This window comes from Lepisosteus platostomus, chromosome 5 (genome assembly GCF_059453375.1).
Source record: "Lepisosteus platostomus isolate fLepPlt1 chromosome 5, fLepPlt1.hap1, whole genome shotgun sequence".
In the NCBI taxonomy this organism is placed as follows: Eukaryota; Metazoa; Chordata; class Actinopteri; order Semionotiformes; family Lepisosteidae; genus Lepisosteus; species Lepisosteus platostomus.
Window position 1 is genome coordinate 7131224 of NC_142615.1, and position 71432 is coordinate 7202655.

The 71432-nt window shown below is 43.4% G+C and overlaps 2 protein-coding genes and 7 non-coding genes across 9 annotated transcripts; 6 read left to right on the plus strand and 3 right to left on the minus strand.

Moving 5' to 3' along the window:
* Positions 1-1729: 1729 nt before the first annotated feature.
* On the minus strand, positions 1730-11831 carry LOC148662863 (antigen WC1.1-like). The gene is made up of 17 exons (XM_088630863.1): positions 11492-11831; positions 10715-11020; positions 10027-10344; positions 9495-9527; positions 9328-9366; positions 8513-8827; positions 7332-7634; positions 7038-7106; positions 6526-6837; positions 6173-6211; positions 5374-5517; positions 5177-5275; positions 4818-4889; positions 4410-4496; positions 3824-3910; positions 3575-3646; positions 1730-1905 (listed from the first exon to the last, which is right to left on the minus strand). Exons 1-17 carry the CDS (start codon positions 11829-11831, stop codon positions 1730-1732), a joined length of 2811 nt encoding a protein of 936 aa, XP_088486989.1.
* A 21689-nt stretch (positions 11832-33520) lies between these two features.
* Positions 33521-41244, plus strand: LOC148662864 (uncharacterized). Its single transcript, XM_088631328.1, has 2 exons — positions 33521-34230; positions 37907-41244. Exons 1-2 carry the CDS (start codon positions 33843-33845, stop codon positions 39982-39984), a joined length of 2466 nt encoding a protein of 821 aa, XP_088487454.1. The 5' UTR covers positions 33521-33842; the 3' UTR covers positions 39985-41244.
* A 20086-nt stretch (positions 41245-61330) lies between these two features.
* Positions 61331-61403, plus strand: trnaf-gaa (transfer RNA phenylalanine (anticodon GAA)). Its single transcript has one exon. It is a non-coding gene; the product is annotated as a tRNA-Phe (tRNA).
* Positions 61404-62122: 719 nt separating this feature from the next.
* On the minus strand, positions 62123-62194 carry trnah-gug (transfer RNA histidin (anticodon GUG)). Its single transcript has one exon. It is a non-coding gene; the product is annotated as a tRNA-His (tRNA).
* A 2481-nt stretch (positions 62195-64675) lies between these two features.
* On the plus strand, positions 64676-64748 carry trnaf-gaa (transfer RNA phenylalanine (anticodon GAA)). The gene has a single exon. It is a non-coding gene; the product is annotated as a tRNA-Phe (tRNA).
* A 109-nt stretch (positions 64749-64857) lies between these two features.
* trnav-aac (transfer RNA valine (anticodon AAC)) lies at positions 64858-64930 on the plus strand. The gene has a single exon. It is a non-coding gene; the product is annotated as a tRNA-Val (tRNA).
* Positions 64931-66270: 1340 nt separating this feature from the next.
* On the plus strand, positions 66271-66343 carry trnav-cac (transfer RNA valine (anticodon CAC)). Its single transcript has one exon. It is a non-coding gene; the product is annotated as a tRNA-Val (tRNA).
* A 621-nt stretch (positions 66344-66964) lies between these two features.
* On the minus strand, positions 66965-67036 carry trnad-guc (transfer RNA aspartic acid (anticodon GUC)). Its single transcript has one exon. It is a non-coding gene; the product is annotated as a tRNA-Asp (tRNA).
* Positions 67037-68064: 1028 nt separating this feature from the next.
* trnaf-gaa (transfer RNA phenylalanine (anticodon GAA)) lies at positions 68065-68137 on the plus strand. The gene has a single exon. It is a non-coding gene; the product is annotated as a tRNA-Phe (tRNA).
* Positions 68138-71432: the final 3295 nt, after the last annotated feature.

Sequence of the window (71432 nt, forward strand, 5' to 3'; positions counted from 1 at the left end):
CTTTGTGGCCATTAAAAATGCTGGGACCTCTTTCAAAAAGAGTAGAGGATATTATTGAGGACTAACTGTCCCTCTGTTCTACAAAGATGTGTCAAATTTCCCATTGTCCTTAACCAATCATGGCCTCCTAATAATCCCCATCTATGATTTGGCTTCATTACTCTTCTCTCTTTCTCACTAATAGCTGATGTGTGGTGAGTGTTCTTGTGCACTATGGCTGTGGTCCCATCATCCAGGTGGGGTTCCACATTGGTGGTGGTTGAGGGGAGTCCCCCTTACCTGTATAGTGCTTTGAGTGGAGTGTCCAGAAAAGTGCTATATAAGTACAAGCAATTATTAATTATTTTTTTTACCACAGTCCAAAAACATTCTGATATTATTTTAGCAAGTTAGTTTAAAAAGGCCTGACCCTTTATGATCATGAGTTTTACAATGTAAGTCATTCCTGTTTATAGTTTAAGCTTTCCTGTGTTCCAGTTATTTAAATCCAGATGCTTTTGTAACTCTCTGTAGGTTTTGGATTAGTGATGCTGTACAGTGTTTTCTTGCAGGACCCATGATTTCTCTTGATTTGTAGGGAAATTTAAATAACATTTAGGTTGTATCATGTTGTGTCTATCTTTGTGTACAGTGTTTTTTGTCCTTTGTGTGGATCTAGTGATACTTATGATTTGAAACAAACAAGTAACTTTCTTCTTTCTTTTGATTTTATCATTGCGAGTGACCAAGGGCTCATTCATTTTTAATGATACCTTTAATGTCATACATTAGAAATTAGCATATCAAAACCAAAGATTGTTGCAAAGCAAAACTTTAATAAAACGTATTAAAAAATATTCCCATCAAAAGTGGTACATTCAGAACTGTACATCAATCAACAATTTTATTTCCTATATCTGGAACATCAAAAGGTATTAAAAGAAAGGCTGAGCAGAAATGGAATGTTCAAGTCTCAATTTTGCAAAACACAAGCTGCAGGACAGTGTGGAAACAGTGGAGTGAAGTGGACTCAGGTCACAGACAGTGTCAGTGTGGAAACAGTGGAGTGAAGTGGACTCAGGTCTCAGTGTCAGTGTGGAAACAGTGGAGTGAAGTGGACTCAGGTCACAAACAGTGTCAGTGTGGAAACAGTGGAGTGAAGTGGACTCAGGTCACAAACAGTGTCAGTGTGGAAACAGTGGAGTGAAGTGGACTCAGGTCACAGACAGTGTTAGTGTGGAAACAGTGGAGTGAAGTGGACTCAGGTCACAGACAGTGTCAGTGTGGAAACAGTGGAGTGAAGTGGACTCAGGTCACAGAGAGTGTCAGTGTGGAAACAGTGGAGTGAAGTGGACTCAGGTCACAAACAGTGTCAGTGTGGAAACAGTGGAGTGAAGTGGACTCAGGTCACAAACAGTGTCAGTGTGGAAACAGTGGAGTGAAGTGGACTCAGGACACAGACAGTGTCAGTGTGGAAACAGTGGAGTGAAGTGGACTCAGGTCTCAGTGTCAGTGTGGAAACAGTGGAGTGAAGTGGACTCAGGTCACAGTGTCAGTGTGGAAACAGTGGAGTGACGTGGACTCAGGTCACAGAGAGTGTCAGTGTGGAAACAGTGGAGTGAAGTGGACTCAGGTCACAAACAGTGTCAGTGTGGAAACAGTGGAGTGACGTGGACTCAAGTCACAGACAGTCTCAGTGCTCAGAGTTGTTCTAAGACTGCGTGACTCTGTTGGTGAAGCTCTTCTGTGTCTAGACCTGCAGGAGGAGTTTCTCCCAGACAGCCCTGTCAGTCTCACAGCACCCATCCTCTCCCTGAGACTCATCCCCAACATCATCGTAGTCAGTCCTGTCAGGGTCAGGGGCTCCTTCTTCAGAGGGCAGTGTGGGCAGGACCCTGTCCACTCCAGGGCCAGCGTGGGGGACACCTGACAGAGAGACACAGACTCATATTTTTAAAAATGACTCAGTTATTAACATAATATTGATACAAATAAGTATTATGAAAATTGTGAATATCAGAAATGACTGAGTAGATAAATTAATAATTAAATCATAAAGTCATAATCATAAGCCTCCAACTTGTAAAGATTTTGCCAAATATATTCCCAATAGTTAAATATTTGTTATTAATCACACAACACACACGAAATTACACACAACAAACATACAGCACACAATTACAAATTTGCTGACAAGGTGTTTTTAGACACCTACATCCTAACCACCCTGAAAATCCTCAAACTGCTACCAAGTTTTTCAGCTTTTACAGATCACCTACATAAAAGAAAGAGAAACCAAACCTTCTAAACCAAAGACATTACAACCTACAGTTAAATCTCTCTCTTTGTGAACCCAACTGTTACAAGATGAATGGAAGCCTATCTCCCTGTTCTAAAGATGCTCCCACTAGCCAAGAGAGGCACTCTTTAACTAAGGGATTATCTAAAGAAGAAATAAAAGTTTCTAAAAACAACAGAAAGGCAAGCTTTCTTTATGAGGGTCAGACAAAACTCCAATCTGGTCTTTCCAGTTGATCTGGACAAGTAGAAGTAAGAATTAGCTCTTGCCTTCTATCATTCCTGGAAGGTTGATTGACAATCATTTACCCAGAACTTAACTACATTTCATGGTTGCTTTGATCACTGAATCTCACACCTCAACATCTCAGCAAACATCTCCTTGCTTGACAGCCCCTAACCATGTACTGTAATAGGAATTGGAATTGGAATTGATGACATTAGCCAGGTGTACCTAGATTTTTTAAAACACTTACATAGTCACAATAGTGTAGTGAATGGGGATTTTAATTTTCTGTAACAATCAGAAATTATAGCAGTATATTTTGAGAGTACTTGTAGACTTTTAGGAACTAATCAAACATCATAATCTATAGTCTCACACGTATTCTAACCAAACAATATACAATTTATTAATATAATTATAATTTGCATAACAAAAAAATAAGCATAATAGAACATATCTGAGACGTAATCTGCTTTGATATCAATGGCTATTAGTGGACTAACAGTTATAGTATACAGAATAGATGTTACAATATTGTAGTCAAAAGTGTTAAATAGGATTTTTTAAAAATTAAATTGTATCTTTTTGGAAGAACTGATGATTCAGTGTAGAATTTACTTATACTTATGGAGTATCAATGCTCTAAAACCACAGTGAGGAAGACCTAGTAATTTCTGAGCCTAGTAATTCTCTCTGGAGTCAGAGAACAGAATTCCTGGTCTTGGGGAATCTAAAGCTTTGTTCTGCCCAGACCTCATTCCCTCATCATTAATCAGCTGCTGATCAGTTTAAATCAATTTGGCTATCTGATTGGCTAGGTGTGTCAGTAGGTGGGTTTCAATGACACTCTGATCTTTGTGATCTAACTTTGTACAATTCAGGTCACTCAGCCTTTATTGGCTGTTATTGATCCTTGTAGGACATGACAGAGTGAAGCTACCGCTACTGCAAAATGCCTGATTCCCCCCTGTCTTGGATGACAGTGCAACAGAGATGGATTACTGGAGGTTATCTTTCCCATCCCTGAACTACCTAACCCACACTGAGCCCCCTGGCTGTAGCCCCTTTTACCTGAAGTGGGGTCTCCCTCACCATCGCCCACATCACTGTATCTAGAGGGTGTCTCATCAGAGAGGAGTCTCCCTGTGAACAGAAGAGCAGGTCAGTAATGTCTCTGTCATTCTGACACAAACTGGCCTCTTCATTTCCAGTTAGTGTTTATTTGCAGATATGAAATTAGGTTGAGATTTATTTCTAATAACAAAGGCTACTGTGGGCTGGTACAGGGGGTACTCCTTAGTCTTATTTAATTTAACTCACCTGACACAGTGTCTGGACTCTGGGGCACAGTGATGGCATCATCATAGTACTCAGGGGCCTCTTCTTTCACAGAGGACATCATCTCTCCTAAAGCACGCAGAGCACAGCTTCACTGTCACACATCAGCACACTGAGTTATCTAGAGCACAGGACTGCTGGAGCTCATCAGAACACACTGATTAACTCAACATCACACAGGAACTAAAACTCCAGGCTCTAAGTACAGGAGTTCAGGGGGAACCTGATTTCCAGTCCTATTCACAACTGTAATAAATGTAAAACAATTCCTAGATTTTCAAATAAGATGTTGAAGGACAACAGGGCAGAGAATGTTTGGCTGTATTTGGACAGACAGGGTGATGATGTGAACCCTATGAGATACTGAAGAGGAGCTGGACACTGGCAGCAGTGACCCAGACTGAGTGTGCAGGGCTGAGATCACAGAGAGAGAGTCAGATTCATGTAACTGGTGCAGAATAGTACAGACTCCGTATTCAGAGGCTGAGATAGAAGAGAGAGTAGAGAGATTCAGACTCAGTGGGATTGGTGCAGAGATTCCCCATGTGACTGGACTGAAATAACCCACCTGACAAGGCGTGTGGACTCTGAGGTACAGTGACTGCATCATCATAGTACTCTGGGATCTCTTCTTTCACAGAAGCTATTGAGTCTCCTGAACCACACAGAGAGACAGAGAATGTACACTTCAGGACTCAGACTTAGTTTGACCATAGAGCTGCAAAGTAATTGTAAAGTGTGATCTTAAATGTTTTGTGGTGTATAGTTAAGCCAAAACTCTAGGGTCGCTGATTAATCTGATCTGAAAGGCAGTTTTTACAGCATGCTCTTCTGCAGTCTCCTTTTCTATCAAAACCAATTAAAGTAGCACCCTGTTTACCACCCCAGTATTGACCAGATCTAGTTTTGCTCAGCATCTGTGATTTGCTGAGATAAGGCTAGTGTGAGGCAACACTGAAGAGCAGACTCCCCTCACCTGGTATTGGGTCTCCCTCACTGTCCTCCACATCATCGTATCCAGAGGGCAGCTCGTCAGAGAGGAATCTCCCTGTGAATAGGAGGACAGATCAATAATACCTGCAGTCAGACAGCAGACTCATTGTCTTCCACTGGCTGTGGAAGAAGCCAGGGTGTGAACAGTACCTCAGAGTTTGTGTGTATAAGGCAGATCAGGACCGGAGCAGTGCTGATTTTCTTCAGTTACTTTAACACCATTTGAGAAAAAAAATCCCATGGGTTTTAAACCAGTATGGTGAGATTTTCTACAAGTGTTAAGTCCTCAGATTTTCCTTAGAGGGTGGAGACTAATCACACCTGAAGACTCTCTCCACTCACCTCTCCTGGGGGCGCTGTAGGTTCCCTCTCTAGCCAGTTTGTACTCTATTTCCTCGTAGACAGCATCATGATAGTGGGCAAGTGCTCCCTTAGATAGGGCTGTGTGAGGAAAAGGTAATTATATAAATATCAACTCCATGTGAGTGACAGAAATGACCACTAGAGGTCACTATGTGGATGGCGACTTCCCTCCCTACCTTTCCTCAGCTTCCTGTTCTGGATCAGCTGCCCCACTAACAGGGCCAGCACCACGAAGAGCAGAGCCCCCAGCAGCAGGAGGACCAGGGGCGAGGCAGATAGACCTCCCAGTGGCTGTGTCTGGGGTGTTGTCCTGGTTCTGCCTGAGAGAGGGGGAGACAATAGATGAACAGGGATCAGGAGAGGTGCTCTTGGGCTCATATACACTTCAACACATGTCTTGTTCTCCTCCTGTTCCCATATGGGGCTATCATGGCTTCAGGGTTAACCCAAAATCAACGAAGAATATAAGGATTCCCAACCTTACCCATCAGGACTGTCACTAAATCAGTGAGGAAAGAGATGACACTAGCACTAGATCTACACTGGGAAGATGAAATTACTGATTTTCACCCTGAGAGAGGAGAGGAGACACTACAGCTACAATGGGAATCTGAAGAGACACTGATCTTCACACTCAAGGAGGAGAGGAGACACTACAGCTACACTGGGAATCTGAAAAGACTGATCTTCACACTGAGAGAGGAGAGGAGACACTACAGCTACAGTACACTCAGAATCAGAAGAGACATTGATCTTCACCCTGAGGGGAGGAGAGGAGACACTACAGCTACACTGGGAATCTCAAAAGACACTGATCTTCACACTGAGGGAGGAGAGGAGACACTACAGCTACACTGAGAATCTGAAGAGACTGAGCTTCACACTGAGGGAGGAGAGGTGACACTACAGCTACACTGGGAATCTGAAGAGACAGAAAGACAGGAGTTATCAATGACAAGGAGGATTTCTGTTCACCTGTAGCTATTGTTGGACTGGCTGTTGTCTTTGACAAACCTGTAAAAGAGATAGGAGAACTGTCAATATATTGACTTTGGTTTTACAGCAGGTTGAATCCACAGTGGTCTTAATAAAAAAACTTTACATTTGTTCCTTGAGGTCAAATGTAGGATTGCAGGATGAAAGGTGTCTTGTTCTGAATTAAAGACTAGTGTTGTTCACATACACAGGGCTACACAACATCCCAATCTTTTGACTGATGATTTTAGCTGGTTCAGTTAGATATTAAGCAGTGATAAAATAAGTGTAACAGTGTATCTTCTCCATCAATATGCTACTTTGTTCATCTACAGTTCTAAGACTCTCCTCACCTGTACAGGTAACCCCTGCATCCTCCTTGTGCTGACAGTCGGTCTGATTCAGTCCAGAGTGACAGCAGTCCCACAGGTGAAGTTCACTGCCTGTGCAGTTCACCTTGTCCAGCCAGATGGTGCCGTTTCCTGGTCCGAATGAGGCCTCTATTGCTGCACTCACTGCGTCCCCACAGCCCAGCTGTCTGCAGACCACCTGGGCATCCTGCAGGTCCCAGGAGTCGTCACAGACTGTCCCCCAGGAGCCCTCGTACCGCAGCTCCACCCGGCCAGAGCAGTTAGTGCCTCCAGCCAGGCGCAGAGCCAGTGGGACTGAAAGTCAACAGAAAGGTTATCAAGTGTCATTAGATCTGTGACTGTAGACGAGAGCAGAGAGGTTACTGAGTGTCTTCAGCTCAGTGGCTGTAGTAGAGATTAGTGAGGTATTGAGTGGCTCTAGAAGAGAGCTGTATGGTTACTGTTCCTCAGCTCAGGGCTGCAGTGTCTCTGACTGTTTTACACACTGATCTCACCTGGGCAGTGCTGCTGAGGCTGCTGCTCCTGAGGAGCTGGAGTGCTTCTGTCAGCTTCTTTTCTAAGACCTTCAAGAATTAATAGTCATATAAAAACATTATTATTATAAAATGAATAACAATGACATTGCTTTCATTTTTATACATGTTTGGATATAAATTGATAATAATTCAGTTGAAAGCTCTTATTATGTTCTGAACTTGGCAAAACACTAGTCCACAGAGCTGCTCAAGATAAAGACAATCACTGCAGAGCTGTTTAAGAGGAAGGCAGCATCACTCTTCACTCTCTACCTGAGCAGGTGATATTAGCCACTTCTTGGTCTGTGCAGTCATTCTGACCCCAGGGGGAGGAGGGACACTGCCACAGGGTGGAGTCATGTTTGCGACAGGAGACAAAGTCCAGCCATTTGGGGTCCGGGCTCAGCCTGGAGTTTGTCTCTCTGACGGTGCCCTTGTCTCCACAGCCCAGCTGTTTACAGATCACTGCAGCTGTAATGTCCGTCATGCCGTTCTGACACACACTGCCCCAGGTGCCATTGTAGTAAACCTCTGCTTGTCCTGAACAGCCTGCAGACAGTCTCAGCAGAGTGTAATCTGTCAAGACAGCAGGGAAAGTTAATGGAAACAAACCCTGACAAGACAGCCCAACGTTTCATTCTGAACAATGAAAGCTGTTCAATAACACAGTTGACATGAAGGTGACAGGCAGGACTGTGTGGTTCTGTTCATTCAGAATCTGGACAGTGCATCACACAGAACTTTAAAATCCAATTACCTGATCAGGTTCTGACCCAAAACGTCATTCTGATCAGCTTGGCTATTCAGCAACAGCACAACTAAGAGACTGAGGCATGAAAGTAGAACTCTTGGCTCAGGATGAGCAGTGCAGCGTTGTGAATGGAGAAAACGTGGCTCAGGTTGACATTTAACACTGTGTGGGTCATCAGGATCTGACCAGAAGCCATTCTTGGAACAAATCAAAATGAAACATTTGAGGCAGAAAATCATGAAAGATAATGGCCAAGACAAATACACCCAAATAGACAACAGGTCTTATTGATGTGAGAAGTTTAAAGTTTGGACCCTAGATTTTACTGGAGGACTGAGATGAATATATCCCCATTCACTAGTGGAGGGGAATTTATCTTGAGTTTCTTTCTCTCTATTTATTTTTGCTGGGATGTGAATATGTGCATTCACAACTGTATCATAAATATAAATATTTATTTTAAAATTAATTCTGCATCCAGCTCAGTCTTTTCCTCAACAAGATGTATTTAAGCACTCCAGATGCAAACCGTATCCACAATGTGGAATTCCAGTATGTGGATTATTTTATTTAGTTAACTTACTGAACACAAGATCCTCACATTCTCACAAGTCAAACATATTTAGGGACTCTAGATGCAAGCCATATCCACAATGTGGGAATAAATAATCTGAATCATTGTAATTTTAATTATCTCCCCTACCGGAACACAGGATTCTCACATCCTCCTTGTGTCCACAATCATGCTGTCCCCACCCTGCTGAGGGACACTCCCACAGAGACGACTCGTTCCCCAGACAACCCAACTCGTCCAGCCAGATGGGTCCAGTTCCCTGGCTGAAGGAGGCCGGCACTGGGGCACTGAGGGCCGTCCCACACTGGAGCTGCCTGCACACCACCTGGGAGTCTGCCAGGTCCCAGGAGTCATCACAGACTGTCCCCCAGGAGCCATTGTGATAAACCTCCAGCCTCCCAGCACAGTCGCCTCCTGCACCAACAAGCCTGAGAGACAGCTGATCTAGGAGCAGAGAATTAGAGGTCTAGGGTCAAAGATCAGGAGTTCTTAGAGATTACCATGACCCGCTGTTACAAGTTGAAGATTATCTCGGCCCACTAGGCACAGCAGATTCATTTCAAGTACAGTGTTTCTTAACTTTTGATTAATTTAATATATACACTTATTGTAACAGATTATTTATAAGCAGTATATATGTATATATTTAATATATACAGTAAGTTTAACATATTCCACATTGTTCATAAACAGTATACCAGATAAGTTATTTTTTCTGACACACTGTTGGGCATAGAGACAATAGCTCCACCAGTGTCAAATTGCAGTATTCAGATAGATGTGTTTGCCGTAGATACCAAAGACTCGAGTGTGTTTGTGACACACAGAAAAAACTGCACATACACAGCTGTTGCCTCACTGAGTGATCTGGGATTCCACTGAGCAACAGAGACATCAACACAAACTGAGAGCCCTGGAGATACAGAACAGGGGCTAATTCATACCTGGTGTTTTGGAAGGGGGTACAGCTGAAGAAGGGAAGCCTGTGAAACAAACAGAGAGAGAGAAATCAGACTGTGAACTGTGTGTGAGAGGAGCAATTTAACACCAGAAATGAAACTACAATTAAAACAGTACTGATGTCACAAGACAGTACTCATTCTCTCTTTACCTGCTCCATGTGAATCTCTGGTCATATTTGATTCTGTAAAAGAGAAGGAAGGAGCTCATTTCTGTCCACAGGAGTGATGTTTCACCAGTGGAGTGTCAGCTGTGTGTGGGGCTCAGCTGTACATAACACCTGTAAACCTTGACTTTCTGAGACTCACTTTCTTTTCAGGCTCCTGTGTAGTTGGGCTATATTAATTAAACTAATTAAGTAGGTCAGATGTTAATTACAGGATACTAAGTTACAGAACTTTCTTTCATCTTTTAGAACCATCAGTGAAATCAATATAAATATAAAACTGATTTTTAGTCCTCAGTGTATTTGTGTATCTATCCATCAGAAAGAAAATGACAACCTAATAATCCCTTGAGGGAATATTTGAGATAGATATGACAAGGTTGTGTGTTTTCATCTTTGCATCTCTTACATAACTGGCAGTGTGTAACAGAGCAGATATTCAGTTAATCATGAAAACAGTGTGCTGCTGTGTGTAAGCAGAGGGAGTGTCACTGTGTTTTAAACACATGATTCTCACCAGTGCAGATGACTCCTGCATCCTGTCCATGAGAGCACCCTGCTCTCCCCCATGAAGAGACAGTGCAGTGTGAGAGACGGCTCTCGTTCCCCCTGCACTCAAACACATCAGCTCTTACTGGTCCACTGCCCTGTCCAAACCAGGCCTGTCCTGGTGCTGCTACAGCCTCCCCACACCCCAGCTGCTGGCAGAGAGCCCTGGCGTCTCTCAGGTCCCAGTAGAGATCACACACTGTCCCCCAGTCCCCGAAGAGCCACTGTAACTCCACTCGGCCAGAGCAGGAGTCAGAGCCGTTCACCAGCCTGAACTCTGTGTATCCTGCAGATAGGATAGGGGAGAGAGCAGAGAACCAGCTTCACAACATAACATAACAACCAGCAATTACCCTCAATGGCATCTTCAAGTATACTTACAATACTGAGCTTTAAATTACTGTCATATAAGTATCTCACTAACGTGTTACTGTTCAATCCAATTCAATCTGAAGTACTTTATTCATCAGCAAGGCTGGTAATTTATGGTTTAATTAAGTTACTGTTGATCAGAAGATCATCGTATTGAGTTTTCATGGTTAAACACCAATCCCCAGTATTGAATCAGAGCTATAGCAACACTTATCTGTTTCTCTTCTAAGCTTCAGTTTTGAGCTCCATTAAAAACAAAATGAAATGAATTATCCCCCTCTTACCAAAACACTCCAGTCCCACATCGTTCTCATGGGTGCAGCTCTGTGTCTTTGTGGAGGACTTTGGACAGAAGGACAGGTGAGATTCACTTCCCTGGCACTGGAGCTCCTTTGTCCAGACCTGTCCCTCTCCCTTCCCGAAATGAGCCCCCTTCAGCACCTGTGAGGGAACCCCACAGTCCAGCTCCCTACAGACAACTTCTGCATCCTGCCAGCCGAAGTCAGAGTCACACACTGAGCCCCAGGTCTCTCTGTGCTGCACTTCCAGTCTCCCAGAGCAGAGATCACTGCCACCAACCAGTCTGACCCCTCGATGAGCTGGAATATCAGAACAATAACAGAGATCACTAACCACTCAATATGTTTGAATATCAGAAAAGATAGGAAGAGAAAGCAATAATATTCATTATTTGAACACATTTCTGAGGAATTATAAAGAGTATTAATGCTATTCACTGTGCTGGAATCTTAGAAAATTACTGAGCAAAACTTAATTTGCAAATTATTAAGAACACATTCAACACATTCATTGCAGATCAAGTCACTGTCACAGAAACACTGAGAGATCTAAGAAAATGAATTAAAGTGACCAGTAAGTCTGGACCCCCCCACATTGTGACAGGACTCTGGGCTTTGTCACAAAATATGAACATAATACTTCTCACAGACAATATCCTAGTGTATCCTAGTTTAGGATGATAGAAAACAGGGAAATAGATTGATACATGTGGTATTTCAACTTAGACCTAGTTGGAAAGAAATTAATATAAACTATCCTACCAGAGCAGAGCACACCGGCATCCTCGTGATGGCCACAATTTTCCACTCTCCACCCAGGTGATCTACAGTCCCTGAGTGCTGACTCCTGCCCAGTGCAGGAAACATCATCCAGCCAAATTGGTTCACCTCCTGGTCCAAAGTGAGCATCTCCTGGTGCTGAAAGAGCAGAACCACAGACCAGCTGTCTGCACACCACTGCAGCATCTTTGAGATCCCAGCTATCGTCACACACTGTCCCCCACTGTCCCTCATGATAAATCTCCACTCTCCCAGCACAGGGACTGGCACCGTTCACCAGCCTCACATCAGCACTGCCTGCAGAGATTGAAACAATATACATTTATACATACAATGTACAATGTTATACAGTACAATGTACAATGTACAGACTTATAAACACATCTACAGGATACTTCACATTTACACAGAATCAAACCTGGTATTTATATTTTTATGTTGTTTTTCCTGTTTGACTTGACTGTGTATGAGATATTGGAGAGTTTAGCAGCAAAGTGTCTGTGAGATACTGGAGAGTCTACCAGCACAGTGACTGTGTGTGAGATACTGGAGAGGCTCTCTGTATTTACACATTTATGACTCTCTTTAAAAATGTTGTTTTTGAAAGTATGATTTATGAAAATACAAAATGAAAAAAATAAAATGTGTATTTTTCAGATAGACAAGAATATAACATATCTTTTCCATCATTATCACAATTATTTTTAATAATTTTTCATTTATATAATTTGTTTTGCTCTCGAAACATTAAATATTTAAACAGTGTATTTTTATTTTAGATTTGACCTTTAAAGACCTTAATTAAAGCTTGATTCACAGATTAAATTATATTTATTTAAAATAATATATAACATTATAATTTTAATAAATATCCATAAAGCTGAATTTAAATCGGAACATAAAAACTCTTAAAATACAATTCTTCTGGGTGCTGTGTCACTGCAGTGGATATTGTCTGCAATTACTGTATGGCTTCAGTTGGCTTTGTCTTGAGTTCCTGTATATTTTCTAGGGCATATGGCCACTACAGTGGACAGTGTCTGTAATGCCTGTGTTCCTGTGTTATTGGGAGTTGTGGTCACTACAGTGGACAGTAACTGTGGTGAGTGCATGACTTTAGAGAGCTGGGACTTGTCTTCTTGTGTTTCTGGGAACTGGGGTCAGTGGCTGCCAGGTGCTTCACTACTGTGCTGCTGTGGTGCTGAGATGCAGTGTGAACTGTGAACAATGTATTTCTTGCCTTTACCTCTCAACATCTAAATTGAACACATGATTGTCTGATTAAATTATATTAAAGCACAACATTTTCACCAAATACCAGATAGGTTTAACACAGACAGGCATACTGTGACTATTTATATTATTGTGATGTTGTCTTGAAAAACTGCTAAAAAACAAGTCCTGTGGTTATAAATCTCTAAGTGAAATCCTGTTTAATATTTATATTTTTTATGTCATATGATGTTATGTACCTAATATTTAATTTGTATTAGCCTTACTTAGGTACTTGCATTTTATTATTCATTTCTGATGCACACAACAAATTAGAATACAAATGTTAAATAAAACTTCACAATATACCAAAAATAAGCCCTGTCATCCTGTCCTTACGTAACTAAGATAAATCTAAAACACAAATTAAAATATATGGCTGTGAAATAGCAGTCAAATCCTGTATAAGTATAAACCACAACTTTCATTTTTAAATTCTTGTTGTAATATGACATTGTCCAACAACTGTTAAATTATTGCTTTTACACATCAGTTACTAATAAGACCCCAGTTGCTAATAATACACCAGCGAAACTAAGTTTTCACAACTTATATTAAATTCCGCATTTTCTAACTTCTACACCAGTAAAGAATGTGACCTTTACGGTACAGCATGTCTCTCCAATGTCTTAACACAGCAAACCTTGTCTGCGTGAAGCAGATAATACTAATATTAATTTTATTTTAACCCTTTAAAAACTACAAGAACCAATTGTCCTAGGATTCCACTATTTTACGTTTTCAGTATTTTAGATTTTTCATGATTATATCTCTGTATAAGGAAGAATATTGTAACGCTTACGGCCGACAAGCAGTGTGTAAGAGCCGGCGTACCAGAGCGGGTGACGTCACCGCCCTTCCCTGTGATAGCACGACCACAGCTACTGGGCTGTGAAGAGATCTCCCTTTGGCTCACGGGGCTAGGTTGCTGCAGAGAGACGCGGAAGTCCTGGGTTTGAGCCCCGGACGGTGCAGGGGCCGACCTAATGCGGCAAGGGCGCCCGCCTGAGCCCCCGTTGCGTTACATTGGTGTCAGAAGTGGGGCGGGATAGCCCTTCGCCGGGGACGGCGATTTAAGCGGGGGAGAGTGTAACGCTTACGGCCGACAAGCAGTGTGTAAGAGCTGGCGTACCAGAGCGGGTGACGTCACCGCCCTTCCCTGTGATAGCACGACCACAGCTACTGGGCTGTGAAGAGATCTCTCTTTGGCTCACGGGGCTAGGTCGCTGCAGAGAGACGCGGAAGTCCCGGGTTCGATCCCCGGACGGTGCAGGGGCCGACCTAATGCGGCAAGGGCGCCCGCCTGAGCCCCCGTTGCGTTACAATATACACTAATAACGTTCTATCACAATAGAACATGAGTTTTTTTTATAAAACCTAGAAGAAATACTTGTTTTCACAGCAACTGAATGTCATACAGCTTAAAGACAGAACACACAAGAGACATAATATCTGCATTAAAACTTAAAACTTAATTCTCTAGCACTTTAATCTTTAATGACACATTTACTGTATGTATATCTGTTAATGAAAATATCAGAAACTTAAAAGTACTCCAGCCTTTAATAACAAACTTATTTCTATTAGTGCATCCGTCTGTAATTATACAATAATTGATAGGTTTATTCCGTGCTGAAAGAAAGAAGAAAGAAAACACGTTTTGGCCGTGGAGCCTTCTTCAGGTGTGGAAAACAAGTATTCCTTCTAGGTTTTATAAAAACTCGTGTTCCATTGTGATAGAACGTTATTAGTTTACAGTATTGTAAATTATACAATTATACCATATAGAGGAGACAGAGTTGAGCAAATTAAAGCAAAAAACAATCCAAGGTAAATATTTCTGAATCACCCTGTGTGATAATGAAACAATCAACAAGCTAAATATTTCTGAATCAGCCTGTATGCTATTATATTATTATGGAATACTTTTTCTAATTTGTCACATATTCCAGCATATCACTCAAACTGCTGCTAACATATGAATAATTGTATTATTATCAGTGCAACAGATTAGGATTTGTAAACAACTTTTTAAATAGATTTTATATACTAATTTTCATGTAACATTTCTACATAAAATCACAAATTATCAAGAGAGTGATAATGACCAGTGTAGATGATTAACATGGTAACATAAAAAACACTCTTGACCCAGCCTGACATAGACATGTCTTATACAGCATCGTTTCTAAATGTGTATAAATTATGTATTAATAACATGTTATTATACCAACAGGTGTACAAGAGAGATGAGTGTAGTACATGTAGCATCCATGGTGTAAATATTATTAATGCTGATTTATTGAATAGAATTACCATAGATTGTATTTTTTTCTGAACTTGCAAACTCAAACAAAAATCATTTTGAACAATTTTTGATAAATTCCCGCAAAGCTTCATTTAAAATAAAATCTCTCAACCACAGTCCTCTTGCTCCGTTTCTATCGAAAACTATAACCTTATGATTAAAAGTACATTGATGGATGTGGAATTATTATTAATATGGGTGATTTAAAAAATAAAGTGGGTCTAGGCAATTGAATGAAATTAATAATACCAATAAATTTAATAAAATATTTGAATAATTTTAAGAATATTTTAGCATTATTCTGTAGATTAATAAAATACAAAGATCTCAAACTAAAACTATTCTAAGCAGCTAATTATGTTTCCTCAATCATACACTCAGAAAAAAAGTTATAATAACTTGTATAGTTATTTTAATTTTAATAATTTAATAACCAGAAAAGCTGATTGTCAAATAAACATGAAACAATTTTCAACCCACTTTTTTCTCATTTTCCATCTAAACTTTAATTTAAGATAATCTTACATTTCAGACATGACAGGAAAATACTGGACACTTACTGGCTGAGCTGTGCAGCACCAGGACAGCGAGAGAGAAGATGTGCAGGCAGCTCTCCATTGTCATCAGGACAGAGCTCAGTTGAGACCCCTGTCTTCACCCCTGAGCCCACAGGACAACTGAGCTGCTGCTCCGCACCCCAGACCCCCAGTAACAACACAGCCCCCCGCCCCGCCAATCACACACAGCACTGCCTTTTCAGACTGACAGCAGGAACTTCTCACACAGGTGGGACAGCCAATCAGACAGGGTCCTTTTAGTCTTCTCCATATATATGAGAGCCACATCACTGTTTCCTCTCCTGAAGACACTCCCAGCACTGCGGAGGGGAGGAGAGACAGGAGCAGCTTTGTGTCTCACAGGGCTGCAGGTGCTGCAAGGGCAGGAAGAGATCAGATATTGACCTGAAAAAAATTGTAGACAAGTATTATATTTGTAAATCAGTATCAAGATAATCAATTATATTTATATGGTCCTGTAATTCTTGCTGTCTGTATCAGGCAGTGTCTAGTGAGTGGTGTCCTGAATATGGTCCTGTGTGTCTTGCTGCCTGTGTCAGGCAGTGTCTAATGACTGGTGTCCTGCAGTGAATCATAAAGAAGTTGTTGTGTCTCCGGACAGCAATGTATTCTGGTCCTGGTCAAGCACAGTGTGAAGAGAGCCTGTTCCCATGGTGGAAGTGAGGTCACTCAGGTCATCACAGGATTACAGAGACAAGGACTGAATAAGAACTGGCTGTCCTGTGGCTCTGATCAAAAATCAATAATTTAAATGAAAAAGAAAGAAAAGCCCAGCAGTGATTGTCCCCTCTGTACTGAGCCTGGTGGACAGCAGCTCTTCCAGTTGAGTCCCTCAGACCCTGAGTCTGTCCCTGTGCAGCTCCAGCCCACACAGATGTTCCAGCCCCTCCAGCTGTGACCCAGCATCTCTCTGTGTGGAGCCAACTGTGTGACTGATTAATAGTAGTGGCAGTAGCAGTAGTGTCAGTGGCAGCAGTATTAGTAGCAGTAACAGTACTACTAGTAGCTTTAGTAACATTAGTAGTAGCAGTTGGAGTAGCAGTAAAATCTTATGTTGCAGTTGTATCAGTGGCAGCAGAAGTAGTAGGTGTAGTAACAGTAGTAATACTAAAAGCATGAGCAGTAGTAACAAAAGTAGTATTGTAGTTATGCTGTATTTAAACTCTTTAGTTCAACAATATAGCAAAGCTGTGTTGCAGCTTCACTATAAGAACTGCAACAGCAGGAGCAGAAGAGCAGGAGTCAGTTTCAAAGTTGGAAAAACAACAAAAAGAAAAAATCATCACTTGTTAATAGACTGAGGCTGAACTGTGAGAACACAGCTCACATCCTCCTTATTAATAGTAGTAGAAGTAGTAGCAGTGGCAGCAGTAGTAGCAGTAACAGTAGTACCTGCAGCAGTAGTAACAGTAGTACTAGTAGCTTTAGTAGTAGCAGTAAAATATTACTAGTTGCAGTTGTATCTGTAGCAGTGATAGTAGCAGCTGTCATAGTTGTAGTAGCAGTAGTAGGTGTAGTAATAATAGCAGTATTTGCAGTAGTAGTAATAGCAGCAGTAGTATTTGTCACCATAACAACTGCAGGAGAAAAAGAGCAAGAGTCAGTTTCAAAGCATAAAGAAACAACAAAATGATTAATAATGATGATGATTAATGATAATATATGATTATAATGATTATTAAAAATAATCAGTCCTTGTTAATACAGCCTAACAGTGGTGATTTAAGGCCACAATCCCTGCTGGGCCAGCATGAAAACTTTTCACATAATGACATGACAACATATTTTTACAGAAGGACATATTATCTTCAGTAAAATTGCACTATCTCTTCTTTAGGAAATGGGTCTGTTTCGTCAGAGCTTTACTGGAACTGCAGGTCAGACTCCACAGTGAGTCTGTGGTTTATGCTGTGATGCTCAGTGCAGTGTGATGAGGCAGCTGAGAGCTGAGCTGTACAGGAAGACAAACGGAGGAGCCCAGTGTTCAGATATCTAGTCCTGTACAGAGACACACAGGGAGTCCAGTCAGAGCTCTGTTGCTGTATAGTGAAGCACACAGGGGAGCCCAGTGCTCAGAGCTCTACAGGGTGACAGGTCTTCTCCCTACACAGATGTCTCAGGGGTCTCACAGCTCTCTCGGGGTGTCTCTCAGGGTTGAAAAGGAGGGGCTGTTCCTGTCAGAACGGAGGCTCTCTCAGAGCTCCAGTGTCAGTATCAAAAGAAGCCCTCAGACCTGACTGCTGCCAGAGCCTCTGAGCCTGAGTGGCCATGAGCCCTGAGCTCCTCAGCAGCTGAGAAAAGCCTCCTGTCTCCTGTGGTCACAGTGTGGTTGAACACCTGCACTGTCTTCCTGCTCCTTCTCCTCTCTCTCCCACTTCCTGTCTCTCTCGCTATGTGTGCTCTTATCTGTCCATCTCTCTCTCCTTTTCTCTCACTCTGACAGTCTGTGCAGAGTATCTGAATGGGATGTAACATTGATTGGCAAAGGAAAAGACTTTTCACAGGCAGAATAAAAAATGTATCTCCTCTCAGTCAGATTCACAGCTCAGACTCACACACAGAGCATTGGATCCCTCAGTACTTTACCAAAACTCCTACCTCCTGAACAGACAGAAGCTCATCTCCATCCTTCTCTTTATCCTGACAATCTGAGTTCTTCAGTTGAATTGTATTCTAGATATTAAAAACAGGGTCAAAATGGGAAAATAATTCGTTCTCACCAATCAGTGAAGTTAATCGATTATTCTACGGTTCTTCAGTTGAATTAATTGGTTGTGAGTATTGCCACTCTTACCAGTGCATTATGATTCTCAGCAGCAACAGACCAATGGTTGTGTTTACAATAGTGACCAGTTGACCAGTCTTTAGCTCTGAGCAGTGGGACTCAGATCACACAGAAGACCTGTCTGTGTGTGATTCCACACCAGCCCTGGGATTCAGCGTCTCCCACACATCTCTCGCAGACAGTCTTATAAATATACAGTTAAACAGAGTCTGATAACAGTTATACAGTTAATTAAATCATCAAACCGGCTGAGGAGCTGAGAGCTCGGGTGGAAATAAAACCAGGAGATACTCTTCAACCTTCAGGATCAGGTGTCTGATCCTCCTGGCTTCTATTCTGTGGAGATTCGTTTAAAATGCTTAAAAGAGCTCATTACAGGGACTTGTGCCCTTTCTCTTCTGCTCTCCGGGAGTATGCTATACAATTATTTTAGTCTGTGAAGTAAACTATTTTTTTTGGTTTAATGAATTTTATTCCTTGGTTTGTCGCTCTCCATTTCCAGCTGTTACGAATCGCCTTTATTTTTGGAGATGTTGTATCTGTAAGAAAAGCCCCCTGGGCTCCGGACAGGAGTCTCCTCCAGCGGAGACATGTCTGCTCCATCAGAAAGAGCGCTGTGACGTCACGGACCCCAGCCAGAGCACCAGGATCAGAGAGCGAGACCGCGGGAGGTGAGCGGAGCGCACAGAGGAGAGTTATTGATCACTTATCTATCGACAACTAATTAATTCAACTGAAGAACCGTAGAATAATCGATTAACTTCACGGATTGGTGAAGTTTTGACCCGTTTTGACCCTGTTTTTAATATCTAGAAAACATTCAATAGAGCCTGTATCGATCAATTACCATAGTGCCTTTAGTGTTAATAATGTTCAATCTGAAATTAAAGAATTATTATTCAAATGATTGTTTAGGAATTGTATGCTAGAGCTTAAAAATTATGTTCCAAGTTGATAAATTTGTGTAACAGTTTAAATGCATTTTTCCACTGTTTACAAATCATCAGTATGGTAACCACAGCAACAGGCGCCACGTCACTGTCCACGGCTAGGTGTCTCGCCTTCGTCACAAAGAGTGGTGTGACGTCACGGACAGCAACTAATACTAATATTAGTGTCTTCATGTTAATATTAGTGTGAGTACAATCGGTACTTTTAATATTAATGATAGTTTTCATGTGAGTATTAATGATGATAGTGCTATTGATTGTTTTAATGCTAGTATTCCTGTTAATATTAGTGATAATTACAGAGCTGAGGTTAGATAATTTACACTAGTAGTCATGTTAGTTTTAGTGATAGCATTACTGTTATTATTAGTATTATTAGTGTAGTAGTATTTTGTGTCAGTGTTAGAGAGGATGATAGTGTAAGTCTTGGTGATAGTGTTACTGTTGCAATATTAGTGGTATTTGTATTAGTGTTTTTTATAGTGTATTTGTAGTTATGAATGTACAGATGCAGCCATTCAAAATGAGTGGTTAAAACCCGCGGTGCAGTAACCAACCCGCAGGGCACCGTAGGGCACCGCAGGGCAAGTGATTGGCTGGCCAAAATGACCGACAGGGGCACTCGTGGTGCATTGGTTGGTAGTGAAAAGATTTAATCATTTAATGTCTTTACTGTGCACATTTCAATCCGCTTAGTTTTGAATATTTATATGGAATTTTACCACTAAAGGGAAATTTTAATAGCTGAGCATAAAAAGAAGAGGAGCATAACGCATCTGAAGGTCATAAACGATATTAATTTTGGAACATAAACATACAGTATATAGCTGGTCTTGGTACTTTAAAGAAAAAAATACACACCAGTATTCCATTTCTCCCTAAACATTTTAAGCTTCGAAGTCTTTAACTAACGTGATACCGGAGTCAACAAGCATACTTTTAGAATTTGATTAAAAGGGAATATAATATGGAATAGCGTATCTAAAGAATTTAGTAACTCCCTCAATAGAATCGCTTTAACATGCCAATGCGTTGGTTTAATAGTACGCTGGGCAAACGTTCCGAGGTCAAATTCTTCCAGCACGGGGGTACCTTTAAAGCAGAGACGACGGCACCGAAATTTTTTGGCGCGCCTTCTCTTTAAAGCCCTGGCCAAATATGAAGACAGTACGTACAGTTATAATTCAAACAGAATTAAAAACTACACATCCCAGTTACCATGGTGGTGCTTGTGATCATTGCGTTTAACCAATGAAACAGGGCGAAAAATCAGTCACATGACTTTGGGGCAGAGTTTCGAAAGTCCCTTAAAAACATTGAGCACAGCGTTCTCACCACCTAAGATTGCTTTTGATACCATCCTTACACAAAGCAGAAGGGAAATCTTAGTGCCTGAGCATAAAAAGAATAGGAGCATACTGCAACGCGTGTGAAGTCCATAAACGATATTAATTTTGGAACATAAACATACAGTATATGGCTGGTCTCGGTACTTTAAAGAAAACATACACACCAGTATTCCATTTCTCCCTAAACATTTTAAGCATCGAAGTCTTTAACTAAAGCGATACCGGAGTCAACAAGCATACTTTTAGAATTTGATTAAAAGGGAATATAATATGGAATCGCGTATCTCAAGAAATTAATAACGATTTAATTATATTCAAAAGAACTGCAACGGACATAAAAACTCCCTTGCTTTTAACAGAGCGTTCCATAATTTCTAACTACGAAAACGCCAGGTGAAAGGATTTGTAAACATTTTTCCGCAACACATAAAAGACATTTTTCCAAGAAAGTTTAGCCTTTGTGAGGATTGTATTTTCGATTTTGTGTAGTTGCTAGCGTTGAACTGTGTGTTGGATGCACATGAATTGAAGGAATGGGCAAACATAGCTGATGCGGATCCACAGAGCCAGCATATTAAGATGTTTATAATTAGAGGCAATTTGTTTAAATAACAAGGTATGGATACTGATGTGCAAGAGAGGTGGAAAGGCAGTTTCCTTAAGCCAGCACTATAAAATATTTTATTCTCAGTGAGATGCTGCCATTTCATAGTGGGTTTCTAACACTGTGTATAGTTCCATCCACACAGTGCCTTTACTTCCATCCATTTCTAATCTCTTTATCCAGTACAGTGTCACGATATTAGTTCCCCCTCCTTAAGGGTGCTCCAGCCCTATCACTCAAGACTTTATTCCATGCACCTGCTCCCTATTCCCTGCCCACCTTAAAAGCCAGGCGCTGACGCTCTTCCGGGCTCTGCATCTGATTTCCATATCGTGCGAGTCCGGGACCAGGAAGCGCCTGGTCCCGTTAAGGTTTTAACCCCTGTTCCTTGTCCCTGTCCACCGGTTCCGACCCGGTCTTCGTGGTTTTTATCTTGTTCTGATGGATCTTCTGGTTTTGGACTTACTCGTGTGTTTTTGGATATTCCCTAAGGATTACTCTTGGATTGTTCGCCTCGGCCACACCTCCCCCGTGCACCAGCGCACCTTGGACACGCCCCCCTGTCTTCAGCCCCGTTTTCCTGCATGACGTTTCCCCAGTGTTCCCCCACTTCGTCGGATTGTGTCGTCCGCATAGGGTCCGGAAAGAACTGTTCGTTACATACAGAGGATTTGGAGCCTATCCCAGTAAGCGACGAACACAAGGCAGAATACACCCTGGACATAGCGCCAGTCCATCACAGGACAGACAGACACAAACACACACATACACCAGGGCCAGTTTAAATCTAACCTCAGAACCTTTCTTTTCAGAAGACTTAGTGTCTGTATCTGCTTCATTTTCTAATTTTGGTAGCACCTCTAACTGCTTGTCTTTCTTATATGCATTTACTTTGTAATCTGTGGTCCTTTTATCTGTTTTTACATCTACTGTATTGCTTTGAGATGCCACCTTTAATGGTGATATATCAAATAAAGTTTTTTTATTATTGTTATAGGGAAACATGATCAGATTTTCCCTGGTTCAGAAAAAAAGATCTAAAGTATACTAGTTTGTCACTCTTCTCATTCCCTTTGCTAAATGACTTTTCATACTAATCTGATCAATCTAACTGCCAGTGTTCTGTGCTTTCTCTATCCTGCTAGATTTGCAATTATTCTGAAAATTTTCATCTTGAAATAACTCATTTCTAAATACATTTTTCACTGTTAACATCTTGCAGCAACTCTGAGACAAAATAAACACTCAGCTCAACCTGGCAGTTCATCCTGCTACCAACATTAAATAAAACAAATCTTAAGATTTCTATATTTATGTCTTTATTTAGTGGTTTCATTAGTGACAAAGGCTAAACTTTCTTGGAAAAATGTATTTTATGTGTTGCGGAAAAAACTGACTTGCTTTAACAAAATATGTTTACAAATCCTTTCACCTGGCATTTTCATGGTTAGAAATTATGGAACGCTCTGTTAAAAGCAAGGGAGTTTTTATGTCCGTTGCAGTTCTTTTGCAACACTTAACACTGTACTTCCTACTTTGAATGCCTGTGAAACCGGTTTAATTCGTCACAGCACTCCGGGAGAGAGGGGGTTGAGTACAGTAGTGGAAGCAGGCGAGATTTCCAGCGAAAGACACCTCCCCCTCAAAAACCCAGTAAGCAGTAATGCTTTAAGTTGAAAATCGAGGTAGATTTTGAGGATGATAAAGAGGGTAAACTGGGATGGGAGGAGGGTTTGGTTTTGCATAAGGGTTTTGCATAAGGGGCAGCAGATTTCCCTTCTGCTTTGTGTAAGGGAATTGAGTGTAAGTAAAATTACCTTACACTCAATTTAAACACAAGCTGTCTTTCTGTATGAACCTCTAAGCTGGTTCATACAGAAAATGTAGAAATGCATTAGCCTGATTATGATTAAAAAACACATAATTAAACACGCGTTTGCGATTTAAATCAGAACACGATTTAAATCAATATAAATGTTTATATTGTAACGCATACTGTCCAGCCTCCATTTCTCTATAAAAATTTACTCTGTTGCACACACACACACAATAGAAGCAGGAACCGCTGCCAGAAGGGAAGAAGGTGACTATTCATTGTTATCAAAAATGACTTAGAATCGATCATGTTGCGATATTTTGAAATATAAAAGTCAATTGATTGTCCATAATATCGCTATTCTATTTTTTCGAAGAAATGTTTGTTAAAGGAGGAGTCCAGCACCAGCTGGATTCGAACACACAACCTGTGCATTGTTAGTCACGCACCTAGACCAGTAGGCTACAGGTGAAGTCGCATGATCAGGGAGGCAAAACAGCCTTACACAGCCCTGTCGCAGTACACAAATATAATCATACCATTATTAAATTCTTTAGATACGCGATTCCATATTATATTCCCTTTTAATCAAATTCTAAAAGTATGCTTGTTGACTCCGGTATCACGTTAGTTAAAGACTTCGAAGCTTAAAATGTTTAGGGAGAAATGGAATACTGGTGTGTATTTTTTTTCTTTAAAGTACCAAGACCAGCTATATACTGTATGTTTATGTTCCAAAATTAATATCGTTTATGGCCTTCACACGTGTTGCAGTATGCTCCTATTCTTTTTATGCTCAGCTACTAAGATTTCCCTTCAGTGGTAAAATTAGATATGAATATTCAATACTTAAACGGGCACAGTTAAGACATTAAATATACATATACATACTGTATACAGTACAGTTTGCATACGGTAATATGTTTATGTTCCTAAATCAATCTCTTTTATGAGCATGTGAAAGGCATCGTGAATCACTGTACTTTGCATGATTGGAAACAAATGCGTGATTGCGAAATGCTGTGGTGTTACTTTTACAAAGACGGTCAATGAAAAAAAGAATGTTAACCAGGGCAATACTTTGAGTTTACACTTACAGCTTGTCCAAGGTCATTCATTATTAATACTATTAGTAATATCTTCGTTAAAGACTGATGGCCACAGCTCAAACATGAGAGGTTGAGCTTTATTAGCTCCACCTTGCGGAAATTCTAGATACTATTATTTTGCTTGTTGTATTATAGGAGAATTTACGGTAACTAGCGGTATTTACCGGTAACTCGCGGTATTTACCGGTAGCTTGCGGTAGACTGCGTACAGCGTACCGGAAAATAATGCGGTATCGCCCACGCATTTTGAATGGCTGCATCTGTATATATCATTACTGTCCAAAATTACAAATTAAAATTATACCGTGATTTAAATTGTAGGCCACATAGCCCAGCCCTACATTCAGCACACACCAGCTCTCAGTGGGGAGGAGAGCAGTGTGATGAAGCCAGTTCAGAGATGGGGGTTATTAGGAGGCCATGATGGGTAAAGACCAGGGGGAAATTTGGCAAGGACACCAGGGTAACACCCCTACTCTTTTCAAGAAGTGCCCTGGGATTTTTAATGATCATGTAGAGTCAGAACCTTGGTTTACGTCTCATCCAAAGGACGGCGCCTTTTTACAGTACAGTGTCCCCGTCACTATACTGGGGCATTAGGACCCACACAGACCACAAGATGAGCACCCCCTACTGGCCCCACTAACACCTTTTCCAGCAGCAACCTTAGTTTTTCCCAGGAGTCTCCGATCCGAGTGTTCTGGCGCACTATGGCTGCCGTCGCATCATCCAGGTGGGGCTGCACATTGGTGGTGGTAGAGGGGAGTCCCCACTACCTGTAAAGCGCTTTGAGTGGAGTGTCCAGAAAAGCGCTATATGAGTGTAAGCAATTATTATTAATAATTATTATTATTATTTTTATCCAGGTACTGACCAGGCTCCCACCTGATTAGCTTCAGTGGGTTGCCACTGTGGCTGCTGGCTAGTAGCTAATAAGGCTTAATGCTAATGGTGTGCTCTGAGAAAGAGAACATTTGCTTGCTGTGTACATAAATAATAAAGCACTCTACAGTAAAAAAATACACAATGAGAGGAGACAACAGAATTACACCATTACAATAAGGGTTTGGAATACAGTGGAAGAGCAAAGCAATTGAATGAAAGTTTAAGTCTTGATTTAATTGTGCTCAGGGAAGGTGACTCTCTGGTATCCTTAGGAATAGAATTCCAGAGCTTTGGAGCATCACACCAGAAGGCCCTGTCACCCATAGACAGGCTTGGGGGACAGACAGGAGACCAGAATTAGAAGAGCGAAGGTTGTGAGGTGGGGAGTAGGACAATACTAGCTCAGACTGGTACAAATTCAAGATGGCGCCGTGTTAGTGGCAGCCTGCTACAGCAGCTCTGTGTCTTTTTGTTTCTTTCAGTTAGTTAATGCTAGTGTGTTAGTGTTTTTTCTTCATACCTTTGCCGGCAACTAGATTTGCGATCACAACATAATGGATACTAGGAAGCTGAGAAACTTTTTCTTGTTTTTTCTGATACTCGGACCTCTGTTTCTATCTAATGCCAATAGCTACAGAGGCATTGTCTACACGCGGGACCAGCTGATCGCGCTAGCGCGTCCGGCTCTACTCACTGGAGAGAAGCCATTGGTGCCGGAGGAGCTGAGGAGGAGAAGCCGAGGCGAAAGGCGAAGAGAAGGAGATTTAAACCCTACCTTCCTTCGATCATCCTGGGAAATGTGAGGTCCTTAGCGAACAAGATGGACGAACTGGGAGCATTGGTGAGGAGCCAGCGGGAGTATCGTGAATGCAGTATCATGTGTTTCACCGAGACGTGGCTGCAGGAACTTATTCCGGACTCGAACGTTACCATCGGTGGCTTTCAGACGGTGCGGGCAGACAGAAACACCGAGAGCGGCAAGAGGAAAGGAGGGGGGCTCGCAGTGCTTGTCAACAACAGATGTTGTAATCCTGGACATACTCATGTTAAGGAGCACGTCTGTAACCCGGACATCGAACTGGTAGCCGTAGGACTGCGTCCTTACTATCTGCCGCAGGAGTTTACATGCGCCATCTTTGTCGTTGTTTACATTCCACCTACGGCAAATGCAGAGGTAGCGCGTGACGTCATAAACACAGTCACAGCCAGGCTAAAAACAAAGCACCCTAGCGCTTTTATAGCTATTTCAAGGGACTTTAACCACGTATCTATTTCCACCACTCTGCCTACTTTCCACCAGTTTGTTAAGTGCCCGACCAGAGAAAACAAAACACTGGACTTATTATACGCCAATGCTAAGGATGCATATAGTTCCACAGCCCTTCCCCCCCTCCTGAGAGACTCCTCTCTAGGTTCTTTTGGCCAGGGATCTATAAGGCCATCGAGAAGTACTGTCGGGAATGCCCTGAGTGTCAGAAAAGTGTGCCACAACCTTATTATAGGAACCCTTTGATTCCCCTCCCAATTATTCAAACCCCCTTCGAACGGATTGGGATGGATTTGGTGGGGCCCCTGATCAGAACCACCAAAGGTCACCAGTATATATTAGTAATAGTAGACTATGCTACCAGGTACCCCGAAGCCATTCCGTTGAGAGCTGCCACCGCCAAAAACATAGCTAGGGAGCTAGTACAACTGTTCGCTCGAGTCGGAATTCCTAAAGAGATCCTAACTGATCAAGGTACACCTTTTATGTCTAAAGTCATGCGAGACTTATGTAAGCTACTGGGTATACAGCAGATCAGAACCTCTGTTTATCACCCTCAAACCGATGGTCTAGTAGAACGTTTTAATAAGACCCTGAAAAGCATGCTTAGGAAGACGATGCAAAAGGATGGGAAAAATTGGGATCAGCTGCTCCCGTATCTCATGTTTGCGGTTCAAGAAGTACTGCAGGCTTCGACTGGATTTTCCCCCTTTGAATTATTATACTCTCGGAAACCAAGGGGCCTATTGGACGTGGTCAAAGAATTGTGGGAACATCAACCTTCCCCTTTACAAACTATCATTGAGCATGTGGAACAGATGAGAGAAAGAATAAATGTTATTGTTCCCATAGTGAAAGGAAACCTGGAGAAAGCCCAGGCTCAACAACAACAAATTTATAACAGGGGAGCAGTTGCGAGGGAATTTCAGATTGGGGACAGAGTACTGGTTCTAGTTCCAACCCCAGAGTGTAAATTCTTGGCATCCTGGCAGGGACCTTATGAAGTGGTGGAAAAGGTGGGGCCAGTCAACTATAAGGTCAAGCAACATGACAGAAGACGGCAGCATCAAATCTACCACGTCAATTTGCTGAAAAAATGGCATGGCTCCGAAGTTCTGCTCACCAACTTTTCCCCAGACCCTCTGGAAGAAGAAACGGGTGCGGTAGCCGTGGGAGACCTGGCTCCGGCACAGAAACAGGAACTACAAGAATTCCTAAACCAAAACAAAGATGTTTTTTCCCGGACACCTGGTCGAACCCACCTTATACAACATAAGATTGTCACGGAATCAGGGAAAAAGGTAAGGCTACCCCCGTATCGAGTACCAGAAGCCAAAAGGAAATTGATTAAAGAAGAGGTGGGAAAAATGCTGGAGATGGGAATAATCGAGGAATCCCATAGTGAGTGGGCTAGCCCGATAGTTCTGATCCCAAAGCCGGATGGAACTATTCGATTTTGCAACAATTTCAAAAGGTTAAATGAGATCTTGCGGTTTGATGCATACCCCATGCCCCGTATAGATGAACTAATCGAGCGATTAGGTAACGCTCGATACATCAGCACCCTTGATCTTACGAAGGGATATTGGCAAGTGCTGCTGGCCAAAGAAGATAAAGCCAAAACCGCTTTTGCCACACCTGAGGGACTATATCAGTATAGGGTCCTACCCTTCGGTTTGCATGGTGCTCCCGCAACATTCCAAAGATTGATGGACCGAATTCTGAGACCGTATCAGAATTTTGCAGCCGCCTACTTGGATGACGTCGTAATCCACAGCACGACCTGGGAACAACATCTACAACACCTGGAAGCACTAACTGGAGCGTTGCGAGCAGCAGGATTAACGGCCAACCCAAGTAAATGTTGTCTGGGGGCTAGGGAAGCCAATTACCTGGGTTATACGATCAGGAGAGGATTAATCATGCCCCAAGATCAGAAGGTACACTTAATCAAGAACTGGCCCAAACCAGCTACCAAGAAGCAAATTCAAACGTTTTTGGGACTGGCAAGTTACTATCGACGTTTCATCCCAGGGTTTGCAGCCGTGGCCGCCCCTCTACACGATCTGAAGAAGATGAGCTGTCCGGAGAAAATAAAATGGACCGACTTGGAAGAGAACAACGAACTACTGCAAGGAGAAAGGTTTATGATTTTGGATTACGGACACAGGTTTAGGATACATCTCAGATTGGCTTTATTACGAACTTTTGGAACTCGGAACGGATCAGGACTAAGGGAACGGATTACGGACTGTATTAGGAAGACAGTTATTGGAAGAAACGCCACGGATCTGAGTACAGTAAAGTGTGGTGTAAGTACTACCTTCGTTTACATAAACTATCCCCCGGAAACACCACACTACTTTCAGAGAGTCCTTTATTGACCTTGCTGAAGCAGAGAAGCGACATAATCACAAATGTGACCAGTTTTTCTGCTGTTTCTGGTTAATAATGATTATTATTTTGTATTTTGATTAGTATTTTTCATAGCGTTCTTCCTCAGCTTTTAAGTTATTTGGTGAGCAAGAACCACTGAGAACGAGTCTGAATCAATAAAGAACACATATGGTACTGCTGTCCTGAGTACTACTGCTTTGTCCTAATTGAGCTTTTCAGTGTTGAAGAAGACGTCTCCAGTTTCGATTGCTGGTTTCAGAGGATGTGCTACAAGATCACAGATTCATTTGAAAAGATTTGGAGATGCATTGGCTGGGATTCAAACCTGGCTCAATTGCATGAAGGCACCTATACTCAGCAATGTGAGGAAAGGAGAGGGGGCCAGAGGTAGTGTGGCTGAATGGTCTAATATGCTGGATTTTAGGCTCTACTTTCTCAGGCGTGTGGGTTTAAATCCCACTACTGCCCAATGTTTTAAGACCTTACTTCCTGTGATTTGTAATATGGTCAGTAAAAGCACTTTATGTGAGTATCTCTTACATTAGCGCTCCAAGTCACTTACTGCTCCACAGGCCCGGGGTTCAATCCCTGGCATCTTCAGGTGTTTTATATTACTGTACTCACATCGCAATCTTCTGTTGAGTGAGAACTCTTTGCTCATGTTCATAGAAAGCCAGGTTTACCTTTTGAATCTCACCTAGGATTTCCTGAGAGATCATTCAGCGAGCGAGTCCTCCCTCTGGACTCCGCACTGAGCTGAAAGCTGCACGAATTCCTCACTGTGTGTCCTGTACTGTTACAGGTGGTCAAGCGTAAATGTGCAGCACAGTGACATGAACACCTTGAACTTTTTCTGTATGTGAAGGAAAATGCAAAAAAGCATGAAAAATAATGATCGTTTAAAACATCCATGCTACAACTCGAGCAAAAACTGAAGCACAAAACAATGACTTTTGATGATTACAAGAGATTCAAGAAACACAATCGTCTGCAGATGGGTTCAGATCCTGAACACTTAAGTTAAAAGAACAAAAGCGAAGTAAACTCTCTTCATTGTCTTATAGTTTATGAAATAAAACAATTTCTTACTTTCTTAATAATTTCTTACTGTTGATAGACGATTTATTGAATTTTAACAGATTCACAATTACAAACATTTGGGTTAAACTGTAATTCACATACTCTAACGAAGAGAAACGTTAGTGTCTTCCGGTGTGTGAGCCCATTTCTCAAAAAATAAAAAAATAAGTTATATAAACTGAATTGTTCTACTTTCTAGGCTTGCATAGTCTTATTCATATTTCAGTTAAATCTTTTCTTCTGTAGTAATTTCAGTTGATATTATATTAATCCTGATTTACAATTTTTGGACATGGTTCATCTTAAATAATTTGTAATTAGTTTCAGTTTTGGAAAATCGCGCCCAGAAGCTACTAAAACTGGTAATGTTTGCATAATGTGTAATGTAATAGTAGCATTTGGGGTGGAAAACAAAGAGTACTTCTTGGTATGAATCCCAAAACTTCATAGGCAGCGTTCTAGGACTTTTTGCTTCAGATAAAGCTGTCAATACATCATAGATTTCTACTCCATCAATATCAGCAGTGTTATCACTCCCGAACGCTAAATATAGATCCTGGCAATACTTTGTGAGATCTTCGAAAGAAAATCCAAAATTCTACTGAAGCAATCAAATTTATACGTTTCTTTTCGATCGAGAAGAGGATCATTCCTCTCAAAACTCAAAACATGCCTGTCTTTTCTTTTTTTCAAGGACAAATGGATTATTGAGGTGTAAAGATGGATTCAAAAAACAAAATCATCTGCTATTGCTGCTGTTTCTTTGATAGTTTCTTCAAATCCTTCAACTGATCATTGATATCAAGGAATAATAGCATACAATTGTCGCCGTGCATCCTCAGCTAAAATGTTTTAAAAAGTGCGACAAAAGTACAAAATAACATTTATGGTTACTTCTATATTAAAATGAAGGTAAATATACCAAGATGTTAAAATACAATTGTACAGTGCTAACCTAATAATGCCTGTGAAGTTTTCCAACAAATTTGAACTGTAATTCTGAAATATTATATCTGAGAATTCAAAGAGAGTACAAAGATCAAATTCAATCAGCGAAAATACAACAGTAGTTCACTAAACTAAGTTTCTTCCCTGAAATGATTTGTTTGCGAAGCACCAAGCACCCTTGAATGGATGGCGGAAATCAAATATACAGATGGATTGAGAGTGTGCTTTCCAACTTTTGTGTAACATTTTCTTTTGATAAGGCAGAGTTGTCTTCACAATCTGGATTTTATTAAAAGGAGTGACATCAGTGTAAAACAGCTTTCCTTCTTGGGGAACAACGGTTGTGTTCCATATTTCTTATTATTTTAGTTTCAAGATCGCAATTTAGTGTGAAACATAAAAGCCAGCTGGAAAATCTGTTACACGTCATTTACAATGGCCTTTTAACTAATAGCCCGTGCAGGGATCAAACCCCAGCTGTTGGTATGAGTTTCGTAAGGCTCTGCAACATGCACATGAGAAACTAACCTCTGCTTCTTCATTATATACACAGCGAGCTATATTTGCAAGCTTACTGCCCCGTACAGGCTCTGTATTTGATTGCGGTACAAGACCGCCCGTGGAGAAATGAAGTGAGGAGGGTGTGTTCATTAAAAGGCTCAGCGTCCCTGGGAGGGCTCAAAACACCACCCTTTTGGTTAACACCCGAGCCACAAAGACTCATGTACAGCTTAACACGTCTCGGTCTTAGTGCAAGTGACACACTCCATAAACGTTTCGGAGATTCATTTGTTTTTAAAGGAAAATCACCAACAGCGGCCGAGATTTATTGGAGTTTTTTCATTCTATACTGCGATTTCTGAAGGGTACCCTGTGAAAATACGAGTTTTGACAAGAAGGGATGGACATATAAGGTCAGAAGGCTGGGGAACTGGACCTTATGGCGAAGGCTGCAGGTTCAGCAGCAGAACCTGTTCAGTATCAGTTGACTCCCATGTACTTAAAACACTCAATTTCCGGATTTAAAGTCAGACGTGCTACCGTTGCACCATGGGGTCCTTAATGAAAAACAATCAGTGTTCCTGGATCTGTTGTCGAGAACAACACCTGCTCAAGAGCTACGCAGCAAGAATAAAATGTGGTCTGGGAAGAAGAGACTCTGTTTGGAAGAGCGGCGCTCCTCACAGGAGGAAAAAAAAATCGCGACGCTGATGGGGGCTTAAAAGTAACTCTTTGGCGTGACCTCGTGGCTCAACGGAAGCGCGTCTGACTTCACATCAAAAGGCTACGTCGAGGTTTTTCAGGTTCTGCTTATGCTTAACACGGAATTCACACCATGCAGTTGAGTTCTATCTGTACACCACATAGATTATCTGAACAAAATAGGGTAATACAGATCACGCATTTAGTAGCTCACGCAGCGAATACCCTTGCATACAGGAGAAAAGGCACGGTTCACATCTGCGAATCATCACCTCCGTCTTTAGAGACAGCTACATCAGATCTCAGTTTCAGATCTCCTTTATTACAGAGTAAAACAAACCTGAAAGTTGAAGATTTTAAGGACACTTGTGTTTTATTGAACAGTGTCTTAAACCTGAAAATGTAATTTGAAAAAAAAAACCGCTATTAGACATTAGCTGGTGCCTTTTGTAACGATTTGTTATTTCATGCTGGAAAACAAAGGAAACAGACCCAACGTTCGCTTTCAGGTGCGGTTCATTACATAATCTATTACTGAAGAGCCTGATTAAAATTTACACGAACCAGCTAGAAGTCGAACCTACAATCTTAAGATCCGAAATCAGATGCGTTATTTATTAAAACTCTAGTATATCACATAACCTGAATTCCCCCATAGTGTGCTCAGCGCCGCTACTAGTAATACACCGCCCCGATTTCAAAGTGAGAAACATGTGTTTTCTGATTTATTATGAGTTTTAAAATATAATATATTTAAATCAGACAAAGGGTTTATATTTCGCACTGAAATTCCGATTGATTGAGAATTCAAAGAAAGACTGTTTTCTTCCACAATACCGTGAAATTATCACATCCACCAGACTCTCCAAGTTCTCCAGACCTTGCTGGGTGAGCATTTGCTCCGTTAAATAAGGTCACGTATCGTGTTAAATCATTTCTTCTCAACACCACAGTTCCTGGTGCACGTTTTCTCTATGAAAAAAGACATTTTTCCCCTTGCACGATTTCTCGTTTTTTTATCAAAGCGTACAGAAAGAAGATAGAAGTAGAAACAGTGTCGCAAAAGAACTCTGTCGCTGTTGGGATATGTCAAACGCATTGAACATGAAAAATGCTAGATAAAAGTAATTTTCTCTTCGTTTCTCAGTGTCGGGGCTGCTACAGTACATCAGGAAAATAAAGTATATGCTCAATAGAGGGGTTGTCATATTTTGTCTGATAATCAAACATAAAAAACAATTATGGAATATGGACAAATTCAAACAATTTATGAAATATGAAATAGAAATCTTGCTTATCAGTGCAGAAGAAATACTGCCAGTTGGCAAGAAACGACAGCATTGTTTTTCTCTAACCAAAAACCTGCATAGGGAGATCAAAATCCACTTGAAAAAACGGCTAAGGTCGCAGGTGATTCACTCCTCTTGACTAGGTCGCGCTAGGAGGTGCAGAGAAGTTTATATCCGGCTGAAGAAACTCCTCTTTCTCAGCTCCGCTTCTCTATTGTTTTGAAGCTGTGGCCGCGCTAACGAATGACGTCATTATACTGCGCGACCCTGCATGTATTTCACCCACGTGTGGATGACTGAATAATTTTCTTTAAAGAAAGTTGTTGTTTTTCTTTAAAATAACTTCAGGTTCTGAATACGTAACGTCTTGTCGACTGTGTTTATGCTTGAACAGAGCACAGCCCTGACAACAGGATCTGTGAAGAATAAAAAATAAGTTGTTCTGTTTAAACTCCGGAAGTCAGCCTTTGTTTCTGACCGACTCTGAAGAAGGATGGCGGAGTGCTTGTTAAATCTGCAAACCCAGCTTGACTCTTTCATGCACGTTTTGCTCAAATCGATCGTGTATGAAGTGTCAGAAGTTTTTGGAAACAGGATGTGTGATTCGGAGGACGAGTTTCAAGACAAACTCCGCAGCGTCTCCCAGATCCTGGAGAGACGGGCCGTGTTTAAAATCACACAGTGTGTGGAGGACAGTGTCGGGAGTGAAATGGCGCAACTGAAGAAGGAAAACGAGAGCCTGAAGTGGAGATTGCAGCTGAGGGAGAAGGAGTCTGGAGCAGGAGGAGATCAGGAACCGACAAACAGTGTTGGACACACGCTTCCCTGTGAAGTCTCTGCAGAAATAAAAGAAGAAATGGATACGGAACTGCAGCTTTCAGGTCAGTGTGGTGACATGTATGAAGTCAGTATGTGTGTTTAAAACCAGTGTCTATAACTTCCTCACTGGTGAGATTTTTTAAATAACAAACTTTATTTTAAAGAAAACATCTCGCAAGAGTAAACATTCTCGTTATCTAACAAACTATCAAACTGTCATCAAAAAACTTTCCTCACTGGTGAGAATATAGTGGAAAGATGCAGAGTGAAGTGGGAAAGACTTGTGTGATGTAGCAACGGGATTCTTTACTGGAAACTGAACTGTTTTGTCCGGTTACGGTGCTGAAAACACCACGTTCACATTTAACAATTGTTCCACTGAATCAATTTGTAACCCAACATCATTATGAAACAACATTTATAAATATTGTATTTACGTTGTATTGGTCTAGATTTTATATGTATACTAATGATTGTGTATATAAAAATTATTTCAATTGTATTACCGTCCTCCACGGTCTGTGTCTGTATTAACTCGTCTGGAATATTGATCCAGTGTGTCTGTATTAACCTCTCTCTCTAAGTGCATTGTTTATGTACTGTACTGTGCAGTAAGTGTGTGTGAATCAACCCCCCCCTCTCTCAGTGCAGTGTTAATATACCGGAGTGTCCAGTCAGTGTGTCTGTATTAACCCCTCTCTCAGTACAGAGTTAATGTACTGTAGTGTTCAGTCAGCATGTCTCTATTAACACCTCTCTCTCAGTGCACTTTTAATGTACTGTTATGGCCAATCACTGTCTGTATTTACCCCTCTGTCTTAGTGTAGTGTTAATGTACTGTAATGTGCAAGCAGTTTGTCTGTTAACCCACCTCTCTCTCTCAATGCATTGTTTATGTGCTATAGTGTACAGTCAGTGTCTGTATTAACCCCTCTCTTTCAGTATAGTGTTAATGCACGGTAGTGTCCAGTCAGTCTGTCTGTGTTCACCCCTCTCTCTTACTGCAGTGTTCATGTGCTGTAGTGTCCAGTCAATGTTTCTGTATTCACCCCTCTCTCTCAGTGCAGTTTTTATGTCCTGTAGTGTCCAGTCAGTGTCTGTATGAACCCCTCTCTCAGCAGTGTTAATGTACTGTAGTGTTCAGTCAGTGTGTATGTATTAATCCCTCTCTTTCTCAATGCAGTGTTAATGTACTATAGTGTCCAGAAAGAGTCTGTATTAACGTCTCACTCAGTGTAGTGTTAATAGACTGTAGTGTCCAGTCAGTCTGTCTGTATTCACCCCTCTCTCTCAGTGCAGTGTTAATGTGCTGTAGTGTCCAATCAGTGTGTCTGTGTTAACCCCTCTCAGTGCAGTGTTAATGTACTGTAGTGTTCAGTCAGTGTGTATGTATTAACCCCTCTCTCTCTCAGTGCAGTGTTAATATACTGGAGTGTCCAGTCAGTGTGTCTGTATTAACCCCTGTCTCTCTCAGTGCAGTATTAATATACTGGAGTGTCCAGTCAATGTGTCTGTATTAACCCCTGTCTCTCTCAGTGCAGTGTTAATATACTGGAGTGTCCAGTCAGTGTGTCTGTATTAACCCCTGTCTCTCTCAGTACAGTGTTAATATACTGGAGTGTCCAGTCAGTGTGTCTGTATTAACACCTGTCTCTCTCAGTGCAGTGTTAATGCATTGTAGTGTCCAGAAAGTGTCTGTATTAACCTCTCTCTCAGTACAATGTTAATGTACTGTAGTGTCCAGTCAGTCTGTCTCCCCCCCCCCCCCCCCCGAGCACTGTTAGTGTATGGTCTGTATAAATGCCTCTATCTCAGTGTAGTGTTAATGTATTGTAGTGTCCAGTCAGCATGTCTGTATTAACCCCTTTCAGTGCAGTGCTAATATGCTGCAGTGTCCAGTCAGTATTTATCTATTAACACTTATCTCTCAGTGCAGTGTTAATGTACTGTTATGTCCAATCAGTGTCTGTATTTACCCCTCTGTCTCAGTGTAGTGTTAATGTACTGTAGTGTGCAGTCAATTTGTCTGTTAACCCACCTCTCTCTCTCAGTGCATTGTTAGTGTGCTGTAGTGTCCAGTCAGTGTCTGTATTAACCCCTCTCTCTCAGTATAGTGTTAATGCTCTGTAGTGTCCAGTTAGTCAGTGTGTCTGTATTAACCCCTTTCTCTGATTGCAGTGTTAATGTTCTGTGGTGTCCAGTCAGTCTGTATTCATCCCTCTCTCTCAGTGCAGTGTTAATGTACTGTAGTGTCCAGTCAATGTGTCTGTATTAACCCCCCTCTCTCTCTCAGTGCACTGTTAATGTAAATGTAATGTGATTGTGATATTATTACAGTAGACTTACTTTTTACATGGTAGTTAGGTTTCTGACAAAGCTAAATCAGAACACCCCCTTATACCCACTTATTCCGCTGTTTAAACAACCCAAATTGATCGTCAGTGTACTAGTACGCGTTTGTGTAGTTTAAAGCTTTTTAGATAACATGGCCTCAGCTATCACTACTATGCTGATGATACTCAAATATACATCCATACCAAACCTGACGCTGATGTGTCTGTCTCTATTCTATTTAGGAACAAGTAATAGGTTTATTCCATGCTGAAAAAAAGAAGAAAGAGAACACAACGTTTCGGCTGTGGAGCCTTCTTCAGGTGTGAGAGAGACAGGGCAGTAGGCAAAGGTAAAGTAGCGGGAGAACAAAGGTTGGGAGGTAGGAGGAGTGAGAGGCGGGAGCAGGGGACAGAAAGAGAGGCCAATCAAGAGGTGTGAAGTCAGAATGGGTGCAGAGAGGTGTGAAATGAAACTTCCAATGAATGGAGAAAATTTAAAAGAACAGTAATCTGTCGTTAAGGGAAGGGAGAATGTGTGATCCTAACTGCAGAATAATTTTAGTTTCAGTGGTCTTTCTGATGTATGAGTTCGGAAAACCGTCTTTGAGAACACAGACGGAGAGATTAGTGTGGTCGTGGCCGTCAGAGGTGAAATGAGAAACAATGGGCTTGGAGAGATCTTTGATCTTCACAGCCCTGACGTGTTCTCTGAAGCGGTCTCCGAGTCTCCTTCCTGTTTCTCCAATGTAGATGGCTGGGCATTTACTGCAAGAGATACAGTAAATAAGGTTGCTGGAGGTACAAGATGCTGTCTGGGTGATCCGGAATTGTCCTGAGGGGCCTTGAATGAGTGTGGTGGTGGCTGTGTACTTGCAGGTGATACAGCGAGCTCTGTTGCAAGGGAAAGTGCCTGGTGTGGATGGTTGTTGAGGGCGGTCAAGGGAGCTGTGAACAAGGAGGTTACGCAGATTAGGTGGTCGGCGATATGAGATGATCTTACTCCCCACCTCACAACCTTCGCTCTTCTAATTGTGTTCTCCTATCTGTCCCCAAGTCCGACTACAATCAATGGGTGACATGGCCTTCTCCTGTTATGCCCCCAAGCTCTGGAACTCTCTCCCTAAGGATATCAGAGAGTCACCTTCTCTAAACTCCTTCAAATCCAGACTCAAAACCTTCTTCTTTAGAAGACCCTTCATTGAACTATTCTTTACCCCTCTGCTCCTACTGTATTTAGTACCACCATCTACTGTCTCCTCTAACTGTGTGTTCTCATCATGCTTATTTTGTGTATTTTTTGTTGTTGGCATTCTGTAAAATGCTTTGAGAAGCCACCTTTAAAAGTGCTATATAAAATAAAGTTTTTTATTATTATTATAAAGATTTTGTCTTGTTCTGTTTACAGGTTCAGAGGCCAGTGCTCTCTCTGAGGCTTGGGAAAGGGCTCCTCTTGAACAGAAGCACAGTGAGGAGGAGTGGGGCTCCAGTCTGATGCAGGAGACAGAGCTCACTGCTCCAGAAGGGAAAAAGACTCTCAGTGAGCAGCACACAGAGAGCAGACAGATTGTTGAGGTTCTGGACTCTGTGCCCATGATGAAAATGGAGTCTGAGAGTGAGACACCTGGGCTCTTAGTATGTGATGATTTTACAAAGAAGATGAATAATCTGGACTCAAACAATATTACACAAGGTTGTAATGAACTGGGCTGTGTCTCTGTACAAGAGCACAGTGAAGAACTGGATGTCTTTAATCTTACAGAGCAGGACATGGAGCCCCAGTTGATTGACTGTACAGAGCAGCAGACTGATGTACCTGGTGAAGAGAACATTGTTGAGATACAGCACCGAGAGGAGAGTCAGTACAGGGAGGAGCAACAGCAGCTCCTACAGGGCTTGATAATTAGGCCTTGTTCTGTTCAAGTGGAGAGACTGTCATTGCACAGTCTCAAACAATCATGTAATCCCTTAGCATCTGATGACTTTACACACAGGTTTAATAATCTGGTTACTGAGAAAATTGTTGAAAGTTTTAATGAACTGGAGAGTGTGTCTGTTCTTGGGCAAAGAGAGGAACAACTGAATGAACTGGGCGGTTTTAGTCTCAGAGAGCTGGAGAAGGAGCCCCAGATGATTCACACTGCTGAGCAGAAAAGTGAGGGACATAATGAAGAAAACAAATCTCACTTTCATCACACAGAGCAAGACCATTCCATGGAGCATTTGCAGAATAAGAGACCACAGGACGATCAGGGGATGAGGAAGAATCACTCAAGGCCTTGCTCAGATGGAGTGGACAAACTGCCATTATGGCACATGGAGGAGCAGTGTTTCTGTCAGTCTAGCATTTCAAAACCCTATCAGCACCTTCACACAGGAGAGAAACCTTTCAGCTGTAGTCAGTGTGGGAGGAGTTTTAGGCAGTCACATGACTTAAAAAGGCATCAGCGCATTCACACAGGAGAGAGACCATTCAGCTGCAGTCAGTGTGGGAAGAGTTTTAGTCGGTCAAGTAACTTAAAAACCCACCAGCGCATTCACACAGGAGAGAGACCGTTCAGCTGCAGTCAGTGTGGGAAAAGTTTTAGTCAGTCAAGTAGCTTAATTATCCACCAGCGCAGTCACACAGGAGAGAGACCATTCAGCTGCAGTCAGTGTGGGAAGAGTTTTAGTCGGAAAAGACACTTACAGTCACACCAGTGCATTGACACAGGAGAGAGACCTTTCAGCTGCAGTCAGTGTGGGAAGAGTTTTAGTCAGTCATATGACTTAAAAAGGCACCAGCACATTCACACAGGAGAGAGACCATTCAGCTGCAGTCAGTGTGGGAAGAGTTTTAGTCGGTCAAGTAACTTAAAAACCCACCAGCGCATTCACACAGGAGAGAGACCATTCAGCTGCAGTCAGTGTGGGAAGAGTTTTAGTTGGTCAAGAGGCTTAATAGCCCACCAGCGCATTCACACAGGAGAGAGACCATTCAGCTGCAGTCAGTGTGGGAAAAGTTTTAGTCAAATAAGCCACTTACAATCACACCAGCGCATTCACACAGGGGAGAGACCATTCAGCTGCAGTCAGTGTGGGAAGAGTTTTAGTCATTTACAACTTTTAAAACGACATCAGCACATTCACACAGGAAAGAGACCATTCAGCTGCAGTCAATGTGGGAAGAGTTATAGTCAGTCAAGTAGTTTAATAGTCCACCAGCGCATTCACACAGGAGAGAGACCGTTCAGCTGCAGTCAGTGTGGGAAGAGTTTTAGTCAGAAAAACCACTTATATTCACACCAGCGCATTCACACAGGAGAGAGACTTTTCAGCTGTAGTCAGTGTGGAAAGAGTTTTAGTCACTCACACCTCTTAAAACGACATCAGCGCATTCACACAGGAGAGAGACCATTCAGCTGCAGTCAGTGTGAGAAGAGTTTTAGTCAGTCAAGTGACTTAAAAACCCACCAGCGCACTCACGCAGGAGAGAGACCGTTGTAGCAACAAGGTTTATTAAAATACAAGAATTAAGTTTGCTGCTCCCTTGCCAGTCCCTCTCTCCTTCACCTCAGTGGTGCTTGATACAGAGTCCATTCAATTTGGTTCACAATTAAGGTGTTTTTCTAGCCGATAGAGTGTCCTGCTAAGGAACAGCTCCCAAAAGCTGGTACACATCAACCACCTTAACAAATGTCATTACTAGTGACTAAAAGTCTGAGATTCCAAGGGAAAATGTCATTCAAAGTTGGTTTATGACCCTAAGGTCAGAGTGCATTATTACTCATCATCAGCCAATCAGGAACTGGTAGCGCAGGTTAACCCCACGTGGGTCTCTGATCCCCATAAAACTTTCAACCAATGAGCGACCTGCAGTTCCTCCAGGTATAAACAGGCAACAAAGAGCCTCTGGGCCGGCTGGACACCTCTCGAGCACAGTTCCCAAGAGCAGGACATTCTCGCAGCACGCCTGCTGGACTTTCAGCCTTGGAGCACGTCCTGAACATCCTCCGACTCGGTCCGGACCTCCACATAATGGCCACTGTGTCCGAGTGGCAGGACTTTCCTTTGTTCTAAGAGTCGAGGGCGAAAGTTGCCAGCACGTAACCAAAGGATCCACCCGAAGTTAGCATCAGCAGCAAGCCTCATGAACAGGTCGGAACTGTGGACAGCTGAATAAGAATTCAGGACTAGCGCTTCATCAGGAACAAACCAGTCTTCATCCTGACCTGCTGGGACCCGCAGTCACTTTTCCTCCTGTGCACAAACTTTGCTAGTTTCAGCCAACACTAACTAGCTGGTCTTCAGAGAGCCCACTGCTAGAGCTTTGCAGGAATCTCTCCCACGATGTCGCAAGCTGCACTGAGCACTGCCTGGCACAGAGCCAGAGAGTGCCGATTGGACACAGGAACAGCCTGCCACTGCTTCTTTGTGTCCACGGGAGATCTGAATTCCCACAGATTGGATGAGTATTCAACATTCTGCATTACAGCTCGAGAATTCAATTGTTATCCCAACCAGTTGATATCAATTTAATTCCTATGAGTGATGTACTTGTTTTGAGTATCTAGTGTAGAAGTTGTTATCCAAGTTCATTTACGAAACGGTCTAAATGAATGATATACTGAATGTATGTCCTCTTGGTATCTGTAACTCTTCATGATTAAATATATACCTTTTGTATTCTGCTAATCCTCACGATAAGATCTGTTATGTTTATATGCACATTTTATGTATTAATAAATGTATCCTCGTGTATTAGTACCCGTGTGTGTGCGTTGTTCGAGTTATCCCGCAAGGCTGGATTCTAATACCATCAGATTACAGATTAATGTAGCCAATTCATAGAGGGGTTTTAGTAGGAGGCCATGATTAGTAAGGGCCAATTGGAAATTTTGGCCAGGACACCGGGGTTACACCCCTACTCTTTTCGAGAAGCGCCCTGGGATTTTTAATGACCACAGAGAGTCAGGACCTCGGTTTTACGTCTCATCCGAAGGACGGCGCCTGTTTACAGTATAGTGTCCCCGTCACTATACTGGGGCATTAGGACCCACATGGACCACAGGGTGAGTACCCCCTGCTGGCCCCACTAACACCTCTTCCAACAGCAACCTTAGTTTTTCCCAGGAGGTCTCCCATCTAGGTACTGACCAGGCTCACACCTTCTTAGCTTCAGTGGGTTGCCAGTTGTGAGTTGCAGGGTGATATGGCTGCTGCCTTATCCATCATGGCCTCCTAATAACCCCCATCTCTGAACTGGCTTCATCACTCTACTCTCCTCCCCACTGAGAGCCGGTGTGTGGGGAGTGGACTGGAGCATCATCATCCAGGTGGGGCTGCACACTAGTGGCAGTAGTGGGATCCCCATGACCTGTAAAGAGCTGCACACTGGTGGCAGTAGTGGGATCCCCATGACCTGTAAAGAGCTGCACACTGGTGGGGGTAGTGGGATCCCCATGACCTGTAAAGACCTGCACACTGGTGGCGGTAGTGGGATCCCCATGACCTGTAAAGCACTTTGAGTGGAGTGTCCAGAAAAGCGCTATATATATAACACCTCCGGCTGATGAATCTAAGGTAGAGAGAGAAAGAGAGAGAGAGAGAGAGAGAGATCAGGCAGGAGAAATGGAGGAGAGAGGTGATTAAACTGACCCATGTAGCCTCACACAAACTTACCCCCTCAGTAGTCCAGGGGGACAGCAGAGGACATCGGTGCCCTACGAAGCTTCTGTCACAGTCAGGGAGACACACACACACACACACACACACACACAGGTGGGGCTGGACAACACAGGATGTTTAAGTTGCCCTTTCCCCACCCCAGCCACCCTTTGTGTAAAGAAGCGCTTCCCTGTCCCGTCCCGACTGGAGGATCTCATCCAGCTGTGTCTTGCGAGGCGCCAGGCGATCCTCTTCAACACCCCAGCTGGGCAGCTTGTTCCCGACCCCTGCCACCCTTTGTGTAAAGTAGCGCCAATCGTTCTCCTTTCCAAAACGCACACCATCTGAGTGTCCACTCCTGCCCCCTGATTCCCATTTCACTGCTGTTTCTGGAATACGACTAGCAAATCTCCACCAGGGGAGAGTGTACCTACACACACGCACACGCACAAACCCGTTTCATGTACATGACCAGATCTTAATATTCGTCTAATCCCCCCCCCCCCCACGTATTTCTCTATGGCAGGTGGCGAAGACTGCAGCAAGGTCTTTCTATGACGGCAACATCCTGTTCACAGATGCCCCAGTACAGTGCAGAAAGGCGCGTTCGTACACAAGGGTACCTGCTGCAAAACACAAAACCACGCTATGTTCCACCCGCACGCCGCCATAGTTCACACCTTGGTGAGAATGCTGCATGCGATTTTACTCGAAAAGACATCGCTGCTCTGGGATCACATAGGATACATTTCTGTGCTGAAAAGAAGGGATAAGTCACTAGATCTCTTTATTCTCAAACAGAGGAGAATGGGGGGAATGTGATACAAATTTTCCAAATCCTTAATGGTCACTGGCCAAGTCAGTCCAGCTGGCTTCTTCAGAGTGAATACTGAATCGTGGACCAGAGGGCACAGAGGAAGGGCATTTCAGACAGAGAGCAGGCAGTGCTACTTTGCAAAAAGGGGGGTGGAGGTGGGGAACAAGCTGCCCAGCCCTGTGGTTGAAGCAGATACCCTGGCTTCTCTCCAGACACAGATGGATGGGACCTTCCAGTCAGGACAGGAGGCACATCTTTACACAGTGGGGGGGTGGGGGTGGGGAACAAGCTGCCCAGCCCTTTGTTTGAAGCCCAAACCCTGGGTTGAGATGAGCTCCTCTAGTCAGGACAGGAGGCGCTTCCGTACACAGAGAGGGGTGGGGGTTGGGAACAAGCTGCCCAGCCCTGTGGTTGAAGCCCATACCCAGGCTTCTCTCCAGACACAGCTGGGTGAGCCCCTGGAACCAATTAACCACTCACGACCCCACAAGACAGACAGGAGTGATTTGTTGTTTGTTTTCTGCGCACAAGAAAGCCCATTTTGTTTACATACATCGGTCATGTTTATTTTTCACGTTTTAATTGGAGGTTCAGTCCTTTTGCATTTCCGCGTGAGAAGCGTTAAAGCATTGGCGGTTTTGTTTTGGTACACGTCCAAACTACCCGTTTTCAGCCACAGATGAACACAGATAAACACGTGCTCCTTTTTTTCATATGACATCTTGCCAGCGGCTCAAAAGTAACAAGAAGTAAAGATTCTCAGGGGGGGAATTTAATTTTTTTTCCCAACGTCAAAAAGTAAGGAACAGGAAGGAGCCCACAATAAGCGAGAACAATTACTGCAGACCCCCCGGAACAGCGCCTTAAAAACCGCAGAGTAACATCCTGACTGCTTAGACCACGACAAAGCTCTTCTGCAGAGCGAAAGTCTCCTACAGGCAGGTATTTTTTTGTTTTAAACAGAACTGAAGTCCGTCTCTCCTGCAGCCGAGCCTGTCGCGACATTGGGTGTTTCATTTCACACGGAAGGAGCGCGTAGAATCTATAGAAAATGCAGGAATCATAGTAGTAGCACGTTATTGTGTTAAAAATAATCCCCCCCCTTTGACACAACCAGGGCCAGCGCGTCGTGCTGCTGGACGAACCACAGCGTCTCGTAGCGTGGCTCCAGGTCGCAGGGCAGGGCGGCGGCGGCGGCCCCGCCCGTGCAAGGGACCCGTGTGGGCGCCACGGGCCTCCCATCACCTAGAACCAGGAGATGGGAGGAAGAGCTGAGGTCACGATTTTGGCGAAATAACTTCCTCCACAAGAGTCAAGGGTCCCAGCACTGCTCTCTCTATTCATGCTTTTTAGGTAGGATTCCTTTTTTTTTTAAATTGATCCTGTTAGAAATGTAAAGGATCAAAAGGCAGGGCCTACGATGTAAGCCTCATTTTCAGCTTTTATAATGGGGAAGTCCTCTGGCTGTGAAGTCTGTCTATTTCTGGATCGGTTTTAATCTTCTGTCTCCTTTTTTTGTATTTCTGGTGTTTAAATTTAAAAAAAAAAAAAAAAAAGAGCCGCAAAAGGAGGTTTTATAAAAAAACTTTTTAAAACTTTTACAGGATATCACCTAATATGAACATAATGAAGCATTCGACTAAATCCAGTGTTAACACCGGTGTCCTGGCCAAATCCCTCCTGGTCTTTACCCATCATGGCCTCCTAATAACCCCCCTCTCTGAACTGGCTTCATCCCTCTGCTCTCCTCCCCACTGAGAGCTGGTTTGTGGGGAGAGGACTGCAGCATTATCCAGGTGGGGCTGCACACTTGTGGTAATAGTGGGATCCCCAGGACCTGTAAAGAGCTCTGAGTGGAGAGTCCAGAAAAGCGCTACAGACGTGTAAGGATGATTGACTATTCATGTTGTTATTTCAATACAAAACAAAACAGAAGAAGTATGTCAAAAAGTATAAACGCACACACAAAAAAAACAACAATAACACACAACACAATACATTATTATTATTACAAATCAGGACAATGTTGTTTTTCGCTTGCTTAATGTTTATTTTTTAATGGGGTTGAAATAATATTGCATTTCCACCTCATACACATGAAAGGACGGAGTAGCGGCGCACTATTTCGTTGTGTGAACGCGACATGAATCCACACGGTGGAAACAAATATAACATATAAATATAAACTATATAAACAAATTATTTCTATTTCTTTCCCACATTAGCTTGCGAGTTATAATGTGATATCAAGCTCCTTATATCGAACACATTTACCTGCTTGAAGGTAAAGGTTTGCAAAACAGCGTTGTAAATGTTTCTGTTTTCGGCTCCACGGCCGAAAAGCTATGTCTCTCTTCTCTTTTCAGCACAGGAATCAACCTCTACTTCTTCCTCGGACGCAGCTCCCTCCTTGAACTTTGTATGTTTATATACACACACAGCGCAGGTGCTCTTGTCCAGCCGAACAGAGCGCACAGACGTCACCTTGCTCACGTCTGCACCCAGAAAGCTGCCCGGTTTTGAGGGGATACAGTTTTTGCACTAAACAGTAAACTCTCTGCTTACATCTGTTTTTTTCCCGTTTACAACTTTTTTTTTTTAGCAATAGATGCCAGGGACTTGTGCAATATATTTATAATGTGCAATACAACTTTTTGTGTACTGTTCTGGTTTGTTCTTTGTGTATTCTGGACTGTGAGCGACTCTTCTTTGTGCACTTCTCACTGACTAGACTGATTGGATTGGATTGTTGTATTATTGTATCATTTCGTTACACTGTCGCTGCGTTGACAGTGCTGCTGTCGCAGTGCAATTTCCCTCACGTGATCAATAAAGTATCTATCAGTTCACACGTAACAGGTTTAAATTCCCTGCTGAAGAGAGAAGAAAGAAAACAACGTTTCGACCATGGAGCCTTCTTCAGGTTCGACTCGACTACAGACTCCACACAGAAGGATCGCCGCCCAGTACTTGACCACTCGGGGAAGTGAAAACGGGTGGCAGCCGTAACACCCCCTGGTGACACGCCACACCGTCTCCGTCTGCGACTCGACCCCGCTCTCAAAGGCGGGGCGCCAATGAAAGCGTGTCGATGCGTTAGCGCGTTATCTTCCCGCACCGGTGCGAGCTGACCACTGCGGAAAATCTCTTCTGAAAAGTGTCAACACTTGAAGCCCGACGTTCAAACACGAAAAGTCCCTGCCGTGATCTATCGACAACCGGCGCTCGGCACGCTCGGCGGCCAGGGGCTCTGGCAGCGGCGACGGAAAAGCCGATTTGCGTCTTGGAAATGACGCGCCCACCCCCTTCCTGATCCACTCCCCTACTGCTCTTACCGCGTGTTACAACACTCATTCCCGCGCCCCTGCGTGACCTCACATTTCCACCCACCCACCCCAGTCTTCCTCGTCTCGCCACCTGGAGCAGGCCAAGTGCCGTGCGTCACGTTGTCAACCAGAGTTTCGGAGTCCAGCGAGCCACCGGGGTAAAGTTAGCTTGAAGTTTGAAAACAATTTTGGCATGCCTGTACCGTATACACGAAACCTCTTAGAGTTGCGAGAATACTTGCTTTGTGTATAAAATACATTGTGAATGCTTTCTCAGCCTTTACTTTTTAGTTTTATGACATTTTTTTGACCAAGCACGAATATTCTTTTGTCCATATCTTCGCAATGGAAGCACAGAACGACGTCAAACCAAATGCATTTTAAAGACCAAGACTAGTGGAAATTTCCACAGCCTCTACGTAATTACACACTAACTGGAACCTGGGGGACTGCTGTGTGCACGTTCACAACATGAGAAATACTGTTCAATACGGCTTCGTGCGAAAAACCCATATATGACCATAGGAAGCAGAACAGCGCAGTCTCCAATTACCCAGACTGTAAGCACGGGAATAAAGCTTTGTTTGATTTCTGAAACCCTTCCTTTACGTCCTGTTTTCATTCAGGTAAGGGTCAACTATATTGACAATACTACTGACAGCAGGAAGATTAAAATATTCTTTACTCAGCAGCTTATTAAAAACAGCTCCCATGATGTTCAAACCGACTTTATACACAGAACACTGACAGAGCTTTTGTGTTCTGAATCTCTTTTTCTCGGGCTTTTATTTAATGTGGCACAATGCACTGGGATAGGGGTATTCTGTTCACAAACCAATAGGATTTAAACCACAGCACCCACAATGCTGCAAGTAAGTGTTTTGCACACTAAGCAGGTCCTCTGACTTTTCCCAGCTTTGTTTTGGGTTGTGGAACCTTTATTTTTTTATGCTTTTTTGAAAACACTACAGGTAATACACTGGGACAGGTCGTCTTCATGGCTCAATAGCATTTCAAATACAACAGCCACACTGCTGAAACCAAGTGTTTTACACACCAGATAGCCCCCTTAACCTTGTACAACCTTGCTTTGAGTTGTGGACCATTTCTTTATTTTTTAATTATTTTCTGACTGTGATCAAGTGTTGTGCTCACTAGGCAGGCCTCCTGACCTTTCACAGTCATGCTTTGTTGTGTGAAACTTTAATTCTCTTTTTAGGATTTTTTGAACATGGCAACTTCCACTGAGATGCGTGGGGGGTGTGGGGGTGCTCTTCAATAGCTTTTTCATCTATACACACAAACGGATGTAACCAAGACACTCAGAACCCGTCACACAGGGGCTGACTGCTGAGGATAGGGATCCAATGCGGTGCCCTTGGTAGGGTTGGAGCGAGACGCAGGCGTAGTCGATGTAAACAGGCAGGGGTCCGAGTCCGGGAAGGCGTAGTACAGGCGTAGGCACAGAATCGACAGGCGAAGGCGTAGTCAAGGGACTGGCAGGGGTCGGAGTCCGGGAAGGCGTAGAAGTTGCGTCGGTAGGCAGAGGCGTAAACGAAGAGACAGGCTGGGGTCAGGATCCGAGAAAGCGTAAAACAGGCGAAGGTACAAAATCGAGTGGCTAAAGCGGTAGTCGGAAAAGCGGGGTCGAGGTCCAGGGGAGAAGTCATAGTAAGGCAAAGGCGTAGTTAGTAGGTAAGCTCCGGGAGAGAATCTCAATCGTGAGCAATGACCGGGGGACAGATGAGGGTTTAAGTAGAGGACTGATTGACGCGTGGACGTTTGGTACGGGGAGAGCTCGAGGGAATGGGGGAGCGCTTGCCTGCGTGAGGGAGATTCGTGGCAAAACCAACAGAATCAACCTGAACTCACAGAAAAACAAGAATGCCCCCGAGACACCTGCACCCCCCCCGGACCACTCTGGTATCGACACCCCCAAACCCATCCATACCAGCTAACAAGACTCAGAATCGGTGCAACCCTCCAACCTGGACCAAGAGCAGGATGGGACAAGAACCTGCACCACACTACGCACCCCTCATCCAGACCAGCAGGACAACCAGACCACAGACAGCACCATCATGTAACCCCCCTGTTCATTCCAACAGAAAAGCCGAACTGACCCCCACCACCATGGCGACGCTGCAGCTCTGGTCACACCAGCAGGCCCAATGGGCTCAGAGCTGGGGGACATACAGATGCAGCCATTCAAAATGCGTGGGCGATACCGCATTATTTTCCGGTACGCTGTACGCAGTCTACCGCAAGTTACCGGTAAATACCGCGAGTTACCGTAAATTCTCCTATAATATGACAAGCAAAATAATAGTATCCGGAATTTCGGCAAGGTGGAGCTAATAAAGCTCAACCTCTCATGTTTGAGCTGTGGCCATCAAAGTCTTTAACGAAGATATTACTAATATTATTAATAATGAATGACCTTGGACAAGCTGTAAGTGTAAACTCAAAGTATTGCCCTGGTCAACATTCTTTTTTTCATTGACCGTCTTTGTAAAAGTAACACCACACCATTTCGCAATCACGCATTTGTTTCCAATCATGCAAAGTACAGTAATTTTTTAGAATCGATTCACCATGCCTTTCACATGCTCATAAAAGAGATTGATTTAGGAACATAAACATATTACTGTATGAAAACTGTACTGTATACAGTATGTATATGTAGGGAAAACCGGTTCAGGGACGCCAAATATGTAATCATAGTGGCTCTCTGAAGGCACCAGTTCTGTAGGGTTTGGGCATTTACTGAGACAATTATTAATTGTAGCAGTAAATCACAAAGTTGATTCTTTTGGTGGCTTTAGAATCCAACCATGCGACATAACTCAAACAACGCGCACACAGGTACTAATACACGAGGATACACATTTATTAATACATAGAATATGCATATAAACCTAACAGTTCTTATCGAGAGGGTTATCAGAATACAAAAGGTATATTCGGTCAGTTACAAAGAGTTACACATATCAAGAGGACATACGTTCAGTATATCATTCATTAAGACCGTTTCGTAAATGAACTTGGTTATAACTTCTACATTAGATACTCAAAACAAGTACATAACTCTTAGGAATTAAATTGATATCAACTGGTTGGGATAACAATTGAATTCTCGAGCTGTAATGCATTGAAGTTGAATACTCATCCAATCTTTGGGGATTCAGATCTTCCTGCGGGCACAAAGAAACAGTTGCAGGCTGTTGCTGTCCAATCCGCACTCGCTGGCTCCGTGCCAGGCTGTGTTGTGCGGCTTGCGACGGTGCGCTGCTGATGCTCACTGACTGGCTAGTTAGTGTTGGCTTTAACTAGCACAGTTTGCGCACAGGAGAAAAGATGACTGTGGGTCCCAGCAAGTCAGGAAGAGGACCGGTTCGTTCTGGCACTTGGACCCATTGGCCGAAACCTTAAATCAGCCTGCATGAATAGTTTCTCTGTGGCTGCACCACAGAGATGAACAGAGAAATGGGGCTTCATTTGGGAAAGCTCCAAAACACTTAATTCTACCTTATTAATAAGCCTCGCCGCTACATGACCGATTAAGCAGGTTTTTTGGACACGCACGAAAAAGTAGGGTTTTTGGAAACTACTTTTTCGTGCGTTTCCCAAAACCGTACGTACAGATACAGCCATTCAAAGTGTGCAGCACAGACACGTACCGCGGGTAATTGGCTACGTCCTCGCGCATCATGATGTGAAATACCGCGGTACGTGATTGGTTGACCGTCAGGGGCACTCGTGGTGTGTTGGTCGGTCGTAGAAAGATTTAAATGTCTTTACTGTGCCTGTTTTAGTATTGAATATTTATATGGAATTTTACCACTGAAGGGAAATCTTAGTAGCTGAGCATTAAAAGAATAGTAGCATACTGTAACGCGTGTGAAGGCCATAAACGATATTCATTTTGGAACAAAAACAAACAGTATATGGCTGGTCTCTGTACTTTAAAGAAAAAATACACACCAGTATTCCATTTCTCCCTAAACATTTTAAGCATCAAAGTCTTTAACTAACATGTGAAATAGCACGTATAAAAAGTGGTAGTTTTAAGCTTTTCTGCTAATATAATATGGAATCGTGTATCTAAAGAAATTAATAACAATAAAATTATATTTGTGTAGGGCTGTTTCACCTACACTCATGTGACCTTCCTGGTAGCCTGGTGGTCTATGTGCTGGATTAGTAACTCACAGGTTATATGTTCAAATCCAGTTGGTACTGTAACTTTCTTTTTAACAAACATTTCTTTGAAAAAATAGAATAACAATATTATGAACAATTAATTGACTTTTTATATTTCTAAATATCACAACATGATCGAATTTAAGCCATTTTTAATAACAATGAATAGTCACCTTCTTTCCTTCTGACAACTGTCCCTGCTTCTGCTTCCTGCTTCTATTGTGTGTGTTTGTGGGGGGATCCCTTTACATCTCCCTTCAGATTTAAAAGGTTATTAATCATATCTTCTGTGTCGCATCTTCCCAGTGTAGCTGATCTTTTGCTGCCTGGGTAAAGATATCACAAAGCTTTAGAAAACTTAACATTTCTATTATCAACAAATTGTAAATATGACGTTTACATTGGCATTATTAATTTTTCACTTGAGTGTATGGAGGATTGTCAGCTGTCACCGAGAGTAGACCCCCCCTCTTAGGCTGTGCAAACGATCTTTAAATTTTTATTTTGTCTTCTAAGTATCTTAATAAACTTTCAGCATAGCTTTCTCCCTATTTAGATGTATTTTTCTTGGGATTTTTGGATCAAACGTGGAAAGATTAGATTGTAATCATTTTTATTTTTAAATACATTTTAGAAAAGTGTAATCTATACTAAAAAGCTGTATTTATTTAATACCACTAAATACTTATATTAATACTAATTAAAAGACCGCGGGCACTTTCCCCTTTGACAGCTGGAACTCCTATTCTTACAGTAGCTCAGCAGCTCTTTGCAATATAGGGTGTTCAAACCGGTTTTTTTTACACAGTGACACAGCGTCGCGGTGTGAATCTGTTTTTCCGTGTTTAGAAAAAAGTGGAATATAGTGAGACTTCCTGCTATATAGATACATATGTTTAGATATTTAGACCCGGTGCAGCACCGAGAGAGGGAGGAGGCACGGTGCTCAGTTCTGCTGCCTGGAGCAGTTAATGGCACCGATTATTCTGAAAATTTTCTTCTGGAAATAACTCATTTCTAAATACCTTTTTTCACTGTTAACATCTTGCAGCAACTCTGCAACAAAATATACACTTAGCTCAACCTGACAGTTCATCCTGCTACCAACATTGAATAAAAAAATCTTAAGATTTCTATATTTATGTCTTTATTTAGTGGTTTCATTAGTGACAAAGGCTAAACTTTCTTGGAAAAATGTATTTTATGTGTTGCGGAAAAACCGACTTGCTTTAACAAAATATATTTACAAATCCTTTCACCTGACAATCTACCTGAAGGCCCAACTATCTGAGAAGCCCTCCATGAAACCATGTTTGCTATTAATTCATTTAGGGCTCACTGACAGAATTGCTGTTTTTTATGCATGCCAAAAAATGTCTGTGCCGTCGTCTCCACTTTAAAGGTACACCCGTGCTGGAAGAATTTGACCTCGGAAAGTTTGCCCAGTGTACTAATATAGGCACATCCCGGAATTTTGACTTCACTGTGTACTGAAGAAATTTTAAAGTCTACTTCTTAGCGTAGATAAAAAAGTTTGGATTCCCATGGACAGTATCTTATACACATATCTTTTTCTGTTGTCTTTGTTGATCTCTTGAGGATCCTTGTGATATTTTGAGCTTTCGTTGAATGATAATGTCGCAGTTTAATAATTTTCGTTGCTAGAAATTATGAAACGCTCTTTTAAAAGCAAGGAAATTTTTATTTTTTGTTATAGTAAAAAAAATGCCAGACGAACTAGGGATTGAACAGTTTTTGTCCCATGTCCCATCCTTGTTAGTTAGATCAACGAAATGCTGTGGTGGGTGTTACTTTTTGTCGATGAAAAAATAAAGTCTTTTCATTTAAAATGATGGTTGCAAATAGTGTGGACCAGCGTAATACTTTGAGTTTTACTGGTGGAGCTCATACAGCTGTGTCTGGATATCTTGGTCAAATATTCGGCTAGTGTGTATTGTCTGTTTATGGTTCTGTAGTATTCCACACGGCTGGGCTGATTGTTCCCCCCTCCTGCTGAAGACTCGACCCCTTCTACTTTGAAAATACCTGTGAAACCGGTTTAATTCGTCACAGCCAGCACTCCCGCAGAGAGTGATGAAAACCACATGGAGTATTGGTGTGTATTTTTTCTTTAAAATACCAATAACAGCAACATACAGTTTACATAATATGTTTATGTTCCTAAATTAATATCGTTTATGAACTTTATGACCTTCGTTATGCTCCTCTGCGTTTTATGCTTAGCTACTAAAATTTCCCTTTAGTGGTAAAATTCCATATAAATATTCAATACTAAGTGGATTAAAATGTGCACAGTAAAGAGATTAAATGATTAAATATTTTCACTAACGACCAATACACCACATTATCTTCCATGTCGCATTAACATTGGAATGTTTTTTTTTTTACGTTTTAATCACTTTTTTTACGCGTAAATACGTTTTAGCAAAGTCATGTACCATAAAGTATGGTAATTAAAAACCATTAATACTTTCGCTGTAGTTTAAAGTCGATGTTTTCTCTTTTGGCTAGACTTGACTATTTAGCCATGAGATAAACAATAGATTGTCATTAGACAACCTTATGTTTATTAATCTTCCTTGTTATGCACAGTGAGAATGATAATGTAACGAGAATTAATTTAATCACAGAGTGCTCATAAATTGTGCCAGGAAGAAAACAGATAGGTGTTCTGAAAGGTCACATATAAACAGGTTTTCGATGGACAGAATAATAGTGTTACGATTTTGGGTTCGGAAAGGACGGACCCAAAAACTCAGACTTGCGGAGTTAAAAGCTGGCTTTATTTTCTTCTCCGTCACCACCTGCCAGGGAGCTCTCCCACGCCCCGACCAGAGAGAGACACATGACGAGCCCTGCTAATAAAGCACCTTGAATTGAATTGAATTGAGAGAGGGGGGAGGGGGTGCAGAACCAGGGAACTATTAACATATTAAAACTATTTCCAAAATTTAATATGTGCTTTTCGATATTTATTGTAAATTTATTGTCCATAATATTGCTATTCTATTTTTTCAAAGAAATGTTTGTTATAAGAATCACTAGCTGGATTTGAACACACAACCTCAGGTTTACAAGTTGGGAACATAGACCACAGTACCACCAGCAAGGTCACATGAGGAGTTGTGAAACATGCCCTACACATACAGAATCAACAGACATTGTACAGCGTGTACTACTCTGTTGCAGTACATGAATATAATTATATCGTTATTAATTTCTTTAGATACGCCATTCCATATTATATTCCCTATTAATCAAATTCTAAAAGTATGCTTGTTGACTCTGGTATCGAGCGTATTCGCAGAAAAGCTTATAACTACCAGTTTTTATACACGTTATTTCACATGTTAGTTAAAGACTTCGATGCTTAAAATGTTTAGGGAGAAATGGAATACTGGTGTGTATTTTTTCTTTAAAGTACCGAAACCAGCCATATACTGTATGTTTATGTTCCAAAATTAATATCGTTTATGGCCTTCACACGCGTTGCAGTATGCTCCTATTCTTTTTATGCTCAGGCACTAAGATTTCCCTTCAGTGGTAAAATTCCATATAAATATTCAATACTTAAAGGGCACAGTTAAGACATTAAATATACATATACATACTGTATACAGTACAGTTTGCATACGGTAATATGTTTATGTTCCTAAATCAATCTCTTTTATGAGCATGTGAAAGGCATGGTGAATTGATTCTCAAAAATTACTGTACTTTGCATGATTGGAAACAAATGCGTGATTGCGAAATGCTGTGGTGTTACTTTTACAAAGAGGGTCAATGAAAAAAAGAATGTTGACCAGGGCAATACTTTGAGTTTACACTTACAGCTCGTCCAAGGTCATTCATTATTACTACTATTAGTAATATCTTCGTTAAAGACTTTGATGGCGACAGCTCAAACATGAGAGGTTGAGCTTTATTAGCTCCACCTTGCGGAAATTCCTGGATACTATTATTTTGCTTGCCGTATTATAGGAGAATTTACGGTAACTAGTGGTATTTACCGGTAACTCGCGGTAGACTGCGTACAGCGTACCGGAAAATAATGTGGTATCGCCCACGCATTTTGAATGGCTGCATCTGTATGTTCCAGCAGTCAAACACTAGGGTGTCAGCCGTCTCCAAACAGACCTTCATCTCCTGAAAAGTGCCCCTCCCTGCCACACAGGTTGCTGTACCTGGTGCAATGCGTATCTCCATACAACCCTCCGCCCCCAGCAGAGCACACCCCCTCAGGACACTCCATCCTGTCCTCTCTGCTCACCACCACTAATGAATTGGCTGGTGCCGTCCCCACTGTCTCTCTCCCCTCAGGAAGCACCATCTACACAGCAGAACTCACAGATGCCACGTACAGTTCTCCCAGATGTCCACCTTTTGCCCATCAGTCAAGAGAAGGAGGGATTGAATGTGCAGTGTGTCGGCACAGAGGGGACAGAGCCGACCGCTACGCCACTCTTCCGTTTCGCAATTTTGGGACTGGGGGTGAACCACATCCATAAATTTTGACTGGGCCAGAGGCAAAAGGGCTTTGCATTCTCCAGGAAACCATAGGTATGTTGAATTGGAGATTCTCAGAACTTACTTTGTATGATTGGAAACCGATACATGATAGGATAAACAAAATGCTTCAAAGAAAGAGGTGCTATTTCTCTCTGGTTTTAGTCTGTGCAGCAATAAAACAATCAGATTAAACAAGAGAGAGTGCGACATTACTTTTCGTCAATGAAAAAATAGTTTTTTCATGTTTATTTAAGTGTCCTTCTTTCGTTTGGATTGCATTAAACAACCCGGGAGTTATTGTTATGATTACTCTATTATCGAATCCTCAACTCGTTCACTTTTTGTTATTTTGGGAACATTTTGACATGTTGCTTTTAGCCATCGATTCTGTTGAATTCACTCAGTTTGTAATGTAGGGTAAGTTAAACTTTGATACAGGACAAATGTATTTCCCACAAGCTGTACTGTAGTAGCATTAAAAGTATACAACATGACACTGTATGCACGTGGCACATCTTTGTTCAACTTAAGAAAAAACAGGACATTTGATTGTTGGTTGCCTTATGTTAAAGGCCAACAATGACACCAGAAAACTGAAAGTTCCTTCCCCTCCCCAAGTAGAACTGTCTAATCTACATAAACACAGTGGGGTGTAACACCTAGCCTAGACTTTGTGAAAAGTATGGAGCTGCGTTGCATTGGAATATACATAGTAGGCAAAAGTTAATTTCAAGCTGAAAAGAAAAGACTCAACATGTCTCCTCTATACATCTTCCATTTAGACCATCCAATCATTTATCATTAATATCTTCCATATCCCATTAAAATCAGAAAGTTTCTTACAAGTGTAAATCCAACTATTTTCTAATCGCTTTATCCAGGACAGGTAACAGTTTCACCAATACTATTTGGCAACTTTTTACGATTGTCAGACTTCAGAATGCTTCAACTGATGTTTAAAGATATGACATAATGTGCACTGTGTTAAAGAGCTATTGAGCACAGAACATCTTTACACTTGTGAAAAGATTTGCACGTGCAGTTTATTCTTATCTGTGTGAAAACAGGAAATATCGATGGAGTTTCAGAAAGTAAACAGAGGTATAGAACACCATATCTCAGATGTTTAATAAATTCAAGATTGTGAAAACAGTGACAAATCACCCCAAACAAGATACAATTTTAGAATACAAGCAGTTTGAAATTATTAGTTGTTATTAATAAATCACTTAACTTTGAACATGTTGTGATATTTAGAAATAGCAACAAATCAATATAATTTACTATTTTAGTTTTTCAAAGAAATGTTTTTGTTAAAGGAAAACTCATGCCAGGAGCTGGGTTCAAACAAAGCTATAGCTGAAAAGGGCAGGCAGAATGTTTAAGTAATCGTGGGTGAATGAGACAAATTGATGCAGATGTTTAGAAAGAAAGTGGACTACAGTAATATTTTGAGCTTACAGCCTATCCAATGTTATTCATTATTAATCTTTCATATCACATTAAAATGAATGTTTTTTTTAATGCAAGACGAAATACACAATTTGTGTCCTCTATAACACTTCAGTGTACTGTTTAATCAGTTTAATGTTTAACAATGTAATACAAAGCTTAAACTTATTAAATTGTATATAGTTTTTAATTTAAGAATTGCATTTAGGCGACAATTCACCTGATGAGGCTACATAGTTATTAATGAGATACCCAATTATAATCAGTCATGAAACAAATGAGAACAGCAGCTGTGCATTTGAAATTAAACACTACTGTATTATTGCAGAATTAATTTTGTTAAATACTCCAGATGAATAAGCAGACATCATTACAGCTAAATCGTTACAAAGGACACCGACTAATAATCAGTAAAGTTAAGTTTTATTTTTAACAGAACTGGAAATTAAACTTATGAAAATACTTGAGCAAAAAAAAACAACAACACAACTATTGTTCCTCTGACCTTCTAAGCATTTTTTTAAAGGCAATACATTTCTTTAGCAGGGTGTGCCTTGTGCTTACTTTTCAGAACTTTGATTTTCTCTCTCTCCTGTGTCAGTTCAGATTAAGCTCTTTAATCAGTTCCAACATCTTCCTTTCAAAGTGGGGAAGTGCTTGCTGGCGTGTTGTTTTGCTAACTCATGCTTATCCTTTATAACGGTATCTTCTGACACCTGTGCACAATCCAACAACATTACAAGACCAGCACTATAACAGGAGTCATAAAAACACAAGAAGCCACATTGAACGAGCTTTCAGAATTGTAAAACATTGCTTTGCTTGTCTGTCATTTGGTTTGCATACCAGTCCATCAAGAGCTAGCACAACCCTGGCTGTTTCAACACAGTCATTGGATCACAGCCACAGGACAGAAAAGGGACTGTAAACCATAATAAATCACTTAAGATGCCGAGTTTTTTCCTTTAACATGCTTGGGTGCCACCTATTTCCTCCTCATCCCTGCTTTCCTCTGATAACCACAAATACGGAGACCCATCACTAAAATATTTAACAAATCTATCCAGTTGACTCCTCGATTTTATAGAACACATTAAAGCCTCACGCTACATTTATATAAATAATAGTTTAAGTTCTGTTCTCTTCACTCCCTAGCACCTTAAACTTCACAGCTACTAGTAATGATTAACATTCAACATAATTAGTAAATGTCACTTTTGTAAATACACATATTAATCAGCTTCATTATGAATAAATGTGGTATGAGTGTTAAGCAATTTTAATTAAATATTACAATGTTTTCAAGCGACGGATGCATAAATTCAGTACGTGGTAACGATATTATTTCCACTATATTCTGGAGCCTTCTAATGCAATTCATCGTTACACCAAGTATGGTACTAAGTTGCTCAAGCCATATTAAGAGGTGGTTTAAAATAATTCACTAGTTTAGTCACTTCTAGAGGGCAACAACTATTACTCTGTGTTCGTTGCAATTGAGAACAGGTTTAGTACGGTGCTGGACTAAGCACAATAGCAACGTTCATTGCAATTGGACTTAAGGTGGAGCACAACTTCAGACCACAGCTGCGTACTAAACACGGGTTGAACGCCTGTTAGTACTTCACTTTCAGTTTGTTGCAATTAACCCCTAGACTTTGCACTACTAAGGTCTAAATCAAGCTCAAGCAGAGACAACCCATTAATGGCTTTCATAACTTCCATTAGTCTCCACCTCTGTCTTCCCTAACTCATTCTTGATCTTTCTAAACTAGGCGTTTAACTGAAATTCAGCCCAATGATACTGTTTAGCCTGAGAAAAAAATATAATAAGCGCTATTCCTGACAGCCTGAGAGAAACACAGATTCCTATAGCCTCAACTGAGCAAAAGAGTCAGTTCCTGCACTTTCTGAAGTATTATTTAAAAAAAAAAACTCCAGCACTGGCTGGAGAGGCTGTGTCCGGGCTCAGCGGTTATATAGGACAGGACTCAGCGCGCAGCAGGTGTGACTCATTGCTCTGCGCTGCCCGTGCGGAATGCGCGTCTCCTCCCTCCACACGCCACCGCCTCGCTAAACCGCCTTCATACTCCCCAGCAGCAATAACATCTCCATTTATTACATTTATTCTTCCATCTTAACCTAGAAAACTGCTGGGACGTTTCTGTGAACCGATAAAGCTCTCTCTGTTGGTTTTCACACGTAGAAACAATGCACGAGCTGAAAGCAGGAAGTCAAGCACTCCTCCCTCACTGTATATCTGGGTCCAGACTTCCGAAAACTCCTAAAAGTGAATTTCCAGAACGCCATATTAAAGTCTCCCACCCGTTCGTTTCAAATACATCAATTAGATGAGTTCGGGTTCTTTTCTGATGTATTTTAATAGTTTGGCACTGTGCCTTGTTAAATATGTTACAAGCAAAGTTTATCAACTTCATGCGAGATTTTGCGTGGATACAAAAACATTATATGATATCTATAACACACGTGAAGAGTGAATCTGAATTAATCAGAATGCTTTGCTGCACCAGAATTGTTATTTACGTATTTTAAAAATACATCTGGAGCATCTGAAGACAGAATAAAACCCAGAACTGTAAAAGGACGACAGACCATTAAACTGTCTGGTGATATTGCTGCATGTATAATAGAACACGTTATTGTAAAAAATGTTTACATTCGTGAATGAGTATTTTTTTAATTATACCAAATGTCCGTTAAATAATGAATTACGTTTATCAGACCATAAACACTATTATATGAAAAAAAAACATTTACTATACATGCATTTAACTTGCTTTTTTAAAAAACATGACAATACGGTAGATGAAAATTGTTGTTCAGCGCTTTTGTATTAAATATACTCTACCAGCCTTTTAAGTCATGTGTCAGAAATAAAGTGTATAAAATTCGCTAAATCAAACAAAACACAAGCGCTACGAAAAAGAAAAAAATGTGTTTACCCTGCAATTTTATCTTGCTGAAACGTTTTTTTTTCTGTGGCACTAACGGGCTAACGGTTAGGATTCCTGGTTTCCTGATTACATAGAAATGTGTCTCTCTTGTCTTACGGTGTCCAAATGACCAGTTCAGTGTAGAAAGGAGCAGCGTAAAACACCGGGGGTAAAGTTAGCTTGAAGTTCGAAAACGATTTTGCCACGCCTGTAGCGTTTACACGAAACCTCTTAGATTCGCGAGAATACTTGCTTTGTGCATAAAATACATTGTGAATGCTTTCTCAGCCTTAACTTTTTCGTTTATATTACAGTTTTTGGACCAAGCACGAATATTCTTTTGTCCATATCTTCGCAACGGAAGCACAGAACGCCTTCAAACCAAATGCATTTTAAAGACCACGACGTGGATATTTCCACAGCCTCTACATCAAAGTATCAGTGAGCTAATTATCTTTTTTTAAACCTCCGGTTTTTCATCGATGCATAATTACGCACTAAGTGGAACCCGGGGGACCGCTGTATACACAAGTTCACAACGCGAGAAATGCTGTTCAATACGGCTTCATGCGAAAAACCCGTATATGACCATAGGCAACAGAATAGCGCAGTCTCCAATTACTCGGACTGTAAGCACGAGAATAAAGCTTTGTCTGAATTCTGAAACCCTTCCTTTACGTCCTGTTTTCATTCAGGTAAGAGTCAACTATATGCACAATACTACTGACAGCAGGAAGATTAAAATATTCATTACTCAGCAGCTTATTAAAAACAGCTCCCATGATGTTCAAACCGATTTTTTACACAGAACACTGACACAGCTTTGCGTTCTGAATCTCTTTTTCTCGTGTGTTTATTTAATGTGGCACAATGCACTGGAATAGGGGTATTCTGTTCACAAACCAATAGCATTTAAACCACAGCACCCACAATGCTGCAAGTAAGTGTTTTGCACACTAAGAAGAGAGCGATGTCTTCCTCATTAGTATAGTGGCAAGTATCCCCACCTGTCACGCGGGAGACCAGGGTACATCAGGACATGCATTGAAGTGAAAGCAGGATGCGCTGCGACATCCACTGTGCAGATCCCGCCACACTAAGAGGTGAGTGGGTCTGTTCGATCACAGCGCTAGGCGAATCCCCAAACAGTGTGCATGGCAACAAACGAAACGGGCCTGTGTCCGCCCGGTTTCGATCCAGGGAAATCGGGCCCAGTAGTGGCGGGATCTGTACAGTGCATGTCGCAACGCTTCAATGTGCTTCCTGATGTCCTACCCCGAGAACAGAAAAGACAGCATCCACAGCAACAACAGCTCAGGTCTCTACACGGGAGCTAAGCTGCCCCCATCTCCTCTGCTCTGCGGCTCCTGCGGAGCGGAGTCCTGCCTGGAGCCGTGTTTGCAGGCGGCGGCTCCCCGCGCCCTGTCTGTGCGTCGTGTCCAAGAGCTCCTGGGAGGAAGAGAGAGCCCTCCCACTCGGGGGCTTTTCCACGGTCTGTGTGAGGAGGGGCGGGTGTGTCCAGTAGCTTATCGAGCGGAAGCCTGGGGCGGCGGAGAGCTGTGATCGTGCAGACCTTGAGGTGTCACCTCTTTGTCTACTTTCCCGCCCCCCCTCCGCCCAAGCTCTGCTCAAAAGTAGCCCGGCAACCCCTCACACCTGCACGTGTCACAACCTAAGGTGCGGTCATGAGACACCCATGGGGTGTCGTTCTGTTCTTGCTAATTGTTTCCTGCCCCTCGCAGGCAGGAGTCCATGCGAGGAAGATGTGCTGGACAGAGCTCAGAGGGCGCACCTTGGTGGCTTTCCTTCTGAGTGACGTTCCTGCAACACTCTCCCGCTACTCTTGGTGCGCTCATGCCACAACACAGGAAGGCTGGAGCAGGTGGCTGCGGGCTTTGCGCACTACCGAAATAGCTCAGTTGGGAGAGCGTTAGACTGAAGATCTAAAGGTCCCTGGTTCGATCCCGGGTTTCGGCATTTTGTTTCATCGCGCCCTTTGTTCCTCTCTCCAGCGCCCCCTGCCTAAAGTGACGCGTCCCTTTCTCAGCCCGAAACGCAAGCGAGACACCAGCAGCGGTCCCAGCAGGTTTCCGTAGTGTAGCGGCTATCACGTTCGCCTAACACGCGAAAGGTCCCCGGTTCGAGACACACAGAGGTCTTGAGCGACCGGTCATTTGTTCCCAATGTATTTCCGGTGCCTTCGTGCACTCTTGTACCAAACGCACGTTCCTTCTGTACGCGGAGCCGATCATTTGCAATTGGGCTGTGCCGACAGACCAGGACGAGCTCTGTCGGCTCAAAAGCAGCGCAGGACCTGCAAGAACAACAGAAAGATTAGCATCCAGCGGGGGCCTCTTAGTGAGCCCAAGAGCTCATCAAGAATCGGCTCCAGCAACAGGGCTGGGCGCATTGTTCCATTCTCCGCCCACTCTCGGTGTAAACAAGTCCCTCCTGGTCTCTGCTTGAAATGCACTTTCCTGCGTTTGCTTTGGTGTAACTGGCTTCCCCTGCATGGGCGAATGTGAAGAAGATCCTTAGTAAGTCATTGAAGAAAACCGAGAAGAGCTCGGAGTGGCCTCTGTCGTTCATGAACGATCCAGTCAGGCAGTACTCCTCTGTAAAGCGCCGTTCGTTCACATCGATTGGCTTTTTTTTGCCTTCATTCGTGCGAGTAGTAAAAGCAGACGCCCCTATTCTGCCGTGACCCGGATTCGAACCGGGGTTGTTGCGGCCACAACGCAAAGTACTGACCACTATACGATCACAGCGAGTTACCGAGACACACGCGGCAGGGCGGAAAGGGCTGTGCTCTCTTCGTGTGACATAATTCGGAAAAGTCCTGACGTTGCATTTCAACTGAGCCCCAGTATACATCGACCCTTCGACACTCTGAGTGACAACTCTCTTGCGTGTTTTCTCATATTTATGTAGTTTGCTTGCATGATGCCGGGAACAGCATGGTTGTTCGCTGCCATATAGTCTAGCGGTTAGGGTTCCTGGTTTTCACCCAGGCGGTTCGACTCGGTTTTGCCTCCTGCTTTCCAAAAGATCAGCACCGTGTACGAAAGAGCCACATTAAAACTACTCGAACGTGCAAAACGTGCGAGAAGAGGGGGCGCTTGTTTCCAACCGAAACTTCTCGCGTGTGAGACGAGCTGATCATCGCTGTGGGAGGGTTACTCTGGTAGACAGGGCTAACCTTCGGCAATAGGATTTATAGTCTCCAAGATGATATTTGCACTTTCTGGAGAGGCGATTTTCTCCACTTCAGTAGCCCGATTTCGTCAATTGCGTGGAGAGGGCTGTAGAATGTGGCGCCGCCTTTCCTGCTCCGTCCATGACAGGCGTGCTGGTCTCTGGAGAGAGAGCACGGTCCATCAGCGCACTCCAATAAAGGCACTGGAAGCAGCTGAATCGCATTGGCGAAGCTCAGCACTGGGCCGCTGGGCATGTCTTACCACCGTTGCTGTAGTGTAGTGGTTATTACGTTCGCCTCACACGCGAAAGGTCCCCTGTTCGAAACCGGGCGGAAACAGATATCTTTTGTCGCCAGGCACAAAAGGGGATTGGGGATTCGCCTAGCGCTGTGATCGAACAGACCCACTGGACCCACCTCTTAGTGTAGCGGGATCTGCACAGTGCATGTCACAGCGCATCCTGCTTTCACTTCAAGGCGCGTCCTGATGTACCCCAGTCTCCCGCGTGACAGGTGGGGACAGGTGACAGGTCCTATACTAACGAGGAAGACATCGCTCTCTCCGACCCCCGGCATCGTGTCCCGACCCACCGTGCTGGAAGCCGACGCGTGCTGTGATTCCTTTACGGAGCAGAAATGACAACCGAGGAGCCGAGAGATCATTTCAGCATTTCGCGTCTGAACGGAAAACACAAACGACCAACTCGGAATGACTTGCCTTTGACGCTTCTCAAAGCGTTCTTTGTGCATCGAACAGACCCACTCACCTCTTAGTGTGGCGGGATCTGCACAGTGCATGTCGCAGCGCTTCCTGCTTTCACTTCAATGTGCTTCCTGATGTCGAGTCGTGTGCCGTGCGGAGGCTCTGAAAGCGAGAGCAATGAAAAGGTGCACGACGCTGTGAAAGAAAACAGAGAAGTGAAAGGCAGTCATTTCTCTAAGGAGGTGAAAGAAAAGCTACCCCCCGTCGGGGAATCGAACCCCGGTCTCCCGCGTGACAGGCGGGGATACTTGCTACTATACTAACGAGGAAGATATCGCTCTCTCCAATCCCCGGCATCGTGTCCCGACCCAGCATGCTGGAAGCCGACGCGTGCTGTGATCCCTTTACGGAGCAGAAATGACAACCGAGGAGCCGAGAGATCATTTCAGCATTTCGCGTCTGAACAGAAAACACAAACGACCAACTCGGAATGACTTGCCTTTGACGCTTTTCAAATCGTTTTGTGCACGACGACTGCGCCGCCTAGCAGATACAAATGGGTTGTACAACTTTGAACTAGCAAATGGAAGAGGGCTAAGCCCCCTCTCTTTTAGCCCAGGTTCGATCTGTCTCCCAGAATCACCAGGGCGCGCACACACACACACCCGTGCCGTTGAAGTGCTCTGCTTCATTTCTAAGGGCAACTCAACATTCACTCCTACCCCGAGTGCAGAAAAGACAGCATCCACAGCAACAACAGCTCAGGTCTCTGCACAGAAGCTAAGCTGCCCTCATCTCCTCTGCTCTGCGGCTCCTGCGGAGTGGAGTCCCGCCTGGAGCCGTGTTTGCAGGCGGCGGCTCCCCGCGCCCTGTCTGTGCGTCGTGTCCAAGAGCTCCTGGGAGGAAGAGAGAGCCCTCCCACTCGGGGGCTTTTCCACGGTCTGTGTGAGGAGGGGCGGGTGTGTCCAGTAGCTTATCGAGCGGAAGCCTGGGGCGGCGGAGAGCTGTGATCGTGCAGACCTTGAGGTGTCACCTCTTTGTCTGCTTTCCCGCTCCCCCTCCGCCCAAGCTCTGCTCCAAAGTAGCTCGGCAACCCCTCACACCTGCACGTGTCACAACCTAAGGTGCGGTCATGAGACACCCATGGGGTGTCGTTCTGTTCTTGCTAATTGTTTCCTGCCCGTCGCAGGCAGGAGTCCATGCGAGGAAGATGCGCTGGACAGAGCTCAGGGGGCGCAGCTGGGTGGCTTTCCTTCTGAGTGACGTTCCTGCAACACTCTCCCGCTACTCTTGGTGCGCTCATTCCACAACACAGGAAGGCGGAGCAGGTGTCTGTGGGCTTTGCGCACCGCCGAAATAGCTCAGTTGGGACAGCGTTAGACTGAAGATCTAAAGGTCCCTGGTTCGATCCCGGGTTTCGGCATATTGTTTCATCGCGCCCTTTGTTCCTCTCTCCAGCGCCACCTGCCTAAAGTGACGCGTCCCTTTCTCAGCCCGAAACGCAAGCGAGACACCAGCAGCGGTCCCTGCAGGTTTCCGTAGTGTAGCGGCTATCACGTTCGCCTAACACGCGAAAGGTCCCCGGTTCGAGACCGGGCGGAAACAGCCCTGTTTTGCACGCTCCTGTACTTCACAGAGGTCTTGAGCGACCGGTCATTTGTTCCCAATGTATTTCCGGTGCCTTCGTGCACTCTTGTACCAAACGCACGTTCCTTCTGTACGCGGAGCTGATCATTTGCAATTGGGCTGTGCCGACAGACCAGGACGAGCTCTGTCGGCTCAAAAGCAGCGCAGGACCTGCAAGAACAACAGAAAGATTAGCATCCAGCGGGGGCCTCTTAGTGAGCCCAAGAGCTCATCAAGAATCAGCTCCAGCAACAGGGCTGGGCGCATTGTTCCATTCTCCGCCCACTCTCGGTGTAAACAAGTCCCTCCTGGTCTCTGCTTGAAATGCACTTTCCTGCGTTTGCTTTGGTGTAACTGGCTTCCCCTGCATGGGCGAATGTGAAGAAGATCCTTAGTAAGTCATTGAAGAAAACCGAGAAGAGGTCGGAGTGGCCTCTGTCGTTCATGAACGATCCAGTCAGGCAGTACTCCTCTGTAAAGCGCCGTTCGTTCACATCGATTGGCTTTTTTTTGCCTTCATTCGTGCGAGTAGTAAAAGCAGACGCCCCTATTCTGCCGTGAACCGGATTCGAACCGGGGTTGTTGCGGCCACAACGCAAAGTACTGACCACTATACGATCACAGCGAGTTACCGAGACACACGCGGCAGGGCGGAAAGGGCTGTGCTCTCTTCGTGTGACATAATTCGGAAAAGTCCTGACGTTGCATTTCAACTGAGCCCCAGTATACATCGACCCTTCGACACTCTGAGTGACAACTCTCTTGCGTGTTTTCTCATATTTATGTAGTTTGCTTGCATGATGCCGGGAACAGCATGGTTGTTCGCTGCCATATAGTCTAGCGGTTAGGGTTCCTGGTTTTCACCCAGGCGGTTCGACTCGGTTTTGCCTCCTGCTTTCCAAAAGATCAGCACCGTGTACGAAAGAGCCGCATTAAAACTACTCGAACGTGCAAAACGTGCAAGAAGAGGGGGCGCTTGTTTCCAACCGAAACTTCTCGCGTGTGAGACGAGCTGATCATCGCTGTGGGAGGGTTACTCTGGTAGACAGGGCTGACCTTCGGCAATAGGATTTATAGTCTCCAAGATGATATTTGCACTTTCTGGAGAGGCGATTTTCTCCACTTCAGTAGCCCGATTTCGTCGATTGCGTGGAGAGGGCTGTAGAATGTGGCGCCGCCTTTCCTGCTCCGTCCATGACAGGCGTGCTGGTCTCTGGAGAGAGAGCACGGTCCATCAGCGCACTCCAATAAAGGCACTGGAAGCAGCTAAATCGCATTGGCGAAGCTCAGCGCTGGGCCGCTGGGCACATCTTACCACCGTTTCTGTAGTGTAGTGGTTATCACATTCGCCTCACACGCGAAAGGTCCCCGGTTCGAAACCGGGCGGAAACAGACATCTTTTGTCGCAAGGCACAAAAGGGGATTGGGGATTCGCCTAGCGCTGTGATCGAACAGACCCACTGGACCCACCTCTTAGTGTGGCGGGATCTGCACAGTGCATGTCACAGCGCATCCTGCTTTCACTTCAAGGCGCGTCCTGATGCACCCCAGTCTCCCGCGTGACAGGTGGGGACAGGTGACAGGTCCTATACTAACGAGGAAGACATCGCTCTCTCCGACCCCCGGCATCGTGTCCCGACCCACCGTGCTGGAAGCCGACGCGTGCTGTGATTCCTTTACGGAGCAGAAATGACAACCGAGGAGCCGAGAGATCATTTCAGCATTTCGCGTCTGAACGGAAAACACAAACGACCAACTCGGAATGACTTGCCTTTGACGCTTCTCAAAGCGTTCTATGTGCATCGAACAGACCCACTCACCTCTTAGTGTGGCGGGATCTGCACAGCGCATGTCGCAGCGCTTCCTGCTTTCACTTCAATGTGCTTCCTGATGTCGAGTCGACTGCCGTGCGGAGGCTCTGAAAGCGAGAGCAATGAAAAGGTGCACGACGCTGTGAAAGAAAACAGAGAAGTGAAAGGCAGTCATTTCTCTAAGGAGGTGAAAGAAAAGCTACTCCCCGTCGGGGAATCGAACCCCGGTCTCCCGCGTGACAGGCGGGGATACTTGCCACTATACTAACGAGGAAGACATCGCTCTCTCCAACCCCCGGCATCGTGTCCCGACCCAGCATGCTGGAAGCCGACGCGTGCTGTGATCCCTTTATGGAGCAGAAATGACAACCGAGGAGCCGAGAGATCATGTCAGCATTTCGCGTCTGAACGGAAAACACAAACGACCAACTCGGAATGACTTGCCTTTGACGCTTTTCAAAGCGTTCTTTGTGCACGACGACTGCGCCGCCTAGCAGATACAAAGGGGTTGTACAACTTTGAACTAGCAAATGGAAGAGGGCTAAGCCCCCTCTCTTTTAGCCCAGGTTCGATCTGTCTCCCAGAATCACCAAGGCGCACACACACACACACACACCCGTGCCGTTGAAGTGCTCTGCTTCATTTCTAAGGGCAACTCAACATTCACTCCTACCCCGAGTGCAGAAAAGACAGCATCCACAGCAACAACAGCTCAGGTCTCTGCACAGGAGCTAAGCTGCCCTCATCTCCTCTGCTCTGCGGCTCCTGCGGAGTGGAGACCTGCCTGGAGCCGTGTTTGCAGGCGGCGGCTCCCCGCGCCCTGTCTGGGCGTCGTGTCCAAGAGCTCCTGGGAGGAAGAGAGAGCCCTCCCACTCGGGGGCTTTTCCACGGTCTGTGTGAGGAGGGGCGGGTGTGTCCAGTAGCTTATCGAGCGGAAGCCTGGGGCGGCGGAGAGCTGTGATCGTGCAGACCTTGAGGTGTCACCTCTTTGTCTGCTTTCCCGCCCCCCCTCCGCCCAAGCTCTGCTCCAAAGTAGCCCGGCAACCCCTCACACCTGCACGTGTCACAACCTAAGGTGCGGTCATGAGACACCCATGGGGTGTCGTTCTGTTCTTGCTAATTGTTTCCTGCCCGTCGCAGGCAGGAGTCCATGCGAGGAAGATGCGCTGGACAGAGCTCAGAGGGCGCAGCTGGGTGGCTTTCCTTCTGAGTGACGTTCCTGCAACACTCTCCCGCTACTCTTGGTGCGCTCATGCCACAACACAGGAAGGCTGGAGCAGGTGGCTGTGGGCTTTGCGCACTGCCGAAATAGCTCAGTTGGGAGAGCGTTAGACTGAAGATCTAAAGGTCCCTGGTTCGATCCCGGGTTTCGGCATTTTGTTTCATCGCGACCTTTGTTCCTCTCTCCAGCGCCCCCTTCCTAAAGTGACGCGTCCCTTTCTCAGCCCGAAACGCAAGCGAGACACCAGCAGCAGTCCCTACAGGTTTCCGTAGTGTAGCGGCTATCACGTTCGCCTAACACGCGAAAGGTCCCCGGTTTGAGACCGGGCGGAAACGGCCTCGTTTTGCACGCTCCTGTACTTCACAGAGGTCTTGAGCGACCGGTCATTTGTTCCCAATGTATTTCCGGTGCCTTCGTGCACTCTTGTACCAAACGCACGTTCCTTCTGTACGCGGAGCCGATCATTTGCAATTGGGCTGTGCCGACAGACCAGGTCGAGCTCTGTCGGCTCAAAAGCAGCGCAGGACCTGCAAGAACAACAGAAAGATTAGCATCCAGCGGGGGCCTCTTAGTGAGCCCAAGAGCTCATCAAGAATCGGCTCCAGCAACAGGGCTGGGCGCATTGTTCCATTCTCCGCCCACTCTCGGTGTAAACAAGTCCCTCCTGGTCTCTGCTTGAAATGCACTTTCCTGCGTTTGCTTTGGTGTAACTGGCTTCCCCTGCATGGGCGAATGTGAAGAAGATCCTTAGTAAGTCATTGAAGAAAACCGAGAAGAGGTCGGAGTGGCCTCTGTCGTTCATCAACGATCCAGTCAGGCAGTACTCCTCTGTAAAGCGCCGTTCGTTCACGTCGATTGGCTTTTTTTTGCCTTCATTCGTGCGAGTAGTAAAAGCAGACGCCCCTATTCTGCAGTGACCCGGATTCGAACCGGGGTTGTTGCGGCCACAACGCAAAGTACTGACCACTATACGATCACAGCGAGTTACCGAGACACACGCGGCAGGGCGGAAAGGGCTGTGCTCTCTTCGTGTGACATAATTCGGAAAAGTCCTGACGTTGCATTTCAACTGAGCCCCAGTATACATCGACCCTTCGACACTCTGAGTGACAACTCTCTTGCGTGTTTTCTCATATTTATGTAGTTTGCTTGCATGATGCCGGTGAAGTGGAAATCTAATAAGTAAATTGATTCTTAAAAATGTAGAGAGCTTTGAAAAAATATATTGGTGCTTTTAGATAATATATTTCAAGGATGTAACTGCTGTGCTACAGTGCGTGCAGAATTTTAGAAAACAGTTTGTCAACAAAGTACACTGTTTAGGTTAGTTTAGAAGACAATGTACCAAAACAATATATGCTGTCTGGGTCATTAGAATTAGCTGAAAGTAACTGATAAGCTTTGAATAACAAATCTAGTTTTTCTTCTCTCGCTCTATGATGTAATCTGTTTTCTCTTAGAGAAAGGGGAAGTTTTAGAAGGGACCAAGTGCTGAACTTTTTTACAGCGCAACGTCTTATAAAAACCCTGTACTGCTTGTAACAAATTGAGTCTCTGGTTGCACTTTGCAGGGCTCCCAATATTGCAATATTGAAATAAAGACCTTACTCAGGTGAGAACTCTCTCTTGTGGCTTCCTTGATAGTTATATTTCCATGACAATTTGAGGGCTCGTCCGGGATCACAAACCTGAGCGCGACCGGCTGCTGAAACTCCATCCGGACCCGGACAATTTTAGCAAATTGGACGAACCTCGGAGGATAAACTGTTTATCCTTCCAGAGACGCGTCTGGAGAATTGGCAGCTGTCTGACGTCAGTAAGTGATCCTTTAAAATTAATAGTTATATTTCCATGACAAGAGAAAAACCATCAACACCCCTACCACCTCCACCAATCCTAACCTTGTTTTTACTATACCCTCTGACCTTTCCCTTTCACCCCTTTGCATCCTCAGCTAACATATTTTAAAATTACAATAGACTGTATAGTATTTATGTTTAAAATTAAGGTAAATATGTCAAAATATCAAAATCCAACTGCACAGTGCTATTGTAAGAATGCTTGTCAAGTTCTCAAACAAACCTGCATTGTATTTTTAAAATATTTCAGCAGAGGATTCTGGATAACTGGAGTATAAATGAAGATTCGACGATAATTTTTTTTGAGTGAATATGGTTTTCTGGGGAGTTGCAATGTTGGGCATTATTGGACATTTCCCGGTGACCCTGACACGTGTTAAACACTCGCATTTCCTGCAAATATTAAAATGGTTAAGGTTTCGCTGAGAAATCCAATCGACTGAAGACAATGTTTATATTGCAAAAGAACCCCGTCCCTGGGTGGACTCGAACCACCAACCTTTCGGTTAACAGCCGAACGCGCTCACCGACTGGTAAGGTCATTTCTCGAATCACAAGTTTTCGGTTAAAAAAAAATCTCTTCCCGTTTATTTTGCCAGCCTGTAATATTTCTTCTGCACTGATAACCAAGAATTGAATTTCATTTTTCGCAAGCTGTGTGAATTTCATCAAAAACAAGTTTTCCAGAAAGGAAATGAACACATGCATTTAACGAAATCAAGCCCTTTGTGATTGCCCGAAATGATACGTTCTGTACTACAAGATAGGAAGAAAGACACGGCTGGGATTTGAATCTCGGTTCTTTTGTTTAATAGAGAAGCGCTTTAACCAACTAGGCTACAGTGACAGGGTACCCATCACCTTTTACAGCCGCTTGGACACACCGCTCTGAGACATCTGCGTTCAGTAAGCGCTGAACCTGCGCTCAGAGCAAATTGCCTCTTTTACATAGCAGCCCCGACACTGAGAAACGAAGAGAACTGGCTTTTATCTGCCATTTTCATGTCCAATGCGTTTGACATCTCCCAAGGGCGACAGAGTTCTTTTGCGACACTATTTCTTCTTCTTTTTTATTTCTGTACGCTTTGATAAAAAACGAGAAATCGTGCAACGGAAAAATATCTTTTTTTCATAGAGAAAACGTGCACCAGGAAATGTTGTGTTGAGAAGAAATGATTTAACATGATACGTGACCTAATTTATCGGAGCAATTGCTCGACCAGCAAGATCTGGAGAGGTTGGAGAGTCTGGTGGATATGATAATTATACGGTGTTGTGGAAGAAAACAGTCTTTCTTTGAATTCTCAGTCAATCGGAATTTCAGTGCGAAACATAAACCCCTTGTCTGATTTAAAGAGATTATATTTTAAAACTCATAAAAAATCAGAAAACACATGTTTCTCACTTTGAAATTTTAGACGGAGCGGTGCATGACTAGTAGCGGCGCTGAGCACACTTTGGGGGAATTCAGGTCATGTGAAATGCCAGCGGTTTAATAAACAACGCGTCTGATTCCGGATCATAAGATTGTAGATTCGACCTATACCTGGTTCGTGTAAATTTTATTCAAGCTCCTCAGTAATAGATGT

Bases quoted from the DNA above. Each gene is read 5' to 3' on its own strand.
- LOC148662863 (XM_088630863.1), bottom strand. From the start codon at position 11,831: ATGTATATTGTTTCAATCTCTGCAGGCAGTGCTGATGTGAGGCTGGTG. The intron at 11,021-11,491 runs GTAGGATAGTTT...CAGCTCATCGAG, and splicing joins TGCCGGTGTGCTCTGCTCTG to GGGTCAGACTGGTTGGTGGC. The intron at 3,647-3,823 runs GTGAGTTAAATT...TTCTGTTCACAG, and splicing joins GAGTCCAGACACTGTGTCAG to GGAGACTCCTCTCTGATGAG.
- LOC148662864 (XM_088631328.1), top strand. From the start codon at position 33,843: ATGGCGGAGTGCTTGTTAAATCTGCAAACCCAGCTTGACTCTTTCATG. The intron at 34,231-37,906 runs GTCAGTGTGGTG...TTCTGTTTACAG, and splicing joins TACGGAACTGCAGCTTTCAG to GTTCAGAGGCCAGTGCTCTC.